Source organism: Ovis canadensis, chromosome X (genome assembly GCF_042477335.2).
Source record: "Ovis canadensis isolate MfBH-ARS-UI-01 breed Bighorn chromosome X, ARS-UI_OviCan_v2, whole genome shotgun sequence".
In the NCBI taxonomy this organism is placed as follows: Eukaryota; Metazoa; Chordata; class Mammalia; order Artiodactyla; family Bovidae; genus Ovis; species Ovis canadensis.
Window position 1 is genome coordinate 132,058,395 of NC_091727.1, and position 72,089 is coordinate 132,130,483.

The 72,089-nt window shown below is 42.1% G+C and overlaps 1 protein-coding gene, 1 non-coding gene and 1 pseudogene across 2 annotated transcripts; all 3 read right to left on the reverse strand.

Annotated features, from left to right (window-relative positions):
* Positions 1–5,636: 5,636 nt before the first annotated feature.
* On the reverse strand, positions 5,637–5,708 carry TRNAR-ACG (transfer RNA arginine (anticodon ACG)). Its single transcript has one exon. It is a non-coding gene; the product is annotated as a tRNA-Arg (tRNA).
* A 14,781-nt stretch (positions 5,709–20,489) lies between these two features.
* On the reverse strand, positions 20,490–20,830 carry LOC138930050 (pancreatic progenitor cell differentiation and proliferation factor pseudogene; annotated as a pseudogene).
* An 18,635-nt stretch (positions 20,831–39,465) lies between these two features.
* ESX1 (ESX homeobox 1) lies at positions 39,466–43,860 on the reverse strand. The gene is made up of 4 exons (XM_070291064.1): positions 43,797–43,860; positions 43,155–43,608; positions 41,991–42,036; positions 39,466–39,810 (listed from the first exon to the last, which is right to left on the reverse strand). Exons 1-4 carry the CDS (start codon positions 43,858–43,860, stop codon positions 39,466–39,468), a joined length of 909 nt encoding a protein of 302 aa, XP_070147165.1.
* Positions 43,861–72,089: the final 28,229 nt, after the last annotated feature.

A 72,089-nucleotide genomic window follows, 5' to 3' on the forward strand; every position in this document is an offset into this window, starting at 1 on the left:
TGCTTCACACCTTTCTATAATTCCCTTCCCTTAGGTGTGGGCTGGACCTTGTGAGTGATTAGGTTACAAAAGACTGTGACTTCTATCTTGCTTGTGCCCTCTCTTGTCCTCTTGGTTGCTCACTCTGATGAAGCAAGCTGCCATGCTGTGACATGTCAGCAGAGAGGCCCCTCATGGCAAGGAACCAAGGGACTGAGGCCTTGATAGAACAGCCCATGAGAAACTGAATCCTGCCAACAATCATGAGTGAGCTAGGAAATGGATCCTTCTCAGTAGAACACTGGGATGATGGCAGCCTTGTGAGAGACCCTAAGCTCAGGACACCCATCTAAGTCATGACCAGATTCCTGACCCACAGAAACTGTCAGATAAAAAATGTGTGTCATTTTAAGCTGCTAAATTTTGGGGTTATGTTGTTATGCAGCAATAGACAACTAATGCATTACTTATGAAATATACAATGAAATGACTTCCTGTTGCGTCCTTGTTATCCTGCAAAGGAAAACTCAGCTCCTGCTTCCTCACCTATGTGTTCAGCAATAGGATGCCTACTATATGCTAGGCACTGTGTTAAGCATAGGGGATAAGTGGAAAATAAGCAGACACAATCTCTGCCCTCACACAGCTTGCATTATTTTGCTTTGGTTTTCAGTTTCACAAAAGATGGAACCAAAGTTTATTTTGTTAAAGCAAAAGCTATTTTTTAATGCCCATAAAGTAGGAAGGAAGTAATCTAAAGGAGCTTTAGCCTGTACGACATTCTTCATTTTTCAGGGTTTACTTGTCTTCCCCACTATGCTTCATTCTTACATCCCTATGGTTCCTACAGTTCAGTTCAGTTCAGTCACTCAGTCGTGTCCGACTCTTTGCAACCCCATGAATCACAGCACGCCAGGCCTCCCTGTCCATCACCAACTCCCGCAGTTCACTCAGACTCACATTCATCGAGTCAGTGATGCCATCCAGCCATCTCTTCCTCTGTTGTCCCCTTCTCCTCCTTCCCCCAATCCCTCCCAGCATCAGAGTCTTTTCCAATGAGTCAACTCTTCACATGAGGTGGCCAAAGTACTGGAGTTTCAGCTTCAGCATCATTCCCTGCAAAGAAATCCCAGGACTGATCTCCTTCAGAATGGACTGGTTGGATCTCCTTGCAGTCCAAGGGCCTCTCAAGAGTCTTCTCCAACACCACAGTTCAAAAGCATCAGTTCTTCGGTGCTCAGCCTTCTTCACAGTCCAACTCTCACATCCATACATGACCACAGGAAAAACCATAGCCTTGACTAGACGGACCTTAGTCGGCAAAGTAATGCCTCTGCTTTTGAATATGCTATCTGGGTTGGTCATAACTTTTCTTCCAAGGAGTAAGCATCAATCTCAAAGTGGCTTTTCCTGTCCAGAGATAAAGGAGCATAGGTGTTACAGAGCAGAAAAGACTAGAGGAGTGACGGGGTGAGAGGAGTGGAGTCATGAATGGAGCTAAGAGGGAGAACTAGAGTTTGAAACTATGACCTCTCACTCCAAAGCATTAATTTCCCCCCTAAGATTTATTTTTATTTTTATTGTAAGGTAACTGCTTTACAGTGTTTTGTTGGTTTCTGCCATACAACAATGTGAATCAGCCATAAGTATCCTTATATCCCTAATATTTTTAATTGAAATATGTTTGATTTTTTTAAGTATTTATTTTTAATTTGAGGATAATCAGTTTACAATGTTGTGTTAATTTCTGCTCTACAACAACGTGAAGGATCCATAAGCATACTTATGCCAATATTTTTTTAATTGAAATATAGTTGATTTACAATGTATTAATTACTGCTGTAAAGTGACTCAGTTATATATATATATATATATATATATATATATATATATATTCATATTCTTTTCCACACCTACAGTGTGGGAGACCCGGGTTCAATCCCTGCGTCTGGAAGACCCCTTGGAGAACGAAATGGCAACCCACTCCAGTATCCTTGCCTGGAAAATTCCATGGATGAAAGAGCCTGTACAGTCCATGGGGTCGCAAAGAGTCAGACACGACTGACCGACTTCACCCTATTCTTTTCCACTATGGTTTATCACAGGATATTGAGTACAGTTCCCTGTGCTATACAGTAGGACCTTGCTGCTTGTCTATTCTATATATTCCAGTCTGCTTCTGCTAATCCCAAACTCCCAATTCAACTGTTTCCCCTTTGTCAATCACCAGTGTACTCTCTATGTCCCCAGTTCTGTTTCTGTTTCATAGATTGATTAGCTTGTGTCATATTTTAGATTCCACAGGCTTCCCTGGTGGCTCAGCTGGTAAAGAATCCACCTGCAATGCGGGAGACCCAGGCTTGATCCCTGGGTTGGGAAGATCCCCTGGAGAAGAGAAAGGCTACCCACTCCAGTATTCTGGCCTGGAGAATTCCATGACCTGTATAGTCGATGGGGTCGCAAAGAGTCGGACACGACTGAGCAACTTTCACTTTCACTTTAGATTCCACACATTAGTGATAATATATGGTATTTGTTTTTTCCAACTTATTTCACTTAGTATGATAATTATGGCCACTTCAATAGAGCCCATTTGTTTAGTCAGCCCCTCAGCCCACTTTCAGCACAATAGCACACCCAGCCCAGAGCATGGGTCTGAACAGTCCCCAGAGATGAATGGGAAAATGATTTGGGAAGATGACAGCAGAGTATTGACACCAATAGACTGAAGTTGGCTTCCAGGCATTTACTGAGGGAGCACTTTTGGGGGGGAAACAGGCAATGGAAAGAGTGAAATAGAAAAGAAAAGGAACAAGACAAACAAGATGTGTGTCAGGTCACATCTAGCCCAGGGGCCTGACCCACAGGGAACTGGAGCATAAACCACATGGAAGAATTACACCCACTTGAGGCAAGATGGAGTGGGGTTTTATGCCTCATATTAGTCAGTCATTGGTTGTGGGCCACCCTGGTGGGAGGGGGATGAGAGGAGGGTTACAAGGAGGTTCCATCAGCTGAGAGCAGGTCTGTGAAGAATGGCACATGTGAGCAATTGCAGCCTAGAGCATTTGGCTTCGCTGGAGATTTGCAACAGCCTAGTTCCTCAGGAGGAGAAGCACTGGCACCCCACTCCAGTACTCTTGCCTGGAAAATCCCATAATGGAGGAGCCTGGAAGGCTGCAGTCCATGGGGTCGCTAAGAGTCGGACCCGACTGAGCAACTTCACTTTCACTTTTCACTTGCATGCATTGGAGAAGGAAATGGCAACCGATTCCAGTGTTCTTGCCTGGAGAATCCCAGGGACGGGGGAGCTTGGTGGGCTGCCATCTATGGGGTTGCACAGAGTCAGACACGACTGAAGTGACTTAGCAGCAGCAGCAGCGGCATGATAATTTCTAGTTGCATCCATGTTGCTGCAAATGACATTATTTCATTCCTTTTTATGCCTGAGTAGTATTCCATTGTGGGCTTCCCAGATGGCACTAATGGTAAAGAACCTGCCTGTCTGCCAATTCAAGAGACATAAGAGACTCATGTTCAAACCCTGGGTTGGGACTATCCCCTGAAGGTGTCAAAATGAGTCAGACACAAGTGAAGCAACTTAGCATGCATGCATGCAGTATTCCACTGTATATCTGTACTTTATCTTCTTTATCCATTCATCTGTCAAAGCATTATTTTTTAATCCCTCTGCTATTTGAGGAACTCTGAGCAGAATTCAGTTCAATTCTATAAACATTCATTAGCTGGAAACCATGGATGTTCTCTGGATGCTCCGATAACCACAAAGATGATAACACTAAAGCCTTCTACTCACATTTTATCATTTATCTTTACTGCACCCTATGAGGCAGGTACAATTATTGTTCCCATTTTATTTTTTGATATTCACATTGAGGTATATATGCATTAAAGCAATTAGTCCAGATTACACAGCTATAAATTATACAGCTGGGACTTGAACTTAGGCAGCAAGACTGCTGAACTTCACTGTCCAATTTGATAGCCACTAGCCACAAGGGACTATTGAGCACTTGAAATGTAACTACTTCAGAGATGTGCTGTAAATTTTAAATACACACCTGGTAGTTTAACCAAGGAGGTGAAAGACCTGTAACATTAAAAACTATAAGACACTGCTGAAAGAAACTAAAGATGACACAAATGAATTGGCAGAATTAATATTATTAAGTGTCCACATTACCTAAAACACAATCTACAGATTTAATGCAATTAGTTTCAAAATTCACAGGACATTTTTCACAGAAATAGAACCAAAAACTCTAAAATTTATGTGGAACCACAAAACGCTCTGACTAGTCAAAGGAATCCTGAGAAGATAGAACAAAGCTGCAGGTATTTCATGCCTTGATTTCAAACTATATTACAAAGCCATACTAATGGGCTTCTGGTGTGGCACTAGAGGTAAAGAATCCTCCTGCCAGTGCAGGAGACTTAAGTGACATGGGTTTGATCCTGGGTGGGGAAGATCCCCTGGAGGAGGAAATTGTAAGAAACGCCGCGGGAAGAAGGAGCCACCCCTATGGACCGTTGATCAGGGCCTTTTATTGGGCGGTTGCTCTCCGGCAGAACTCCCCGGGGCGGGTAAGCAAGGAAGCGAGGGGGGTCTGCGAAGCAAAGGGAGTCTGCGGGGTAAAGGGAGTCTGCGGAGTCTTTGAGGTGTGAGGGGTGTGGAAGGGTTTTATAGCCCGGGCAGGGGCTCCCATATAAGGAAGAAAAAGAGGGCTCAGCAGTGATTGGTGTCCAAGGGCTCTGTGTCAGCTCCTGATTGGACGGCGAGGGCTTCGTGTCGGCCCCTGATTGGACAGCTTGGTTGTCGGCCTGCCTCCAGGGCGTGTCTGCAGCACTCTCGGTGGGACATGTCACGACATGCCTCAACACGCCCGACCTTGCCCTGACCTTTCAGAAATGTCGCCCCACTCCAGTATTCTTGCTGGGAGAATCTCATGGACAGAGGAGCCTGGTGGGCTACAGTCCAGGGAGTCACAGAGTCAGAGCATCTGGGAAGCCAAAGCGATGCTGCAAAGAAAGAACAAAGCTGCAGGTATCTCATGCCTTGATTTCAAACTATATTACAGAGCCATACTAATCAAAACAGCATAATACTGTCAGAAAAACAGTTATATAGATCAATGGAACAGAATTGAGATACCAGAAATAAACCCTTACATATATGGACAACTAATTTATGACAAAAGAGCAAAGAACATACAATGGAGAAAAAAAAGCATCTCTTCAATTAAAGATGTTGAGAAAACTGCACAGCCACATGCAAAAAAAAAAAAATGAAATTGGATGGTTATGTTACACTATACACAAAAATCACTTCAAAATGTATTAAAAGCTTGAATGAAAAACTTGAAACCATAAAACTCTTAGAAGCATAGGCAGCATGCTCTTTGACATTGGTCTTAGCAATTTTTCTGGATATGTCTACTCAGGCAAGAGACGCAAGGCAAAAAATAGATAGGACTGCATCAAACTTAAAAGCTTCTGCACAGCAAGGGAAGGGAAGTCGCTCAGTCGTGTCCGACTATTTGTGACCCCATGGACTGTAGCCCACCAGGCTCCTCCGTCCATGGGATTTTCCAAGCAAGAGTACTGGAGTGGGGTGCCATTTCCTTCTCCAGGGGATCCTCCCCACCCAGGGATCGAACCCAGGTCTCCTGCATCGTAGGCAGACGCTTTACCATCTGAGCCACAAAGGAACCATCAATAAAACAAAAAAGACAATCTACTGAAGGGGAGAAGATATTTGCAAATCACATATCTGATAAGTTAGTATCAACAATATATAAAGAACTCATACAACTAAACAACAAAAACAAACAAATAACCCAATTAAACAATGGACAGAAGAGTTGAATAGACATTTTTCCAAAGAAGGCATACAGATAACCAACAGGCACATAAAAAATGCCCAACACTCAGTACTAGGGAAATACAAATCAAAACCACAGTAAGATATCACATCATACCTGTCAGAGCAGCTACTATCTAAAAACCAAGAAATAACAAATATTGGTTAGGATGTAGAGAAAAGGGAAGCCTCATACACTATTGATGGGAATGCAAATTGGTATAGCCACTATAGAAAATAGTATGGGATTCCTCAAAAAATTAAGAATAGAACTACCATACGATCCAGCTATTCCATTCCTGGGTATTTATCCAAAGAATATAAAAACGTTAATTCCAAAAGATATATGGTCCTCACCGAGCGCCAGGCTGGACTCCTTGTTTTATATAGCAACTTCTCACCAGCTATCTATTTTACACATTATATATATATATATATATGTATATATATATATATATATATATATATAATATACACTACTTTCTCCAATTAAAAATAAATTTTCATACTAAAAAAAAGATACATCGGACTTTCCTGGTGGTGCAATGGATAAGAATCTTCCTCCCAATGCACAGGACACGGGTTTTATCCCCGGCCCAGGAAGATTCCATATGCTGCAGATCAACTAAGCCTGTGAGTAACAACTACTGAAGTTTGCATGCTCCAGGGCCCACAAGCCACAACTAATGAGCTCCTGTGCCCAAACTACTGAAGCCTGCATACCTTAGATCCAGCATACTGCAACTACTGAGTCCAAGTGCTGCAACTGCTGCAGCCTGTGTTCCACAAGCCTGTGCTTCACAACAAGAGAATCCTGAGCACCACAATGAAGAGTAACCCCCACTCACCACAACTAGATAAAGCCGACACACAGCAAGGAAGACCTAGCACAGCCAAAAATAAAAATAAACAAATAAATAAAAATAAAAGATACCTGCACCCCTATGCTAATTGCCTTTGACCGTGTGGATCACAACAAACTGGAAAATTCCGAAAGAGATGGGAATACCAGACCACCTGACCTGCCTCTTGAGAAATCTGTATGCAGGTCAAGAAGCAACAGTTAGAACTAGACATGGAACAATAGACTCCTTCCAAATTGGGAAAGGAGTATGTCAAGGCTGTATATTGTCACCCTGCTTATTTAACTTCTATGCAGAGTACATCATGAGAAACACTGGACTGGATGAAGCATAAGCTGGAATCAAGATTGCCGGGAGAAATATCAACAACCTCAGATATGCAGATGACACCACCCTATGGCAGAAAGCAAAGAACTAAAGAGCCTCTTGATGAAAGTCAAAGAGGAGAGTGAAAAAGTTGGCTTATAACTCAACATTCAGAAAACTAAGATCATGGCATCTGGTCCCATCACTTCAGGGCAAATAGACGGGGAAACTGTGGAAACATTGTAACAGTGTTAGACTTTATTTTTCTGGGCTCCAAAATCACTGCAGATGGTGACTGCAGCCATGAAATTAAAAAACGCTTGCTCCTTGGAAGAAAAGCTATGACCAGACTAGACAGCATATTAAAAAGCAGAGACATAACTTTGCCAACAAAGGTCCATCTGGTCAAACCTATGATCTTTCCAACAGTCATGTATGGATGTGAGAGTTGGACTATAAAGAAAGCTGAGCACTGAAGAATTAATGCTTTTGAACTGTGATGTTGGAGAAGACTCTTGAGAGTCCCTTGGATTGCAAGGAAATCAACCCAGTCAACCCAAATGAAATCAGTTCTGAATATTCATTAGAAGGACTGATGCTGAAGCTGAAGCTCCAGTACTTTGACCACCTGATGTGAAGAGGTGACTCATTAGAAAAGACCCTGATGCTGGGAAAGATTGAAGGCAAAAGGAGAAGGGATGACAGAGGATGAGATGGTTAGCATCACTGACTCAATAAACATGAATCTGAGCAAATTCTGGGAAATAGTAGAGGATAGAGGAGCCTGGCATGCTGCAGCCCATGGGGTCAAAAAGAGTCAGACACAATATAGTGACTGAACAACAAGAAAAGCACACACACACACACACACACACACACGTAATACTTGTTAACCATAAAAAGATGAAATCTTAACTTTTGTGATAACATGGATCAACCTTGAGGTATTATCCTAAGTGAAATAAGTCAGAGAAAGACAAACACTGCATGATTTTAATCATATGAGTCATATAAAAACAAAAGCAAAATTAAGGAAAAAACAGAAAGAAATACACAGATATAGAGAACAGAGTAGCAGGGTTACCAGAGGGGAGGGAGGGTAGGGAGGGTTAAATTGGTAAAGGAGATCAACTGCATGGTGACAGATGGAAACAAAATTTTCTTGGAGGGGTAAGCATGCTGTTGCACCCTAGTACTGCCTTTTGGACTCTTTTTTGATTATGAGGGCTACTCCATTTCTTCTATGGGATTCTTGCCACACTGTAGTAGATATAATGGTTATCTGAATTAAATTCGCCCATTCCTTTCCATTTTAGTTCACTGATTCCTAAGATGTCAATGTTAATTCTTTTTTTTTTTTTTCAATGTTAATTCTTACCACCTCCTGCTTGCTCACTTTCAGTTTACCTTGATTCATGGACCTAACATTCCAGGTTCCTATGCAATACTGTTCAGACAAATGAGTCTGAAATGCAATACTTGGGTACAGCCTCAAAGATGACAGAATGATCTTGATTCATTTCTAAGGCAAACCATTCAATATCACAGTATTTCAAGTCTATGTCCCTATCACTGATGCCGAAGAAGCTGATCAGGTCAATGATGACCTAGAAGATCTCCTAGAACTAATACCAAAAAAGATGTCCTATTAATCACTGGGGATTGGAAAGCAAAAGTAACAAGTCAAGAGATACCTGGAGTAACAGGAAAGTTTGGCCTTGGAGAGCAAAATGAAGCAGGGCAAAGGCTAACAGATTTCTGTCAAGAGAATGCACTGGTCATAGCAAATATCCTTTTCAACAACACAAGAGGCTACTTTACACATGGACATCACCAAATGGTCAATACCAAAGTCAAATTGATTACATTCTTGTAGCTGAAGATGGAGTGATACATAGTATACAGTCAGCAAAAACAATACCTGGAGCTGACTGTGGCTCAGATCAACAGCTTCTCATAGAAAAATTCAGGCTTAAACTAAAGAAAATGGGGAAAGCCACTAGGTAAACCAGGTACAACTTAAATCAAAACCCCTATGATTATGCAGTGGAGGAAATGAATAGATTCAAGGGATTAGGTATAGTAAACTGCCTGAAGAACTATGGACAGAGGTCTGTAATATTGTACAGGAGGCAGCAAAGAAAACCATCCCCCCAAAAGATAAAAGCAAGAAGGCAAAGTGGTTATCTGAGGAGGCTTTACTAAAGAAAGCTAAAGAAAGAAGAGAAGTGAAAAGCAAGGGAGAAAGCAAAATATCCAACTAAATGCAGAGTTCCAAAGAATAGCATGGAGAGACAAGGCCTTCTTCATTGAACAGTGCATAAAGCTAGAAGAAAACAACAGAAGGGGAGAGACTAGAGATCTCTTCAGGAAAATTGAAAATATCAAGGGAATATTTTCCCCTAAGATGGGCACAATAAAGGACATAAATGGTAGAGACCTACTAGATGTGAAGAGATCAAGAAAAGATGGAAAAAATACATGGAAGAGCTATACAGAAAAGATCCTAATGAACCAGATTACTACGATGGTGTGGTCAGCTACCCAGAGCCAGATATTCTGGGGAGCAAAGTCAAGTGGGCCTTAGGAAGCACTGCTGTTAATAAAGCTAGTGGATGTGATGGAATTCCTGTTCAGTTCAGTTCAGTCGCTCAGTCGTGTCCAACTCTTTGTGACCCCATGAATCGCAGCACGCCAGGCCTCCCTGTCCATCACCATCTCCTGGACTTCACTCAAACTCACATCTGTCGAGTCCGTGATGCCATCCAGCCATCTCATCCTCTGTCATCCCCTTCTCCTCCTGCCCCCAATCTTTCCCAGCATCAGAGTCTTTTCCAATGAGTCAACTCTTCACATGAGGTGGCCAAAGTACTGGAGTTTCAGCTTTAGCATCATTCCTTCCAAAGAAATCCCAGGACTGATCTCCTTTAGAATGGACTGGTTGGATCTCCTTGCAGTCCAAGGGACTCTCAAGAGTCTTCTCCAACACCACAGTTCAAACACATCAATTCTTCGGCACTTAGCTTTCTTCATAGCCCAACTCTCTCATCCATACATGACCCCTGGAAAAACCATAGCCTTGACTAGGAATTCCTGTAGAACTATTCAAAACCCTAAAGGATGATGCTATCAAGGTGTTGTATTCAATATGTCAGCAAATCTGGAAGACCCAGCAGAGGTCACAGGACTGGAAAAGGTCAGTCCTCAACCCAATTCCCAAGAGGGGCAGTACTAAAGAATGTGCTAACCATTGGACAGTTGCACTCATCTCCCGTGCTAGTAAGGTCATGCTTAAAATCTTGCATGCTAGGCTTCAGCATTAAGCAAACCAAGACATAACCATTGGACAGTTGCACTCATCTCCCATGCTAGTAAGGTCATGCTTAAAATCTTGCATGCTAGGCTTCAGCATTAAGCAAACCAGACATTCCAGATGTCCAAGCTGGATTTAGAAAAGGAAGAGGAACCAGAGATCAAATTGCCAACATTCACTGAATCATAGAGAAAGCTAGGGGATTCCAGAAAAACATCTACCTCTGTTTCATCAACTACTCTAAAGCCTTTGACTGTGTGGATCATAATAAGCTGTTGAAAGCTCTTAGAGATGGGACTACTAGAGCATCTTACCTGTCTCCTGAGAAACCTGAATACAAGTCAAGAAGCAACAGTCAGAACCCTGTATGGAGTAGCTGATTGGTTCAATATTCAGAAAGGAGTATGACAGGGCTGTCTGCTGTCATCCTGTTTAATTTATACACTGAGCACATCATGAGAAATGCCAGGCTGGATAAGTTGCAAGACAGAATCAAGATAGGTGGGAGAAACATCAACAACCTCAGATATGCGGATGATACCACTCCAATGGCAGAAAGCGAAGAGGAACTAAAGAGCCTCTTGATGAGGGTGAAGGAGGAGAGTGAAAGAGCTGGCTGGATGGGGAACATGTGTACACCCGTGGAGGATTCATGTTGATGTATGGCAAAACCAATACAATATTGTAAAGTAAAAAATAATAATAATAATAAATGATAAATGGTTTACACTGTAAAAAAAATAAAATCCATATGGGTTCACTTCTTTAAAAAAGCTAAATATAAAAAAACCCCTAAGATCATGGTATCTGGTCCCATTACTTCATGGCAAATAGAAGGGTAAAAGGTGGAAATAGTGACAGATTTCCTCTCCTTGGGCTCTAAGATCACTGCAGACAGTGATGGCAGCCATGAAATCAGAAGATGATTGCTTCTTGGCAGGAAAGAGATGACAAACCTTGACAGTGTGTTGAAAAGCAGAGACATTACTCTGCCAACAAAGGGTTGTATAGTCAAGGCTTCCCTGTGGTCACATATGCTTGTGAGAGTGGACCATAAAGAAGGCGAAGCACCGAAGAATTGATGCCTTTGAATGTGGTGCTGGAGAAGACTCCTGAGCAGCCCATGGACAGCAAAGAGATCAGACCAGTCAATCTTAAGGGAAATCAACCCTGAATACTCATTGGAAGGACTGATGCTGAAGCTGAAGCTCCAATATTTTGATCATCTGATACAAACAGGTGACTCATTGGAAAAGTCCCTGATGGTGGAAAAGATTGAGGGCAGAAGGAGAAGAGGGTATCAGAGGATGAGATGTCTGTATGTTATCACCAATGCAATGGACATGAACTTGGGCAAACTTCGGGAGATGGTGAGGGACAGGGAGGCCTGGTGTGCTGCAGTCCACGGGGTCACAAACAGTCAGACACGATTGAGCAACCGAATAACAACAACAACAAGCATGCTGTAGTATATACAGAAGTAGAAATATAAGGTTGTCCACATGAAACGTATGTAATGTTATACACCAATGTTATCACAATAAAAATAAATTTTAAAAATACATACTTGATTTCAAAGATGTAGTGTGAAAGAATATAAAATATTTCAATTATATTATTACATGTTGCAATGTTAATATTTTGATATGAATTTAAATATATGATTACAATTACATTCATCTATATCTTTTAACTTTTAAATAATGGCTACTAGAGAATTTTAAATCACATATGTGGCTCATATTGTATTTTCGTTGCACAAATCTGCTCCAGTGGCTGCATGCTACAATGATGAGTTTTGCTTGAATTAGAGATTAAGTAGATGATTCACACTGTCAAAAAGCTTATACTTTGAGTAGGAAGGATAAAATAATCAAAAAATTTTCCTAAAAATGTATTATAATTAAATGCTATAAAAGAGAAAGAAAACTTTCTAGTGTGCTATTTGGCAGGGAAAACATTTAAACCAGTCCTTAGAAAAATTAGATTTCCCTGGTGACTCAGACGTTAAAGCGTCTGCCTACGATGCAGGAGACCCGGGTTCAATCCCTGGGTCAGGAAGATCTCCTGGAAAAGGGAATGGCACCCCACCTCAGTATTCTTGCCTTCCCCCTCCCCCTCCCACCCAAAAGAGGGGCTCAAAGAAACATTTGGGACTTCCCTGATGGCTCAGACGGTAAAGCATCTGCCTATAGTGCGGGAGATAGTGCGGGAGACCTTGGTTCAATCCCTGGGTCGGGAAGATCTCCTAGGGAAGGAAATGGCAGTCCACTCCAGTATGCTTGCCTGGAAAATCCCATGGATGGAGAAACCTGGTAGGCTACAATCCATGGGGTTACAAAGAGTCGGACACGACTGAGCGAATTTACTTCACTTAGAAAAATTAATAGTGAAGGTGAGGGACCTCCCTGGTTGTCCAGTGGTTAATAATCTGCCTGCCAATGCTCCAGGAAGATTCCACATGCCGCGGAGCAACTAAGGCAGCATGCCACAAGTACTGAAGCCCATTGGCCCTAGGGCGCATGCTCCACAGCAAGAGAAGCCACCATAGTGAAAAGCCCATGCGCCGCAACTAGCGAGTATCGTCCGCTCACCACAACTAGAAAAAACCTGCATGCAGCAACGAGGACCCAGCACCGCCCCCCCAAAATAGTGAAGGTAGGGATAAGGGAAAACCTGAGTGCTTTTGGGAAAAGGCTGGCAGTCTCGTATGGGACATATGGTACAGCAAGGAGAGTTGATGAGTCTGGATAAACAAGGATCAATTTCGAGCAGGACTTGAATATCAAGCCAAGAACTCAGGGCTTTGCATAGTCCATTATCAGGAGCCACTGACAGGTTTCAAGCCAAGTTGTCATAAGATGACTTGGTTTTAGGAATGTTAGTCTTCTAGCTCCATCGAGGGTGGCAGTGAAGATAAGATTGGAGACAAAGAAATGGTGGGAGGAAAGAGTTAGGAAGCTGTGCCAATAATTCGGGGGAAAAGGAATAAGCCCCGAAACTGACTGTTGGCAGTGAGAATTAGGAGGGCTTTCCTGGTAGCTCAGTTGGTTAAGAGACCACCTGTAATGCAGGAGACCCGGGTTTGATCCCTGAGTTGGGAAGATCCTCCAGAGAAGGAAATGGCAACCTGCTCTACTTGCTTGGGAAATTTCACGAACAGAGGAGCCTGGCAAGCTACAGTCCACTGGGGTACAAGAGTCAGACACGACTTAGTGACTAAACTACTACCAAGAATCAGGAAGGCATGGGTTGACTTGGAAACTATTGCTGAAGTAGAATCATTAGATTTGGCAGTAGGTTGATGCAAGTCCCAGAGAGTGAGTCAAGGAAGATTTAGTAAATGCAAACAGTGGGGTTCCCCAGTTTGGGGGACTGACAAAGCAGGTCAAAAGGGTCAGGGGTTCCTGGCTTCTAGATATAAAATGACTTAAATGACTAACCTTAGAGTCTAGGCTGGCTCGGAGGCAAGTGAAGGGTAGCAGGAAGGAGGACAAGAGGGAAGAAGAAAGCAAAACTCAAATTGCTGGGATCTCAATTTTCCTGTCTGAAAAGGGGAGACTGAAGCAGTGTTCTTCCAAGACCAATATTCATTCTAAGACTTGTGTTGATAGTAGAAGATGCCAATGTTGTTTCTGTTTAGTCACTAAGTTGTGTCTGACTCTTTGCTACCCCTTGGACTGCATGTAGCCCACCAAGCTCCTCAGTCCATGGGATTTCCCAGACAAGAATAATGGAGTAGGTTGCCATTTCCTTCTCCAGAAGTTGTCAATATGACATAATAAAATTACCTTAGTGACTTCCCTGGTGGTCCAGTGGTTAAGAATCTGCCTACTAATGCAGGGGACATGGGTTCAATCCCTGGTCCTGTAAGATCCCACATGACTCAGGGCAACTAAGCCCGTGTACCTTAGAGCCCGTGCTCTTCAACAAGAGAAGCTATTGCAATGAAAGCACAGGCGCCACAATGAAAAGCAGCCTCAACTAGAGAAAGCCTGTGCAGCAACGAAGATCCAGCACAGCAAAAAATAAAGTAAATAAATAAAATAAAATGGGGACTTAAAAAGTTACTTTAGGCACCAGACGTATATTGTTCTTAATATGTATTTCTATTAGCTGCTTTTTCCTCCTCCACCCCTGCCTTGAACTTGTGATCAACTCTCTCCAAGGAAAGTTTTCTATCACAAAAATTTCTAGATGACAGGGACGGGAAAGAAAGGAGAACTTGCAAAATATTTAAAGATCATTTTGGCACTCAAGAGGCTACAATGACTAAGAGACGAAGGAAGAAATATATATAACTTAACTACAAGGAGTTACTGAACCAAAGTGATTAGTATCAGCTTAAAGCTTTGAGACCTTCCCTTGTTATTGATTTTAAGCAGAATCAATCTGTAAATGGTAATAGTGCTCAATTTAAATTACTCACAGCAAGTGCTGCTTTTCAGGGCCTGTCAGACAGCATGTTGTTCTTTCAACTGTGTTCTGCACTCGCAAAACAAATTAATGTGGACAGGAAACAAATGTAATTTGGGTTAGCTTATCAGTGCTATCTTTTCACTGTATGGAATTATTTTTGACCTTAATGGCCTTAATTACACTTACAATGTGATCCATTGTTTTGTACATAGACAGCCCTGATGATAAAGAGAGATGATCCCAGAGGCTAAGGAGAGAAGGAATGAATGGCCAAGAGGGCAGAGAAGCAGAAACAAATATGATTTCAGCAGGGTGGGGTCCCCCAAATGCCTCTCCCTCTGGGAATTTCACATATCTCAATACATAGCTGGTCTTTATCAAACTGTCAAGTGGGCAGCCAGAGAACAGGGAGGAAGCCTAGAAGAGAGTAGGGTACTGGGAGGCAGGGGTAGAGAAAGTTTGAAGAGTATGTCTTTGTGGCTTAGGATGCTATAAACACATAACCCCGAAGCTGGAATGTTTCAGTAGTGTCATCATCCAGTGTCCTTATAGCAAAATCAGGTTGCAAAATAAAGCAACCTAAATAGCAAATAGCAAAATAGCAAAATATTTGTGATGTCTTTACTACAGTATATATCCAATGGAGTCTAGGAGCCACCTGCATCAGTACCAGGAATTGAGAGAAGCTTTTAAAAAAATAGATTCTCTGACTCCCAGGTTCCACTCCAGACCTACTGAACTAGATATTCTGGAGTTAGGGCCTAGAAATATGAACTTTAGTATTCCTAGATGATTCAGATGCATACCAGAGTTTGAGAACTATTGCTTCATTACAGCTGAAATCCTCGAAGTGCATATCCCATTATGTGTAGTGCTTGGCATGGTGATGCTTCGTGAATTACCGCAGAGCAAGCGATTCTAATGGATGAATTGGGCTTTACATTACTTACCCAAAGCCAAGTTTTCTTTTTCTTCTTTGTTAGTCTTTCAATATCTGTGAACAATAACAAACTGATAGAGTTAAAAAATTGGGCATAGGCAGAGGATAATGTCTCCTTCACAGAGAAAATTGAGACTATACCTTCAACTCCCTGAACTTCCTTGCCTTGTTTCTGTCCTTAAGCAGAAAGCATTCAGTCTATTACCATCATGATGTTAATTGGGGATTTTTCATAGTTGTCTTTTACAGATTAAAGAAATTACCATTTATCCCTGGGGTGTTTGTTTGTTTGTTTGTTTTACTCAGGAATGGAGGTTATATTTTGCCAAATGCTTTTTCTGCATCTATTGAAATGGTTTTTCTTTTCCAGTTTGCTAATATGGTAATTAAACCGATTTTTGAATGCTTAAACTGTGTGTTTCAGCAGTTCATGGAAGGTTCCAAAAATTTGCACTAAATATTTTTAACTGGAGATAGTAAGTAGCCTGGCTTTCTTCCTAACTTAGTTGCTGAGATCATTGCAAAAGTTAAGGGTTTTTTTTGTTGTTGTTGTTTTCCCTATTTTTTTTTTTAAAGAATAATGTTCCTTGTATTAGTAGAAATTGAAATGCTAACATGATTTGAGGTAGTATGAAAACGTGAATGCCTTTGGGAACTGTTTGTTATATATGTCTCTATTGTATTTCTATTCTGTTAACAGTGTTTAAAAAGTGATATTATCACACTCATTTTCTGTTAGACCCAGCTTTATTTGCCGGTGCTTACAGAAGGCAAGTGATCTAAAGACCAAAAGGAATGACTTCCCAGTAAATTACTGTTCCCTCCAATACTAGATTTTCTAAAGCCTTCAGTAACTCTCCATTACCAACAGAATGAAGACAAAATAGCTTGGCATACTAGGCCCCCCCCTCCCACCAAAGCTCTACTGCACAATAGCATCATTTCTCAAAGTCTGTTCCCACCCTCAGCTTTACTCTCCTTTCCTCCCCAGTATGCTCTGAATTGCCTTGCCTCTGCTCCCTTGTGCAGGTTGCGCCCACTGCCAGAGATTCTCTGACCATGTTCTCTGTTGAAATTCCATTTATCCTTCAGGGTTCAAGTAACTGTCGCCTCTTCTCTTCCTCCATTCAGAAGTAACCGCTTCTAGGCCTTCTCTGGTGGCCCAGAGGTTAAAACTCTGGGCTTCCAATGCAGGCGGCACAGGGTCGATCCCTGGCTGGGGAACTAAGATCCACATGCTACATGGCACAGCCACGGATACACACACACACACACACACACACACACACACACACACACACACACACATACAGAGTGATCACTTCCTCCTCAATAACTCCAAATAACATTCTTTAGCAGCCCTAATGGCCCTTGCCTAATATCCCGCTGGCTACTGTCTGCTCCTGGAGGCAGGGACCAGGTCTGCACTGTGTCTATAGCCTCCATGGCGTCCAGCACAGTGTCCTGGATTCACTGGGCTCTTCAGTTTGGACCTGACAAGGCTTTACATCATCTGGCCCTTGCCTGCAACCTTAGCTCCGTCTCTAGCCACTCTCCTCCTTTCTGCAGCTACACTGGCTTTCTGTCAATTCCGCAAAAGTGCCAACTGCTCTCATACCTTGGGGCTCTTGTGTACACTGTCCTCACTCACTGCCTGAAATATTTTCTATCTGTTCTCCACCTGGTTAACTCCTACTCATCCTTCTCATGTCGACTTAAACATTGCTTCTCAGAAAACCTGCCCTTATCTCTTAGATCCACTGTGTACTTATCATCCCCCCAGACATCTCATAAGCTTGTAGTTACAGGAGAAGGAGTGAGGGAGGGAGAGTGGAGGTCTCAGAATAGATCCACCCTCTCCCTTCTCGCCATGACCAGGAAACACACACTAAATGCCTACCCTGTGGGTTGTCAGCCAGGAATGAATACTTCGGGTTTCGTGGACAACACAAGAGCTGCACCTCTGCTAGGACACCTTGCCTTTACCAGTCCATTCTCTTGCCCCTCGGGGCACAGTGTTCCTTAAGACTCTCCCAAGTTACCTGCTTATCACGCAGAAGAGCAGCAAAATGTGTCAGAAAGAAGAGTCAGGTCAGGTGGGGCCTAAAGCTTCGTTTGTTATCAAGAGGCCTCTTGTTTGGAACTTCAAGATGTCTTGGTTCTCAATGGTTAGGGATTTGAGATCGGAACTAGGTAAAAAGAGTAAAAGATAAAGTTAGACAAACTCACAGATAGGAACAGAGGATGGAGAATAAAGCATGTATAGGAGCAGAACTTGTAATGAGGAAGATCAGGGCAGAACGATGGCATTCTAATTTTGTTGATTTGGAAGAGCTTTTTATCACTTTTCTGCTGCTTCCGAGTTGTGAAAATTGCCTGAAGTTGTCCTTGTAGGTAGATGTTACAAATGGCAATTGCAGGCTGAATCTGGTTCTCAGATTTTAGTTGGCCAGCATGGCATCTATAAAACATATTTGAATGAGTTATCAACACTTAAGGATTGGAAGAGTTCATATAAAATTTTATATTTTTCGCTTCTCTTGAAAAATTTGGAAAATCTGGCAGCCCAACCCCATCCAGTAACAGTCAGCTGGAGCTGAGGACCCCCGCCCCCTTTGGGTGAGACATATTCTTTCCCAGTTTCCACAGTTTCTATCCTGTTTGCTTCACTCATTTATGTTACCTGCCTGACTCTGTAAGCATGTGACTTTGCAACCCTTGATTTTTTTTTCATGTTTTATTATGGAAAAAAAATCCAACATATACAGAGGTAGAGAGAATAATAAGATGAGCCCCCATGCACACACCATCCAGTTTTAATGACTGTCATTCAAGGCCAATCTTGATACATCAGTGCCCTCACTCATTCTCCAATACTGATACCCTATGCCTGGATTTATTCTGAAACAAATCCAGACACAGTATCATCTTTTCAGCAAATATTTCAATATGTGTCTCTAAAAAACCTTTTTAATAAACAGATCTACTGTATTACTATCACAGCCAAAACATGACCAATTCTTTATTATTATCAAACATCCACTCTAACTTTTTAATTCTCTTATCCATCTGATTCTTTCTCTTTCTTTGAGGAGAAATAAGACTAAGAAGGGTTGGACTAGGAAAGGGGAATGGGAGTAGAAATACGAAAAGGATATTACGTTCTCTGTAAAGTAATAGATGGAATGGTTACTTATGTCTGCATAATATCTTTATCCTTTTATACTTTTCTGAATTTTTAAAAAAATATGTCTGATTTCACTTGCTCCCTAGAACAGCTTTGTGTAGATGGGGATGAGTTTTGCTCTCACACTTTGTATGAAACAACATAGACACAGTGGGTTATCTATAACATAGATAAGTGAACTCTTCAAATTAGAGATAGTAACAGAGCTGTCACAAGAACTCAGACTACCTGCCTCTTTCTGTTGTGCCGCATATGAAAGGTGGTGATATGAAAGGCATATATGATGATAGGAGACAGTATAGACTAATTTGTTGTTGTTGTTTAGTCTCTAAGTCATGTCTGACTCTTTGCAACCTTATGGTCTGTAGCCCACCAGGCTCCTTCATCCATGGACTTCTCCAGGCAAGAATACTGGAGTGGTTTGCCATTTCCTTCTCAGAGGATCTTTCCTACCCAGGGATCGAACCCATGTCTCCTGCTTTGCATTGCCGGCAGATTCTTTACCACTGAGCCACCTGGGAAGTATAGTAGTGTGTCTTTGCTGAGTGCTTACTCTGTGGCTAGAGGCTATGCTAGGTACATAAATTATCTATTCCTCTCATCAGTTCTCTATTATTCCAACCTTAGAGAGAAGAATGCAGAAGACATAGACGTTATGTAACTTTCCCAGGAACAAACAGATGGAATAAACAACTGGCAGAGCTAGGATTGGAAGCCAGATTGCTCTAACACTAGCATCCAAGCGCTTCACCATTGTATTAATCTTGCCAGAACAAGGGCTTTAGAATCAGACAGACTTCCTATCCTAACTTTTATTCATTTTGTGACCGTGGGCAACAACTGTCTCATCTTTATTTATTTATATATTTATTTTCCTCATCTTTAAATGGAAATAATGGTAACCAAGTCCTAGGATTAACAGGATGATCAAATAAGATCATCCATTTAAATTGTTTAGCGTATTACTTGGTACAGAATAAAGACTCAATAAATAAAAGCCACCAAAAGGGCGATGGTTTATAATATAGTACATCTATCAATGTGCTTTAGCAAAAGGCTTGGTCCCATCTTATGCTACCCAGCAATATCTGGTTCATGACTTGGTGTTTCTATACATCTTTACATGGGAAGTAAAATGAAAGTATACTTTTTACTTTGAGATGAAAGCATTTTTCCTTCTAATTCTAAACATTTTAATTGTCAAAGACACAACAGGTTTGATGAGGAAATTTCAAATCCAGTCATCCATAAAGCTTCTTTACTTTTCATCTTAAGAACTAACTTCTCAGACACTTGAAAACTAGAGCCGGATGATTCTGGGAAATCTTTTCTGGAGTTGAAAGTGAAGATGTATATTTTTGTGTGTGTGTGCTGACTGCCTGGAGTTTATTGTTTACTTGATGCAAGGCACAGGGTTATGGGTTGTAAGGAAGGCTCTCCTGTGGCTTGAAAAAGTAGAGAGTGGGGTTCTCTCGACTTCCTTTTTGATGTTTTGCTGTTTTGATATTAAAAACCGAACTGCTTCCATTGGCTGCAACCTGCTTAGTCTTGGGGAGGGGACAAGGAGGGGAGGGTTCTGATGAGCCTAGCACCTTGGAAGGAAGCCTGGCAGTTGGTGGTGATCACTCAGGACAGGGGCCTGCAGTTGGTTTTGCCAGGCTGGCCGCTGGGCTGCTGCTTCCCCATGGCTTCCCAAGCCAGGTCACAGGTGATCATGCCGGTGGAAGCCTGGGCAGACTCTGAGTGCTCTGGGAATGCCAACACTGTGGCCATGAATGGGAGAGTGGACTTCCCGAAGGAACAGCTGGCGCACTAGTGTCCTGGGTCTGCTTTGGGGAAATGGGGGGTGGCTTCCCCAGGAGCTGTTACTGGAAGTGGAGCACAGGTGATGGTAGTAGTCACGAGTGGCCATGCGCGAGCCACTGGAGGGGATGGCTATCATGTTCTTGCATGCGCCCTGGTGCAGGCCTCAGCGGTGACCCCTCGTGGGCCTCCGCTCAGGATCACTGATGGTGGGGACTGGAGTGCTAGGCCACAGAACCCAACTGTATAAGAGAAAGCAGGCGGTTGCTCCATGAACCAGACACGCAGGGCCAAGATGTATGTTTGAGAAAGTCATGGGATGGTGTAAACATTTTATAAATTTGATCACTCACCAACTCCCCCTGCCCCACCCCGGGGAGATGGTATAATAGGAGGGTACTTTCAAGCTCTCCTGTTCATTTTCCCCCAGTTATTAGCACCTACAGATTCCCAAGTATTTTAGGGATCATGGGTGAAGAACAAAAGTAGGTGGGCTAAACAAAGTGGTTATAGAATATACTGAACAGAAACAACTAATTTTTGTAAAGATATCTCCTATGTTCTGGGAGCCAAAAGGTAGGGGCCAAGGACAGGCCTGCTAATTTTTACTGGCCTCAGGGGTAGAAGGTTAAGGGCAGAGAGCACAAGGGTCTGTATAAGGACAATACTTGCACAGCTTTCACTTAGCTAATATACTAGTTTGCTAAAGTTGCTGAAGATAATTAATACCAACTTAGTAGTTTACAGGGCTTCCCAGTGGTAAAGAATCTGCCTGCTAAGCAAGAGACTCGGGTTTGATCCCTGAATTGGGAAGATCCCCTGTAGATGGAAATGGCAACCCACTTCAGTATTTTTGCTGGGGAAATCCATGGACAGAGGAGCCTGGTGGGCTACAGTCCATGGGCTGGCAAAGACTTGGACATGACTTAGCAACTAATAGTAGCAGCCCCCACCTCCATTTTCAAAGCCAGCAAGGCCATTCAGAGTTCTTTTCACATCTCATCATTCTCACCTACCTTTCTGCCTTCCTCTTTCTAATTTTAAGGGCCCTTGTGCTTACATTGGACCCACCCAGATAATCCAGATCATCTCCTTACTTTAAAGTCAGCTGATTAACCTACCAGAAGCAGAAGATATTAAGAAGAGGTGACAAGAATACACAGAACTATATAAAAAAGATCTTCATGACCCAGATAACCACGATGGTGTGATCACTCACCTAGAGCCAGACATTCTGGAATGCAGAGTCAAGTGGGCCTTAGGAAACATCACTACAAACAAAGCTAGTGGAGGTGATGGAATTCCAGTTGAGCTATTTCAAATCCTAAGAGATGCTGCTGTGAAAGTGTGCACTCAATATGCCAGCAAACTTGGAAAACTCAGCAGTGGCCACAGGACTGGAAAAGGTCAGTTTTCATTCCAATCCCAAAGAAAGGCAATGCCAAAGAATGTTCAGACTACTGCATGATTGGACTCATCTCACACGCTAGCAAAGCAATGCTCAAAAGTCTCCAAGCCAGGCTTCAACAGTACGTGAACTGTGAACTTCCAGATGTTCAAGCTGGATTTAGAAAAGTCAGAGGAGCCAGAGATCAAATTGCCAACATCCTTTGGATCACTGAAAGACCAAGAGAGTTCCAGAAAAATGTGTATTTCTGCTTTATTGACTATGCCAAAGCCTTTGACTGTGTGGATCACAACAAACTGGAAAATTCTTCAAGAGATGGGAATACCAGACCACCTGACCTGCCTCCTGAGAAATCTGTATGCAGGTCAAGAAGCAACAGTTAGAACTGGACATGGAACAACAGATTGGTTCCAAATTGGGAAGGGAGTATGTCAAGGCTGTATATTGTTATCCTACTTATTTAACTTCTATGCAGAGTACATCATGTGAAATTCCAGGCTGCATAAAGCACAAGCTGGAATCAAGATTGCCAAGAGAAATATCAATAACGTCAGATAAACAGATGACACCACCTATATGGCAGAAAGTGAATAATAACTAAAGAGCCTCTTGATGAAAGTGAAAGAAGAGAGTGAAAAAGCTGGGTTAAAACTCAACATTCAGAATACTAAGATCATGGCATCTGGTCCCATCACTTCAGGGCAAATAGATGGGGAAACAATGGAAACATTGGAACAGTGACAGACTTTATTTTTTGGGGGGTTCCAAAATCACTGCAGATGGTGACTGCAACCATGAAATTAAAAGACGCTTGCTCCTTGGAAGGAAAGCTATGATCAACCTAGACAGCATATTAAAAAGCAGAGACGTTACTTTGCCAACAAAGTCCGTCTAGTCAAACCTATGGTTTTTCCAGTAGTCATGTATGGATGTGAGAGTTGGACTATAAGGAAAGCTGAGCACCAAATGATTGATGCCTCTGAAGAAGATTCTAGAGAGTCCCTTGGACTGCAAGGAGATACAACCAGGTCATCCTAAAGGAAATCAGTCCTTAACATTCATTGGAAGGACTGATGGTGAAGCTGAAACTAATACTTTGGCCACCTGATTCGAAGAACTGAGTCCCTGGAAAAGATCCTGATGTTGGGAAAGATTGAAGGCAGGAGGAGAAGGTGGACAGAGGATGAGATGGTTGGATGGCATCACTGACTTGATGGACATGAGTTTAAGTAAGCTCCGGGAGTTGGTGAAGGACAGGCAAGCCTGGTGTGCTGTGGTCCATGGGGTCACAAAGAGTTGGACACGACTTAGCAACTGAACTGAACTGAACTGATTAACAACCTTAATTCTATCTTCTGCCTCAAATCTCCTTTGGCATGTAACATAGCATATTCACAAGTTCCAGGGAATATGACAAGTTCCAAGGATTATGGACATCTTTGGGAGGAGGTATTATTCTGCTTACTACAGCTACTGAATGTTAGAAAGAGAACTGGCTTCTCTTTCTAAAGAGAGACTAAATTAGGGAATAGTTGCGGGACTTCACCAATACTTGCAGACTATTTTAAGTTTCAGGTGTGATTTGTAAAATGGAAAATGGCCTGCTATACATCTGCTCTTGAATGGAAAAACAGCATAATTGTAAACATGACAATTTGTTCCCAATGATTTTCTAACTTTTTAACATGGTTTTGATTAAAAGAGGAAAATAAGCAAGAAAACCAAAAAATAGTCTTAGCAGTAATAAGCAAGATTCATCTCACCATGAATTAGAGCAGGCTAAAAAGCAATATTCTTTAAGACTGTGGTGCTGGCTTAAAGGTGAAATATTTATCAACGGAACAGAGAGGTTGTAAATAGCTTTTAGCATATATAACATTAACAGATGTCAAATATGCACCCTAAAACAATGAGCAAAATATTTTTAGTAAGCAAGGACTTTGGAACAACTGGCTAGCAATGCAGAAAAAAAAAAAAAACAAACTTAGAACTATACATCTCCTACCATAGGGCACAACTGATCTCAGCTGGGATTTTCAGTGAGTTAAAATCAGCTAAAATCAAATCTGAAGGCTAAAAGAGACAACTCTTTTTTGGCCATGCCAGGCAGCATGCAGGATCCCTAATGGGATTGAACCTGCACCCGCTCTGCCATAGGGGTGCAGTCTTAACCACTGGACTGCCAGGGAAGTCCCCTAGACAGCTCTTCATTAGCACAATTATTTGATAATGTACAATTCCAACTGTGGGGAAGAGGATAGACAATTCGCAGAACAAAAAGTGCATAGCATAAATCAATACTTGAAAAAAAAAGTTAAACCCTTGTGGCTCAGCTGATAAAAGATCTGCCTGCATTGCTGGAAACCTGGGTTCAGTCCTTGGGTTGGGAAGATCCCCTGGAGAAGGGAAAGGCTACCCACTCTAGTATTCTGGCCTGGAGAATTCCAAGGAATGTATAGATCATGGGGTCACAAAGTCAGACACGACTGAGCAACTTTCACTTTCATGGGACAAGGAAGTAAAAATGCAAAAAATGTACCAATTTATACCTACTTAATTGTTCTGAAAGGTAAAACTCAATATTCGTAAGGTGGGGGAAAACACGTATTGTTGGAAGTGGTGATCGTAATAACCACAGTAGCCAACTCACCTTCCTCATAGCACTTTTGTGCAGGGAGACTGTTTCTCTCATCTAATAATGGAGGAATCTGTGACTCAGAGAGGTGAGGTAACCAGTCAACCCTCAGATGGCCAGCATAGGCAGAAGCAGCTTAATCAAACTTTGTTGAAGTCCAAACCTTGTGTTTTTAACTAAAACGCCTTCTACAGCAATATGTAACTAGAGTAATGAAAAAATTCTTATTCTCTGATCGATATATTCCAAGCCCATAAATTAAGCCTGAGAAAATAATGTTGAAAAAAAAAAAACCCTTTCTGTATACATCTACCTATGCCCACAAGCCAGTCAGTCAGTTCAGTTGCTCAGTTGTGTCTGACTCTTTGTGATCCCCAAAAGATGTGTATTAATTCAACAAATACCTATTGATTTCTCATTATCTACCAAGGGGAAAAACTATAAGTAAATTCCAATACATGAATGCAAACATTAAAATGATCATGTGAAGAATGTGATCAAACATGGAAAAATATTTATGAAATGATGTTAAAGGAAAAAAACAATTGACCACACTATTGGATATCCTCTATGCAGAAACAACAGGGTGAGATTCAAGAGCTAAGTTTAATCAGAAAAGTTTTGTGACGTGGGAGGGCAATTGTGGGAAATTTCTAAAAAAAAAAAAAAAAAAAAAAGAAAGAAACATAATTGCTAAACAAACAAACAAAAAAAGAATGTTTTCAGTGGGGAAACTTGTCGGTTGACCTTCATGAAACCAGTCTGTTTTCGTGTTGATTGCCTATAAAAGCCAACTTTGCAAAAATGGTTGGTCCACGTGCTGCAAGGTTGGTGGTAAGAACTTTAGTTCCAGGAAAAACACCCCCTCTGAGTAGCCAGGTGCTTACCTGGTTTCCTGTGCTTCTTCAATGGGAAGCGAGGGGCGGCCAGAGCGCATTGGCAGGCAGGTGCAGGCGACCAGTGGAGGTTTGCTTGCTGGGTTTGGGGGTGGGGGTTGCGGGGGAGTGGGGATTGGTGAGGGGGTGGAGTGGGTTTTCCAGTGGAATCTCAGCTCAGCCCAGAGGATGGAATCATCTTTGTCCTTTCCAATTATGCCATTAATTGTTTAAGCGATTGCAAGACTAAAAAAAGATTTTAACCACTAATCTGTTTTGGGGGCTTCCTTGGTGGCTCAGCAGTAAAGAATCCACCTGCAAGGCAGGAGCCGCAAGTTCAGTCCCTGGGTCGGAAAGATCCCTTGGAGAAAGCATGGCAACGCCCTCCAGTATTCTTGTCTGGAGAATTCCATGGGCTACAGACCATGGGGTCACAGACGGCCAGACAGGACTAAGCGACTAAGCACACACTGCTCACTCTAGTAGTTAGGACTCTGAGCTTTCACTGCTGAGGGCCTGGGTTCAATCCCTGGTCTGGTCTTTGAACTGAAATCCCGCAAGCTGTGTGGTCGAGAGAAAGAGAGAGAGAGAGAGAGAGAGAGAGAGAGAGAGAGAGAGAGAGGGAGAGAAACAGTTTAATGTAAAGAAAAGGCAGTGGAAGTGACTTAGCACGCACACCACTTTTCACTGTTGTTGTTGTTAGATGTAAAACAACATCATTGGTGAAATGGAGGAATAAGAAAATAGGGTACTCAGTGGACAGAAATTTCAGGTGCTCTTTGTGTGGGCAAGCTAAGTCCCCTCAGTTGTGTCTGACTGTGACCCCATGGACTGTGGCCCATCAGGCTTCTCTGTCCATGGGATTCTTCAGGCAAGAACACTTCCAGGCAAGAACTCCTCCAGGGGATCTTCCAGACCCAGGAATCGAACCTGCATTTAATACTCCTGCATTGCCAGGCGGGTTCTTTACCACTAGTACCACCTGGGAAGCTTACTGTGTAAATAAGGAATATAAGGGCTTCCCTGGTGGCTCAGATGGTAAAGAACCTGCCAGCAGTGAAGGAAACTCAGGTTCAATCCTTGGGTCAGGAAAATCCCCTGGAGATGGGAATGGCTACCCACTCCTGTATTCTTGCCTGGAGAATTCCATGGACAGAGGAGCCTGGTGTCCATGGGGTCACAAACAGTCGGACATGACTGAAGCGACTGAGCATGCACATGCTGACCCCTGAGACTTTCCCTAAATGGTTATAAAAAGCAGAGCACAGTGAAGCCAACAGGAAAAATAAAACAGGAAAATTAAAAAAAAAAAGACTTTTAAAGAGAAGAGGGAAAAAAGACTTTCCTGGCAATTTGTTTTTTCCTGTAATAAATATAGAATCCTGATAAACTGAACCCTGGAAATGTGATGTTATTCAATTGAGAGGATGGAGTATAATAGGGCTTCCCTAGTAGCTCAGATGGTAGAGAATCTCCCTGCAGTGCTGGAGACCTGGATTTGATCCCTGGGTGGGGAAGATCCCCTGGAGAAGGAAATGGCTACCCACTCCAGTATTCTTGTCTGGAGAATTCCATGGACAGAGGAGCCTAGAGGGCTACAGTCCACGGGGTCACAAAGAGTCGGACATGACTGAGTAACTAACACACACATGGTGGATAATATTATAAAGCTGTTATTTGGGAGAACACGCTATACTTGTGCAGAGGTTCCTGAAATGTAGCAGGGGAGGTATTAACAGAGTTATTAAAAATATTGTTTGATTTTTGCCAGTAAATAGAGGCAAAAATGGTTCCTTATGGTTCACAGGGGAGAAAATGATAAGGAGGAGTAGGGTGGACTTTGGTTTCTGACCTTGACTTTACTTGTTGCCAGGATAGCAACCTCATGACTTGTGAAGATGACTTCCTCATCTCTTCATGTCCCACATGTTTACTAAGATCACAGCTAGTAACCAGCTTCATTACTTTCTGTTTGGAATGAATGGATTGATCATTCTTCCTTTTTTAAAATTAATTTTTTTTATTTTAATAATTTTTATGGTTTATTTCCAGAATGGAATCTGTAGTATAATCCAGTTACATATAAAGCACATTTCCCTGATTATCTATTTATTCTAAGATTCTTCTGATCTGTGGCTAATAGATTATTTTTTTAATTACTTTACAATATTGTATCAGTTTGATTTACTGTGCTGTATTATTTTCAGGTGTACAGCAAAGTGAATCAGTTATACATATGCATGTATCCACTCTTTTTATTCTTTTCCTATGTATGTAGGTCATTATAGAGTATTGAGTAGAATTCCCTGTGCCATATATTGATAGTAGGTCCTTGTCACTTATCTTTTTTATGTATGTGTATGCCAAGTCTCTTCAATCATGTCCGACCCTGTGCAACCCTATGGACTAGCCTGCTAGGCTCCTCAGTCCATGGGATTCTCCAGGCAAGAATATTGGAGTGGGTTGCCATGCTCTCCTCCAGGGCGTCTTCCTGACCAAGGGATGGAACCAGTGTCTCTTATGTCTCCTGCATTGGCAGGCAGATTCTTTACCACTAGTGTCACCTGGGGAGCCCCATTTTATGTATAACAGTGTGTATATGCCAATCCCAATCTCCCAATTTATCACTCCCTACAACTTTCCCCTTGGTAATCATAACTTTGTTTTTTTCTACATCTGTGACTATTTCTGTTTTGTAAATAAGTTCATTTTTATTGTTTTTTGAAGATTCCGTATATAAGCATTATCATATGATATTTGTCTTTCTCTGCCTGAGTTACTTCACTTATAATGATGATCTCTAGGTCCATCCATGTTGCTGCAAATGACACTATTTTGTTCTTTTTTACGGCTGAGTAATATTCCATTGTATATATGTACCACATATTTGTTACCCATTCCTTTGTTGATGGACATTTAGAGAACTTCCATGTCCTAGCTATTGTAAATACTGCTGCAGTGAATATTGGGGTGCATGTGTCTTTTTGAATTATTATTTTTTCCAGATATATGCCCAGGAATGGGATTGTTGGATCATATTTTAATTTTTTTAAGGAACCTCCATACTGTTCTCCATAGTGGCTTACCAATTTACATTCCTAACAGCAGTGCTAGAGGGTTTCCTTTTCTCCACACCCTCTTCAGCATTTATTGTTTGTAAATTTTTTGATGATGGCCATTTTGATCTGTGTGAGGTGATACCTCATCGTAGTACTGATTTGCATTTCTCTAATAATTAGTGATATTGAACATCTTTCCATGTGAGTTTTGGCCATCTGTATGTCTTCTTTGTAGAAATGTCTAGATCTTACATCCATTTTTGGATTTTTTTTATATTGAGCTATATGTACTGTTTGTGTATTTTGTAGATTAATTCCTTGTCGATTGCTTCATTTGCAAATATTTTCTCCCATTCTGTGGGTTGTCTTTTTGTCTTATTTATGGTTTATTTTGCTGTGCAAAAGATTTTAAGTTTAATTAGGATAGAAAGTCCAGAGATAAACCCACACACCTATGTCACCTAATCCATGACAAAGGAAGCACGAATATACAATGAAGAAAAGACAGTCTTATCAATAAGTGGTGCTGGGAAAACTGGACAGCTACATGTAAAAGAAAGAAATCAGAACACTCCCTAACACCATACTCAAAAATAAACTCAAAATGGATTAAAGACCTAAATGGAAGGCCAGATACTAGAAAACTCTTTGAGAAAAACATAGGCAGAACACTCTCTGATGTAAATTGCAGCAAGGTCTTTTCCAATCTGCTTCCTAGATTAATGAAAATAAAAACAAAGATAAACAAATGGGACCTAATTAAACTCTTAAACAGAGTGTTAAGCCGAGAAAGTTATGAGGATATAGAATAGTTGCACTTAATGCAAGAACAGATCTGTCCATGCAGATGCCTGAAGTCTAAGCCTTTGTGTTAAATAAACAATAGAAAAACCAACTTAGCACCCTGCAATATTTCTATCTGACTCCCTGTTGGAGGTGGGAGGGGGGTTCAGGTTTGGGAACGCATGTACACCCGTGGTGGATTCATGTCAATGTATGGCAAAACCAATACAGTATTGTAAAGTAAAATAAAGTAAAAAAAAAAAAGAAAAGAAATAGTAGGTGGACCTATGGAATTCACTGGACATCCTTGGAAAGTTCTTCAGGATAAAATGGAGATCTAGAACCACCTTGGGTGTTTTTGTTTTACCCCAAGGTGCTGGGGCTGGGGGCCTGGGCCAGGGTGACCACACGGTAGTAGGGCTTCCTCTCTGTGCTGACCTTCCTTCTTTCCTCATGAATATTTCAATCCTGGTGAGATCCCTTGAGGTGATCGTTTGAGTTAAAGGAATGTGGAGATGAGAGGAAAGGAGAAAGAGGGGCCCCCTTATTTTACCTTGTGATGAGGAGTATGAAAGGAGTTATTAAGGACTGATCTGCATATTAACCTGAGTTCTGTTTTTCCTTTTTTTTTTTTTTTTGTAAAGCTCAGCTGGCCAGGGCCACCTCCTCGTGCCCACTGGCTACCTCCCAGAGACACTACCCAGCTTCCAGTGCCCACTGACTCCACAGCTCCCTGCCCCCCAGCAATAGTTCAGGGCTCAGCCATGGACACGCATCACCAAGGCCTCTTTATCCACTGCTGACTTCAAAGCATCTTTTGCTTCATCTCTGTCTCTCTCTTTCAAGGGGAACTGCTCAGACTATTCCTTAATCTCTACTCTGCCCCCTGTTTTTCCCCACCCCCTAAACCAAGATTCTTGGGCCAAGAATATAAAATCAGGTTCCAGCTCTGCACTTCTCAGAGAAGCATTAGTTTTTTCTGGGGGCTGTGCTTCAGAAGGTTCCAGGTGTATCAATTATCCTGCCCATGTCTGGATGTCAGCTCTTCAATCATTTGTGTCCCCTTGTGTGTAAAGCACAACGGGGCATGCTTTCAGAGGGAGTTTTTGTATTCCTAGAGTCCAGAAATATTTGCATGTAAATGTTGGGAATCCAGACAGTCTCCTTAAGATGTACGCTTTGCACGGGGAGGCATACAGACCATTGGGGTGCATTTGAAAATTAAATTTACGCTGTTGCACTTTGGGTCCCTGCCCCAGAGCATTGCGGTGACATCTGAGAAGGAGAGAGTGTGACATGGATCAAGGCAAAGCACAAATAACCACATTTCAAAATGAATACTAATTGCATAATGACAGTTTCCAAACTATTAGCCTACTTTACAAAAAAAGTTAATTCAACACAAGCCCAGAACTGGCTGTGGCTTATGTGTTGTGCTGCCAGTTGGCAGGCACAGTTTCGCCAGGGGATTGGGGGAAATGAAGGTTATTGTAGTGGAAGCACACTTGGCCTTTTGTGAGGAGGGTACAAACTGCATCACTCTCTCAAGGTCCTGCTGTTCTGTGTTCAAGAGTGGACATCAGGATACTGCATACTTTCAGGGGAGGTTGCTTACTTTTCCTAGAGGTAAAATGGCCCAGTGCCAAAGCTTGGGAAGGAGCCTTGAGTTCATAGTCCCTTGAAGGAAAAGAGTTCTGGACAGACAGAGGTGATGAGCATGGAGGAGGTGAACCTGGACTTGTGTGTGCTGCCCTTGGCCAGGAAATCCTGGGCCTGGGGCAGGCTGTGGCCACCCAGAGGCTGACCTTCTCTAGCATGAACCATGCATGCTACCCAAGGTGGGCCACTCCACTGCTCTGGGGACCTGTGTTTCCTCATATGCAAAATGAAGGGAGTGGGCTAGACAGTGAAAGCTCCTTCCAGTTCAGAGAGAATACCAGGGTCTCTTCCTCTTAGCTGAATGTCCTTCCGAAGAAGAAAGTGCTCAGTTGGGAAGAGGGGCATGGAATGACTGTCATCACTGTCTTTTTAAAAATATACATGTATTTTTAGTTGGAGTATAATTGCTTACAATATTGTGTTGGTTTCTGCCATATATCAAAATGAATCAGCCATAGGTATACATATGTCCCCTCCCTCCTAAATCTCCCTCCCACCTCCCACCCCATCCCATCGCATCCCATCCCTCTAGGTTGTCACAGAACACCAGATTTGAGGTCTCTGCATCATACAGCAAATTTCCACTGACTAATTTTACATATGGTAATATATGTCTTTCAATGCTGCTGCTGCTAAGTCGCTTCAGTTGTGTCCGACTCTGTGCAACCCTATAGACAGCAGCCTACCAGGCTCCTCCATCCCTGGGACTCTCCAGGCAAGAATACTGAGTGGGTTGTCATTTCCTTCTCCAACGCAGGCATGCATGCTAAGTTGCTTCAGTCGTGTCTGACTCTGTGCAACCCCATAGACAGCAGCCCACCAGGCTCCTCTGTCCACAGGATTCTCCAGGCAAGAACACTGAAGTGGGTTGCCAGTTCCTTCTCCAATGCATGAAAGTGAAAAGTGAAAGTGAAGTCGCTCAGACGTGTTCAACTCTTTGAGATCCCATGGACTGCAGCCTACCAGGCTCCTCTGCCCATGGGATTTTCCAGGCAAGAGCACTGGAGTGGGGTGCCATTGCCTTTTCTGTCTTTCAATGCTACTATCTCAATTTGTCCCACCCTCACCTTGCCTCACCCCCACTCCCGTCTCCACAAGTCTGTTCTCTCTATCTGTGTCTCCACTGTTGTCCTGCAAATAGGTTCATCAGTACCATCTTTCTAGCTTCCATGTGTATGCTGCTGCTGCTGCTGTTGCTGCTAAGTTGCTTCAGTCAAGTGCCATTGCCTTCTCTGATATGTATGCTAGATATACATTAATATACTTTGCATGTCTTTCTCTTTCTGACATACTTCACTCTGTACAATAGGCTCTAGATTTATCCATCTTATTAGAACTAAGTCAAATGCATTCCTTTTTATGGCTGCGTAATATTCCATTGTGTATGTGTACCACAACATCTTTATCCATTCAACTGTTGATGGACATCTAGGTTGCATCCATGTCCTATCTATTGTAAATAGTGCTATAATGAACATTGGGGTACATGTTTCAGTTATGGTTTTCTCAGGGTATATGCCCAGTGGTGGGATAGCTGGGTCATATGGTCGTTTTATTCCTAGTTTTTAAAGAAATCTCCATACTATTCTCTGTAGTGGCTGTATCAGTTTGCATTTCCAACAAGAGTGCAAGAAGGTTCCCTTTTCTCCACACCCTTTCCAGCACTTATTGTTTGTAGATTTACTGATGATGGCCATTCTGACTGGTGGTGATAACTTGTTGACGTTTTGATTTGCATTTCTCTAATAATGAGTGATGCTGAGCATCTTTTCATATGTTTATTAGCCATCTGTATGTCTTCTTTGGAGAAATGTATGTTTAGGTCTTCTGCCCATTTTTTGATTGGGTTGTTTCTCTGGTATTGAGTTTTATGAGCTGCTTGCATATTTTGGAGATTAATCCTTTGTCAGTTGTTTCTTTGCTGTTATTTTCTCCCATTTTGAGGATTGTCTTTTCACCTTGTTTATAAAAAACTACCAATGATATTTTTCACAGAACTGGAACAAAAAATGTCACAGTTTGTATGGAAACATAAAAGACCCCGAATAGTCAAAGTAATCTTGAGAAAGAAGAATGGAGCTGGAGGAATCAACCTTCCTGACTTCAAACTACACTACAAAGCTATAGTTATCAAGACAAAATATGGTAGTGGCACAAAAACAGAAATATAGGCCAATGGAACAAGATAGAAAGCCCAGAGATAAACCTACACACCTATGGGTACCTTATCTTTGACAAAGGAAGCAGGATATACAATGGAGAAAAGATAGTCTATTCAACAAGTGGTTCTGGGAAAACTGGACAGCTACGAGCAAACAAATGAAATTAGAACATTTCCTAACACTGTACACAAAAATAAACTCAAAAGGAATTAAAGACTTAATGTAAGACTGGAAAGTATAAACCTCTTAGAGGAAAACATAGGCAGAACACTCTTTGACATAAACCACAGCAAGATCCTCCATGACCCACCTCCCAGAGTAATGGAAATAAAAATAAACAAATGGGGCCAATTAAAAGCTTTGGCACAGTGAAGGAAACAATAAACATCACTGTCTTTTGCCTGCAGGACTTGTGAATGTTTGTCTCGTTTGCCAAATTAATGTGACCTTGTGTGGAAGTACATTAAAAGAAAATGAGAAAGTATCCACTAAGAAGAGGAACTGTCTGAGGCAAGGGTTTGTTCTCTTTGGGATGTTCTGTTCCCTTGACTAGTTGGGAGGGAGCATCAAGAAAACTTTAAATGAATCCCCAAATGATAATTTTGTGCAGCATTCTTAGGAAGGAGGGTATGTGATGAGGGTTATGTTGTGGCATAATTTGCCTCCAGCAAATGTCCGTCCACTCAAGGTTTGAGAATCCCTGTCTATGTACCAGTTCATTTTTTCTGTATTTTTTTTCCCAAAATCATCCCACCCTCTCCCTCTCCCTCTGAGTCCAAAAGTCTGTTATACACATCTGTGTCTTTTTTGCTGTCTTGCATACAGGGTCGTCATTGCCATCTTCCTAAATTCCATATATATGTGTTAGTATACTGTATTGGTGTTTTTCTTTCTGGCTTACTTCACTCTGTATAATCGGCTCCAGTTTCATCCATCTCATCAGAACTGATTCAAATGAATTCTTTTTAACGGCTGAGTAATACTCCATTGTGTATATGTACCACAGCTTTCTTATCCATTCATCTGCTGATGGACATCTAGGTTGCTTCCATGTCCTGGCTATTATAAACAGTGCTGCAATGAACATTGGGGTACATGTGTCTCTTTCAATTCTGGTTTCCTCGGTGTGTATGCCCAGCAGTGGGATTGCTGGGTCATAAGGCAGCTCTATTTGCAATTTTTAGACATTTTTTAAATTTGTTTTTTAATTGGAGGAAAATTGCTTTACAATGCAGTGTTGGTTTCTGTTGTATAACAGCGTGAATCACCTATACACACACACACACACACACACACACACACACATATATATATACACACACACACACACACTCAATATTTATCTGGGGATTCCCAGGTGGCTCAGCTGGTAAAGAATCCGCCTTCTTTGCAGGAGACCTGGGTTTGATCCCTGGGTTGGGAAGATCTCCTGGAGGAAGGCACGGCCACCCACTCTAGTATTCTTGCCTGGAGAATCCCCATGGTCAGAGGAACCCTGTGGGCTACAGTCCATGGGATCCCAAAGAGTCAGACACGACTGAGTGACTAAGCACAGCACAGCACAGCATATATATATATATATATATATATATATATATATATATATATATATATATATATATATATATACACACATACATCCCCTCCCTCTTGAGTCTCCCTCCCCGCTCCTATCCCATCCCTCTAGGTTAGCACAGAGTGCCAAGCTGGGCTCCCTGCGTTATATAGCAGCTTCTCGCTAGCTATCTATTTTATACATGGTAGTATATATATGTACCACTTTATGCCAATTTCTCCACTTCCATCAATAGAAGGCCTTGGGTTACAGGACTCAAATTAGACAAAGTAGGATCTCCCAATCAGAAAATACAGGGAAGAATTCTTGCATTTTACACCATTATTTTACTTTCAGGCTTTCATCAATTCTGAGAGTCACACTGGCACTAAATGTCTGAGTGGGAAAACAGAATATATATATATATATATATATATATATATATATATATATATATATATATGTGCTCAGAGCATGCCCACTTTAGGCATATTACCCTATGTTAGGAATTCAAGCAAAGGCCCAATTGTTCTTTTGAAAACAATTTAGATTAAACTCTGTTCTCCTTTAAAAAATGCACTCACAGCAATGTAACTCTTTGTTGAAAAAGGCAGTTTTCACACCAATCTCAAGGAAGATCCTTGTATTCTCAACCAAATAATTATTCCTAGTCTTTCCCTACTGCGCCCACTTTCCCTAAGTACTTGTAGTCTGAAGGATGGCTGAGATTTTGATTCTTAGGCTCTTCCAAGTTGGACCTCCAAGGTTTTGGCTAGATTTGTTTGAAACACGATCCAGGTTACATAAATCTAATTCTAGTTAAAAAAAAAAAAACAAAAAAAAACAAAAACCAAAAACCAAAACAAAACCTTTCTTTTCCCACAAATACCTCATACCTTCTCTCTGCTTAATTTCACCATGAAAATGACTATTGTGAAAGTTGTCATGTGTTTATCAATGTGAAATAACTTTAGAAAGAGCACATCCAGAATTATTACTGTAAAATACTGAAGCTCTTATACTTCTTTTGAGATTATGTTTTTAAAACTTGTCAGCCCGGGGCTTCCCTGGTGACTCAGTGGTTAAGAATCTGCCTGCCAATGTGGGAGACACAGGTTTGATCCCTGAATTGGGAGGATCCCCCATGCTGCAGAGAAATTAAGCCCATGTGCCACAACTATTGGGCCTGTGCTCTAGAGCCCAGGGGCCTTAACTACTGAGCCCATGCGCTGCAGCTACTGAAACCCACCTGCCCTAGACCGCATACTCCACAACAAGAGAAGCCACCGCAATGAGAAGCCCATGCACAAGAGTAGCCCCTGCTCTCCGCAACTAGAGAGAAGCCTGTGCAGTGATGAAAACCCAGCAGAGCCGAAAATAAAGAAATAAAGTTATTTTTAAAAACTTGTCAGCCAAAGCTGCCACCTTTATGTCTTTACATACCATCTGTCTCAGGTAAATGAAATGATTAGCCCATAGTCAATTTCTAATAATTTTTAATACATCAAAATAATTTCATTGCAAGTGGATTCTTTATAGTCTGAGCTACCAGGGAAGCCCCTTTCTTATATTAGGATAAGTAATTTCTGATCTATGCTTTGGAGATTTTTGAAATGCACTTAAGAGGATGTTCTTTGTGAGATTATTTTAAAAGACCTCTCCCTTTTAAAATCTAGACTGAGGGGAACCTATCATACCCAGAAACATTTTGCATATTCCTCTGCCCCCATCCCACCATTCTTCTTTATTTTTTTATTTTTTTTAATTTTTTTAATTTTAAAATCTTTAATTCTTACATGTGTTCCCAAACATGACCCCCCCCCCCCCCGCCACCTCCCTCCTCATAACCACCATTCTTCTTTAAATCATCTGGCACCTGGAAGAAATATATATATATATATATATATATATTTTAAAATAGTATATTTGTCTTTTGAAGACCTCCGCTTATGGGAAAGGGTATTTACTTTTTTGCTTCTTTGAGGCAGACTGAGATGAAAAAATGTCCTGTCTGTTTGTCAGACTGGATCTGAGAGTAAACTGTAGGATTTGTACCCTGGGTACTATTTGAGTCTTGAGATGGCAAGTCTGTATGGGGTCCTGGAGCTTTGATTTTTACAGACCCTGTAGTTCCAAGAGGACTTAAAGCATTGAGGAACCTGTTGTTTAACAAGGAGAAGGAGTGAAGTCGCTCAGTCGTGTCTGACTCTTTGCGACCCCATGGACTGTAGCCCACCAGGCTCCTCCGTCCATGGGATTCTCCAGGCAAGAATACTGGAGTGGGTTGCCATTTCCTTGTCCAGGGGATCTTCCCGACCCAGGGATTGAACCCAGGTCTCCTGCATTGCAGGCAGACGCTTTAACCTCTGAACAAGAAGGAAAGGGGGCAAAAATGAGAAATGAAGATGGTTATTTCAAAATCATTTGGTGAAGATGGCAATGGGCATGCACTGTCACATCCTGGATGTCCCTCACTCCAAACAGGGACTGGGGCCTCTACAGTAGCGATGACATGCTTGCTGCAGAGTCCCACATTTGATACAACCCCTTTACTGATGTTTGATATCCGTATCTATGAAGGGAAGGAAGAAAGGAAAGAAAAGTATTGGACAACACTATGAAAGTCATATGCTTTTCCTGGAAAATAAAGTCTCCCTCCAAACTAGAACATGTAACAACTGGGAAACTCAGCTTTGATAGGCCTCTTCTCCCCAACCCACCCACCCCCTGTGAAATTCTCCTGTCACTGTGACACTCCTGTCTGAAGTCACTGAAGTCATTTTACAGCTTGACTATTCATAAAGTCACTGTACTTTAGGAGAACTTGATCAGAAGCATAAGGTCAACTGAAAAGAAAGTATTTTTTTATAAATAGTGGGCCTGCAAAAAAAGAAGCAAAACAGTGCTTAGGATAGAGTTATGATGTTAAACATCAGGTAACTTATAAAAAATGTCCAAGAAATATTTTGTCCATGGATAATTATTTTTCTTTTCAGAGCAGAATGGTGTATGCATGTCTCTGATTATTTCCAAAAGATGTGACAGTCTTTAATGTTCACATCTTAGCATCCTTTTACTGTTTATGAATATTGCTAAAGCTTTTTAAAAAAATAATTATTGTTTCTTAAGTATTTATTTGGCTGTGTCAGATCTTAGTTGCTGCATGTGGAATCTTTAGTTGTGGCATGTGGGATCTAGTTCCCAGAACAGGGATCAAACCTGGACCCCTTACATTGGGAATGTGGAGTCACTCCATTGGGAGCCACTGGCCCACTGGGGAAGTCCCTGCTAAAGTTGATTTCTACAATAAAAAGCAGATTCTAACACAAAAATAAACAAAAATAATGGACCTGGCCTCCTTTCCCCACCTCCCATTTTTTTTATCACTTGGCAGTTTTACATGAAGACATTATGAGCAAAGCGAAAGTCTGCTTCTTTTTAGGGCTTCCCAGGAGGCATAGTGGTAAAGAATCTGCCTGCCAGTGCAGGAGATGCAAGAGACACGGGTTCAATCCATGGGCTGGGAAGATCCCCTGGAGGAGGGCATGGCAAACCACTCCAGTATTCTTGCCTGGAGAATTCCATAGACAGAGGAGCCTGGCGGGCTCTTTATGAGTGCCTATTTTGGAGCACTATTCAAGGGACCATCTCTTGGATGTCGGGTGTGACAAAATAAAAAGTGTGATCGTCTGCCTCTGAGCTGAGGATGCTACAATAATAGACTTGTTCAGGCTGGGAGCAAGTGTGAGAAAACAAGAGCCCTTTTTTGATCTTAATGGAGCCCCCTCTTGTGTCTTAGAACCAGAATGGTTCCCATTCCATCATGTGTGTGCTCAGTCATGTCTTACTCTGTGACTCATGGACTGTAGCCTGCCAGGCTCCTCTGTCCATGGCTATTGAGCTCCTTGAATAGAATATATCCCCACTTGAAAACACACTGTACCTCACTAATGGCTCATACCTCCCCATCTTGCATATGTACACGCTCCCAAAGGGGAAGGGTGCAGATGGGGTTGTGGGGAGAACATGTGGTCAGTGTAAACCTGTTACAGGCACTGGGAGGACTCTGATGTGCATAACCTATTATAGTGACTCAGACCCATTACATTATGGAAGGAAGCATCTTTGACCTTCTCTTTGAATTGCATTGCCTTAGCAATTCGCGTTGGAGAAGGCAATAGCACCCCACTCCAGTACTCTTGCCTGGAAAATCCCATGGATGGAGGAGCCTGGTAGGCTGCAGTCCATGGGGTCGCTAAGAGTCGGACACAACTGAGTGACTTCACTTTCACTTTTCACTTTGAGAAGGAAATGGCAACCCACTCCAGTGTTCTTGCCTGGAGAATCCCAGGGACAGGGGAGCCTGGTGGGCTGCCCTCTATGGGGTCGCACAGAGTCAGACACGACTGAAGTGACTTAGCAGCAGCAGCAGCAACTCTCATACACACACCCACTTAGCCCATTTGACACAATCAATATATTCCTAATTTGTCTCTTTATCAGAAACACCATGTGCCCTCCCAAAATAACTGGCACTCATTTTACACATTTACGCAGTTATTTTAACAGGTTTTTATTTGTTGTGCACAATGTATATGTAGCAGAAACACCCTGTGGAAAACTGTCTGAATAACATATTCAGAAATAGGGGCCTATAAAATGACCGTTGATGACAGGGGCCCATGCCACTCCTACAGGGGCCAGACCAAAGTGAGGCACAGGTACCGGGTAAGGCAAAGGCATCCTCCATGGCCTGGGTGGCAGAGGTGGAGGTAGCACAGGTGGTGGGGGCAGCCCAGGGGGCAGGCCTGGACGTGGCACTGCAGGAATGTATCTCCATGCAGGCTGCCTAGCAGGGAATACATGATAGGGCCCATTAAAGATTACCCCCATAGGGTGGCCGAAGGCAATAGGGTGCACATTTCTAAACATCAGTGCCCTCTGGTATCTTCTCCATTTGGCCCTTCGGTTTTGAAACCAAACCTTCAATCAGAGGGAAAAAAAGAGATGGCTTTAGTATACTGAACAGTTAATGTCATACTAGAAAACACCCATCATGCAAATCTGCCATTGAGATTTTACACTGCCACAGCAGAAGCTATTTCCTTATTGCTAAACTTTGTTAGGAAAGTAAACAGCTCACCTCCCTCAGTTAATCCTTAGTGAGCCAAGCCTAGTCCAGACTTTGGCACATTGAATTGTCTCTCATTTTTAACATTCCTTAATGAGTTTTTTCCAAGTCTTGTATGCAGGCCTAATTGATGAATTGCACCAGGTCCCTGCTGTTAATGTCCATGCCTGGGAGCAGATGCTATGTCAATGGAGGCTCAATCATGGGAGGCCCACGGACTTTGTGGCTTGTCTTGCTTGTTGCTTCAGCAACACGAGAGTTGATAAAGTCCTGGACACTGCCTTGATATTTTAGCTGTTAGTGTTAAGGAAAGTTTAGCTTAACTAAACCAAAATCACTAAACCCCAAATCCTTTTCCCCAGATAAGATACCCTGTTGGCATCACTGTCAATTTTGTATGCTCCAATCTGCCCTACCCTCCAAACCTTCCTGGGCTCAGGACAAGGGCAACTTATTTGGTTCTAGCTTCAGTTTCAGGTTGCAAGACAAGAGCCACTGTTTACCCAGAGTGTTAGGGTACCCGAGGTCCTGCCAGCTCTACTCCTTAACCAGGAGACCCCAATCCCATCATTCATTCCTAAGGCAGAAAGGTCCAATCATGTCCAGTCCTGTGGGGACAAGGGTCACAAAAGAGGCTCCTCTCTAAATGCTTACCAATCATTAACAAACAAACAAGCTATCAATTAGACTTTACTTTCCTATTAGCATAGCAGGTGATGGGGTTTACCTTGTATTTAATTATTCTGGATCTTCCCAAACTGCAAGTTTTAAGCTGTCTTTTCTCTCTCCCATTTTAGGATTATGTGTCCTTATACTACATGCAAATATAGTCTGAAGAAGGCCACTGTAATAAAGCTCATTCTGGAGGGATTCAAACATACCTGGGGTCTAATCTCCCTAAACATAGCCAAAATCTCATGGATGGCAAATTTTAGTATGGGCCAATATTAGGTCCATATTCCCAATACTGGTTTCATAAAACATCTGTCATACTTGCACACGATGGGTAGAGGAAGCATCTATTAAGTTTCTTGGGGGAAATCATGCTGCAGTATTTAGAAATATATAAGAACATTGTATTTTTCCTTACTTGTGTTTTCTGGCTCATATTCCCTTCAGAAATCCATTGAGAGGACTATGTAAACCAAAGGACGAGGAAAAACAATTCAGCAAACTTTTCCTCTGGGCTTACCTTGTCTGTCAGATTCGTTCTGAGACCAGGCCTGACTGTTGGTCCAGCCTGTGGCATTAGGATGCCAGCGCCCAGTGGTCTGCTTTTCTGCACACCACTGACAGATGCACGGTGTATTTCCATCACTGCTCACATATGTTGTTGTTTAATGCCTAAGTCATGTCCGACTCTTTTGTGATTCCATGGACTATAGCCCACCAAGCTCCTCTGTCCATGGGATTTTCCTGGCAAGAATACTGGAGTGGGTTGCCATTTCCTTTTCCATGGGATCTTCCCAACCCAGGGATCAAACCCAACTATCCTGCATTGATAGGTGAGCTTTTTATGGCTGAGCCACCAGGGAAGCCCTGAACTCACACTCATGCTCTAGGGCAAAACAACTAAGCCATCTGATATATATGTATATATAGATATACATATATATCTAATCCATATATACGTCTATATCCATACATATCGGAGAAAGCAATGGCAACCCACTCCAGTACTCTTGCCTGGAAAATCCCATGGGTGGAGGAGCCTGGTGGACTGCAGTCCATGGGGTCGCAGTCGGACATGACTGAAGCAACTTAGCAGCAGCAGCAGCAACAGCCTCCCTAAAGGATGCCAGTGTTAGAAGATGAACTTTATTCACTGGAAAAAAAACTCTGTGTGTGTGTGTGTGTGTGTGTGTGTGTGTGTATGTGTGTAGAGAGAGGAGAGAGGTCTGTGTTCTACGTTTTTCCCTGTGTTTGTATGGAAAAGACAACAAAGCACACCAAATTGAGAGTTTTCAGGACAAAACCTAAAGCATGTTTTAGAATGGCTGCCCGGCCAATCTTAAAATTAAGATTTACTAACCTGCACTCTTCTTTCAGCCAAATTCAGACGTCTTGCAATCTCCTCTCTGACGGGGGAAAAGTGCAAATTCAGTATTTGGAATTGTGGATAAAATATATCATTTACATTTCTGTTAATTACAATTTTCTGTAATACGGTTTATGGTTTACTTAGAGAGGGTCTTCCCGTGGACAACTCACCCATTAATTAAAATATAAAAAGGGAATACATATTAAAATTCCTGGTAATGTGCCTGTTACTTCAATATGACTCAATTGATTTTTCCATTTGTGCAACAGCAGAGAACTTGAAAATCTTTTCACTTTTACGGAGATCCCTCCGTAAAAATAACTAAAACGACAATCCCCCCTCCCCCGCAAAAAAGCGCCGTTTTAAACCCAAGTATTTCTGTTTACTGTAAAAGGGAGCGGTGAACTCTCGTGGAGAAACTTCAAGCCGCATCAGCCAAGCAATCAAGGGCGAAGGACATATACAATGGAACCAGAAAGGGCGCCCATAAACCTCACACCGATTCTTCCTGATGCCCCATTCCTATCGGGACAGAATAGGCCTTCCCCTTCGTACTCAATGGAGAAGGAAATGGTAACCCACTCCAGCATTCTTGCCTGGAGAATCCCACGGACAGAGGAGCCTGGCGGGCTACACCCCACGGGGTCGCTGAGTCCAACACGACTGAGCGACAACCACTTCGTACTCTAGGGGGCTCCTGCCCGGGCTTTTTAACGGTCAAAACTCTGCCGCCTGGAAACAGCGCTCCACGTGGCAGGGCCGAGAGACCAGGGTGAGCGCTAGGAGGCGCTCTCCTCGTGCGCAAAATTTAAATGGCGTGGAAAAAGCGGAGTAATCACGATGAAGTTTTACTGCAATATTTAAAATATAAAAATGCATGCAAAACCCCACGATGAGCAAATTACCAAGATTTTAAATTAAATCAATATTAATCTGCCCTGCTTTACTTGTTCCACCCTACTCCCGGCCCTCTCTTGCACCCCTGCAAGCTCTGCAGGGTTCGCTCCAACCCCCGCGAGCTAGGGCACCCTCGAGCCTCTAAAGTGGCTTTTGGCCCGGGAGAGGAGGGGGAAGGGTCCTGGGGAAGAACCTAAGGCGTCCTGGATGGCGCGCGGGCCAGCGAAGAACTGGGCGTCTCCGGAGCCAGCCACTTACCGTGCAAACACGTCGGGGTATTGAATGTGGTGGAAAACTCGCTCCAGCTCCAGCAGCTGCAACTGGGTGAAAACAGTGCGGCAGCGGCGCTGCTTTCTCGCCGCAACCTGGGGCCCCTGGATGGCCAGGGGGTCCGGCTCCTCCTGCTGCGGCGGGGGCTCAATATCGCCCCCGTCGCCCTCACGGTTTTCATCGCCCTCACGGTTTTCATCGCCCTCACGGTTTTCATCGCTCTCACGGTTTTCACCGCCCTCACGGTTTCCATCGGCCTCACGGTTTTCGTCGTCGTCACGGCTTTCCTCGGTCTCGCGGTTTTCGTCGTCCAGGAGGTTGGAGCCGGCCTTGCCAAAGTAGTTTGCGGCTGCGGCTGCAGCTGCTTCTCCGGGCTCAGGTGAGGACCGAGTTTCATCTTCCACTCCGTTTAAAACCTCCGAGATCAGGGTAGGTTCCACATCTGGGAAAAGAGGAAAGCAAAAGGGAGAGACTGGGTCAGGGGGGCCTGGAGCCCACAGTGCGCGAGCTGGAGGGGGCCGGGGCCGTGTTGGAGGAGGAGCTGCTGTGCAGTGTCCACCTGCCCTTCCCAGGGAAAGTTCCTTTTCTGGGATTTGCCGAAGCACCTGCCATCGCCGTCTAGGTACTAACCATGCAGTTCGTCCTCGTCGATTCCCAAGTTGTGGAATCCTATGTCAAAGTGGCTGCTGTCCATGCTTTGATTGCTGTCGATGAAAGCCTGCGCTTCTGCAGACTTTGCGCTGGGTGTGAGGCGATCCGAGGATCTGGGCTCGAGTTGGGACCAGCGGTCTCGAGCTGTGCTCTTCTGGCGCCGGGACCTCTTCTGGCGCCGATACTGGGGCTTGCGCGCCTTATATAGAGGTTTTGTTGCCTTCCGCGAGTTCAAAGTGTACCCGCTGGAGTCAGATAGACGCCCCCTAGTAGGTTTCACATTGCCTCTGGTGGGGGTAGGTGGGGCCCGATGTGTGTGCAGTGGGGGGTAGGGCATGGAAGTAAAATAGGGCGAGTGCGTGTGAGAGTGGTGCTGGTAGTGGATACTCTTGTTCGGGGAACCGTGACTCCAACTTGTAGTTTAATTGACTGCTTCCAACTTGGACGAAATGTCTGGTTGGAGGAAGGGGCTGCGCTGGATTGCAAAAGCCATTTGGGGTCAGGGGTGGAGTGCATAAAACTTCGGCTCCTGGAGCGCTCGTGGAGAGGTGTTTGGGCAATATTCATCCGCCCAACCCTCGTGCAATTCGCCAATGCCGAGGGGTTTGTTTTTCCAGAGGAAAAGGTGGAGAGGTAGGGGTAGGGACGACGCGGAACCCCCAGCAAACCAAGCAAAGTAGCATGAAGTTATTCTTGCATTGGGCTCGGAGCAGAAGTTGGTGGAATGGATGGGACTATATGATTCTGCTCCATTCGCGCGCAAAATCCGCAAAGTCCAAGAATCTGGCTAGTGGTTAAGACAAAATGATAAGCTTGGAGGCTGTTTGCCCGTTTTTTTTTTTGTTTTTTTGTTTTTTTGTTTTTTTTTTTTTTTTTTGCACGGGGTTTGTGAAATCAGATCCCACCGTGCATTTTGGGAGCTGGAGTTTACTGTTTGGGTTTGCAACGCAGTCCAGGTGCTCAGATGAAAGCTGCAAGATGTCCCACGCGCCTCTTATGAAAGCTCCAATGACAAGATTTTTAGTAATGAACTCACGTCAGAGTTCAAGTGTAAAAACCTGCCAAGTGCTTAGTGCATCCAAGAATGCCTGTGCTGCACGGGCCCCCTCCACCAGCTCCTGGCGCAGGCAACATTTGCTGTGCTAGGTTGCTGCGCATCTAGGAACGCCGCTTTGCAGGCGCCCAAAGCGCGCCTAATTCCGGGGCGGTACTGTATACCTGGCAGAAGTGCAGGCATTCCCCACTACCATTTCTGCTCCTCTTCGCTCCCTCCATTTATCTAGAATTATACTACTGAGCTGTTTTCCCTACGGATGTGTCCAATAAATTAAAAGGGGCTAAGCCACGAATGAAGACTGGTTCTTCGGCCAAAAAGTATTTGCAGGTGTCCCAGGACGTTTTAACGTCCTTCATGTTATAAGAATCACTTCTTTGGGACTTTCCTGGACGTCCAGTGGTTGACTCCGTGCTGCCACTGTAGCGGGCACAGGTTCCACCGCTGGTCGGGGAAGTAAGATCGGGAAGATTCCCATAAGCCGCTTGCTGCTGCTGCAAAGTCGCTTCAGTCGTGTCCACAAGCCGCTTCGCGTGGCAAAAAAAAAAAAAAAAAAAAAAAAAGTCCCGTGCTCGACACTGTACATACTTTTACTTTTTTTACAACCACCATTATTATTTCTCTCTCTCTCTCTCTCTTTTTTTAACAAAGAAAACTGAGCCCCAGGGAAGCCCGGCAACTTGACCACAGGCTTACGAGCGAGTTTGTGTACTTTTCAACATGTTCTTGCTGTCTTATTTCAAAGGAGTAAATAATGGTGCGATTCCAGGAGGAGTGGAGGAGGGTGAAAGGTATTTTGCAGGCTATTGGGCAGTCTTTAAAAATCTTGAGTGCCAGGGGTCTCTACCTCCTCCTGCTCTGGCTCAAGCCTCTTGCCTGCAACTAGCAGCCCCCGCTGCTGCTGCTGCTGCTAAGTCGCTTCAGTCGTCCGACTCCGTGCGATCCCATAGACGGCAGCCCACCAGGTTCCCCTGTCCCTGGGATTCTCTAGGCAAGAACACTGGAGTGGGTTGCCATTTCCTTCTCCAATGCATGAAAAAGTGAAAGTGAAGTCGCTCAGTCGTATCCGACTTTTAGCGACCCCATGGACTGCACCTACCAGGCTCCTCCGCCCATGGGATTTTTCAGGCAAGAGTACTGGAGTAGGGTGCCATCGCCTTCTCCGGTCATTTCAGTCATAGTATATTCACTGTGTTGTGTAACCATTACTATTACCAAATTCAAAAACATATTCATCATCCCATAAAGAGACCATACCCGTTAGCAGTCATTTCACAGTCCCCCTCCCTGGAGCCCCTGTTAAACACTAATGTACTTTTTCTATGGATTTCCCTATTCTGTGTATTTCACTCAAGTGCAGTCATACAATTTGTGAACATTTGTGCCTGACTTTTTTCACCTGAAGTTATCTCTGTTGTGCCATGTATCAGTACCTCAATTTTTATGATTGTTGTATTCCATCGTACAGATAGACCACATTTTCTTTATGCATTTGCATCTGGTGAACATTTGAGTTGTTTCCACCTTTTGGTGATTATGAATAACACTGCTTTGATTGTTATGAGCAGTCGTGTACAAGTTTTGTTGGAATATCTGTTTTCAATTTGGGGGGTATAAATTTAGGACTGGAGTAACTGGGTCATATGTTTAATTTTTTGAGGGAACACCAAGCTGTTTTCCACAGCAGCTGCACTATTTTACATTCCTACCAGCAAGGTAGGGTTCCAATTTATCCATATCCTCGCCAACCTTTGTTATTTTCAGGGTTTTTAAAAATTACAGCCATCCTAGTGGGTGTGAAGTGGTATCACTTATGGTTTTGATTTACATTTTCCTAATGATTAATGATGTTGAGCATATTTTCATGTGCTTATTGGCCATTGTATATCTTCCTTGGAGAAATTTCTATTTGTGCTTTTGCCTGTTTATTAACTGGGTGTTTGTCTTTTTGTTGTAGAGTTGAAGAGTTCTTTATATATTTGAATACTAGACTCTATGATTTGCAAATATTTTCTACCATTTCCCCAAAATGTAAATTTTCTTTTCACTTTCTTATTAGGGGCCTTTGTTGTTTGCAATCACAAGCCTGCCCTCATGTGGTTTTGGAGTTCAAATGAATACTATCGGCATAGACCAATTCATTTTTAGTGGCAAATCCAGACATATGGCAGGAGCAAATCTGATCCTTTCTGGAGGAGTCTACTTCTCAGCCTTTAACAAGACCCTCACAGATAAAGCTAGCCAAACATACACACAGTTTTTTAAAAAGCCACTATCAGCACAAATAATAAACTAAAGGTGTAGATCTCCAAAGTTACTATCAGATGCAAACGACTTAGAAACATGTTTAAATAAATGAAAGGATATAAAAAAGACAAGGAAGATATATTAATAAATAAATATCAGAAAGAACCAAATAGAATTTCTAGAAATGGAACTAAAAGATGAATGTTTTTTTCTTATGTGGTAAATAGACATCATGTAAAATTTACTGTATTAACCATTTTAAAATGTTCAATTCAGTGGCATTTAGTACATTCATAATCCTGTGCAATCATTATGACTATCTAGTTACAGAACATTTTCATCACTCCAGAAGGTAATTTGTACCCATTAAGCACTCACTCCCCATTTTCACCTTCCCCATCCCTTGGCAACCATGAGTCTACTTTCTGTCTTTATAGATTTACCTACACTGGACATTTCATATAAATGGAATCATCATATTGGCCTTTTGTGTCTTTCACTTAGCATAATATTGAGTTCATCCATGTTGTAGCATGAATCAGTATTTTATTTCTCTTACTAGGAGGCGTCAGGCACCAGCCTTCAGGAGCTCAATGCTAGGATAAAATGGATCTGATATCCCCATATAGCAGCTTGAGGTGACCTAGGTGTGGCGTTGGCACTACCACACCAAGATGGCACACTTGCCTGCCATCTCCTTGCTGAAGTTTGACTTGCTGATGCGGCCTCAGTAGGTTTTACACAGGGATGCACTCTTGAAAACCAAATTTCTAGTTAAACCACTCTATCCATGAGGAGTCCTGCAGGGGCAACACTCCCTTTGTGAAGGAACTAATGATCCTTGAATGAAGACCAGGAATCTTGATTCTGTCTGTAAACTGAATCAATCTCTAGATGTGTTTTAAGGACTCTAGCAGTCAAGAAAGCTGTACCATCATGGACATTTTGTACTTATAGATTACATTTCTGCTGCAAGTGGGGTCACCTATCTCAGCTGAGGCCAGCAGTGAGGGTGGGGTGGAGGGATTTTGGGCTCCTTAAGGCCTATAGGAGCCCATTCATAGCACTGTGTGGTTTCTAATTCTTAGTTTTCCCTACAGAGGACTCTAGCTAGGCATTTGAAATATTTTCAGTCCTTGACCAAAATTTTCTATAGAGTATCCCTGATAATCCACCACAAAAAAGACTGACAGGAAGAGTGGGGTGGCTTCTGATGAAACACCAGTGATGTGATGTCAGTTTTTATTAATTATCATACATAGATTATTCATTTATGTCAAAAGCCAAAACTTTGGCTTCTTAAAAAAAGAATAAGCATAGATATAAGGGGCATATGGAGGTGTTTCATACCTACCTTTGCGAGAACCATAGTTTTCTGTAATTCCTTCAGACTCTTAAGACTGTCTGTATTTCCTCAGAGAGGAAAACTCTCTGAGGCGATTTGCATATGTAGTCCTAGCCTTTAGAGAGGATGGGAGGGAAGGAAAGACAGCCTGGAGATAGATGTCTGTTACTACTTGCAATTTTATGTGGCAGTAAAAGTGATTGATATTTGCATTTCCTATCTTGTCTTAAAACACCACATACCCTTCAGGTTTGTACTATGGAACTGAATCTTTTGCACATGAAATTCCAGTCCAGACGCTGGGCCTTTTTTGCTGTAACCAAGAGTCAAGAATAAAATTCTATGATGTTTCTTTAAATTCGACCCAATTTCACTCCAATAAAAATTAACTTAAAAACTCTGCCCAATCTCTTTGGTCAGTGTTCCCAGAAAGTTTGTAGAATGACTGCTGGTAATGGCTGCAAGCACTGATGCATGAATCTTTACACTACCTGGGGCATCCTGGACTCAAGCTTCTAAAGGTCTGCTCCCTACTGCTGCGTAGGGGTCCTTCAGAGGAAAACTTTTCATGACCATCTGCATCCTTCCTATGACCTAGGAAAGTACTTTGCAGTCTACCTTGTGTGTGTCCATGCTCAGTCATGTCTGACTCTTTGTGATGCCATGGACTCTAGCCAGGCTCCTCTGTCCATGGGATTTTCCAGGCAAGAGTACTGGAGTGGGGAGCCATTGCCTTCTCCCGAAGAAGCCACAAATGACATCAAATCATATAAACTCACCCATAACCTTGCCTATCATCCTTATGTGGTAACAACAACTTTCTTTTTTTTTTAATGTGTTTTTTTTACAAGTTCTGTATTACAGTTAACTATCTGATATTTTATCTTAGTTATCTACCATTATATCATAATTATTTCTTACACTTTAAAGTTTTTAAATTGTAGAGTATGACAGTTTCTTGTTCATTCATGTGTTCTCTCATTTATTCATTCTACCAATATTTATTGCCAACCATACACACTTTTATATTTCAGTGTCAAGGAAACTGCCTGATGTGTTTTGGATGGTCAATAAATATTTATTGAATGAATGAATAGATTTCAAGCACTATTCTGAATTACCAGTTTTCTTAATCATTTTCCCCAGTGGTAAACTTTTTTCCCCCTTTTTCCCCCTATTTTATAACAAGTACATTTTTGGGCATGAATAATTTGTGGGAAGAATTTCAGTGGGTAGAGTTCAGAGATTGGAGAGAGAGTCTAGGCAGATAGCTCAAAATGAAGATGACACAGAAGGAGCGTATTTGTGGGCCAGAAAATAGTTCAGTTGGCTGGAGATGAACTAGGGGAGACATGGGAGCCAGGATTGAAATGTGGTAATAGTTCCTTGTGTGTGTCTAGAAGTTCCTAATTTAAAGAATGCTTTTATGAGCATCAGTTTACATATTCTTATGGCATTATTATTTCCACTTTATAATAAATGAGAAAACTGAGGGTGAGAGAGTTTGACCTGCTCAAGTTTGCACAGCTAGTAAGAGACAGAGTTAGACTTGGGCTTTGAAATATATATATTTAGGAGTCTGGGTTTCATCTTGAGAGTAATGGGGGGTTGGAGAGGTTTTTTTTGCAAGTTAATTTATTTATTTTAATTGGAGGCTAATTACTTGACAATATTGTGGTGGTTTTTGCCATACATGCACATGAATCAGCCATGGGTTTGCATGTGTCCCTCATCCTGAAACCCCTCCCACCTCCCTCCCCGTCCCATCCCTCAGGGTCATCCCAGTGCACTGGCCCTGAGCGCCCTGTCTCATGCATCAACCTGGACTGGCCATCTGTTTCACATATGGTAATATATATGTTTTAATGTTATTTTCTCAAATCATCCCACCCTCGCCTTCTCCAAGAGTCCAAAAGTCTGTTGTTTACATCTCTGTCTCTTTTGCTGTCTCGCATACAGGGTCACTATTACCATCTTTCTAAGTTCCATATATATATGCTATGAACATTCATGTACAGGTTTTTGTGTGAGCATCAGTTTCATTTCACTGCTAGAAATCCCCAAGTATTCGATATCTGGATCTTCTGGTAGTTGTATGTTTAGTTTTGTTTTGTTTTGTTTTTTAATAAACTGCCAAACAATTTTCTGGAGTGGCTATACAAGTTTATACCCCTACCAATATCTTTAATAGAGGGTCTTCGTATCCTCACCAACATTTTTTTCTTAACCATGCTGATAGATATGCAGTGATACCTCATTGTGGATATCTCATTAAGAAAATTTGCTGTTTTTCTTATGGGTGATGATATTGAACAGCTTTTCATGTACTTATTTGACATCTCTGTATCCTCTGCAGGTCTGTGCATGCCTCTTGCATATTTTCTAGGTGTATTGTTTTTTCCTGTTGAGTTTTGAGATTTCTTTATATATTGATATATTCTAGATTTTTTTTTACTAGTTATGTCATTTGCAAGTGCTTTCTCTTAGTTTGTCTTTTGATGCTCTCAGCAGGGTCTTTGGGAGATTGAAAGTTTTTTTTTGTTAAATTATTTATTTGGCTGTGCAGAATCTTAGTTGTGGCATGGAGGATCTTTGAGCTTAGTTGCAGCCTGTGAGACCTAGTCCCCTGATCAGGGATCAAACCTAGTGCCTCTGCACTGGGAGCATGGAGTCTTAGTCAGTGGATCACCAGGGAAGTCTCAGAAGAGTAAAAGTTCTTTAAAATTTATTTTCTCCAGTTTTATTGAGATGTAATTGACATATAGCCCTATATAAGTTTAAGGTATGCTGCATAATGACTTGTTGTTCAGTAGATCAGTCGTGTCTGACTCTTTGTGACCTCCTGAACTGCAGCATGCCAGGCTTCCTTGTCCTTCACCATCTCCTGGAGTTTGCTCAAACTCATATCCATTGAGTCGGTGATGCCATCCAACCATCTCATCCTCTGTCGCCCCCTTCTCCTCCTGCCTTCAATCTTTTCCAGCATCAGGGTCTTTTCCAATGAGCTGGTGATTCACATTAGATGGCCAAAGTACTGGAGCTTCAGCTTCAGCGCCAATCCTTCCAATGAATATTCTGGGTTGAATTCCTTTAGGACTGACTGGGTTGATCTTGCTGCTGTCCAAGGGGTTCTCAAGAGTCTTCACCAGCACCACAGTTCAAAAGCATCAATTCTGTGGCACACAGCTTTCTTTATGGCCCAGCTCTCACATCCATACATGACTACTGGGTAAACCATAGCTTTGACTATACACACCATTGTCAGCAAAGTGATGTCTCTGCTTTTTAATATGCTGTCTATATTTGTCATAACTTTTCTTCCAAGGAGCAAGTGTCTTTTAATTTCATGGCTGCAGTCACCACCCGCAGTGATTTTGGAGCCCAGGAAAATAAAAGTCTGTCACTGTTTCCATTGTTCCCCCATCTACTTGCCATGAAGTGATGGGACCAGATGCCATGATCTTAGTTTTTTGAATGTTGACTTTTAAGCCAGCTTTTTCACTCTCCTCTTCCACCTTCATCAAGAGGCTTTTAGTTCCTCTTCACTTTCTGCTATGAGGGTGGTGTCATCCGCATACCTGAGGCTATTGATATTCCCCCTGGCAATCTTGATTCCAGCTTGTGATTCATCCAGCCTGGCATTTCACGTCTGCATAGAAGTTAAATAGGCAGGGTGACAATATACAGCCTTGCTGTACTCCTTTCCCAGTTTTGATTCAGTATGTTGTTCCATGTCCAGTTCTAACTGTTGCTTCTTGACCTGCATATAGGTTTCTCAGGAGGCAGGTATGATGGTCTGGGATTCCCATCTCTTTAAGAATTTTCCATAGTTTGTTGTGATCCACATAATCAAAAGCTTTAGCATAGTCAATGAAGCAGAAGTGGATTTTTTTTTTGAATTCTCTTGCTTTTCCTGTGATCCAATAGATATTGGCAATTTGATTTCTGGTTTCCTCTGCCTTTTCTAAATCCAGCTTGTACATATGGAAATTCTCAGTTCATGTGCTGTTGTAGACTAACTTAAAGGATTTTGAGCTTCACCATGCTTGCCTTTGAGATGAGTGCAACTGTGCAGTAGTTTGAATGTTCTTTGGCATTGCCTTTCTTTGGAATTGGAACAAAAACCGACCTTTTCCAGTCCTGTGGCCACTGCTGAATTTTACAAATTTTCTGGCATACTGAGTGCAGCACTTTCACAGCATCATCTTTTAGGATTTGAGATAACTCAGCTGGGAGTTCACTACCTCTACTAGCTTTGTTTATAGTAATGCTTCCTAAGGCCCACTTAACTTCACACTCTAGGATGTCTGGCATTAGGTGAGTGAACACACCATCGTGGTTAGCTGGGATATTAAGATCTTTTTAATATAGTTCTTCTGTGTATTCTTGCCGCCACTTCTTAATATCTTCTGCTTCTGTTAGGTCCATACCGTTTCTGTCCTTTATTGTGCCCATCTTTGCATGAAATGTTCCTTTTGGTATCTCTAAGTTTCCTGAAGAGATCTTTAGTCTTTCCCATTCCGTTGTTTTTCTCTATTTCTTTGCATTATTGAAGAAAGATAAGAAAGAAAGGCTTTCTTATCTCTCCTTGTTATTCTTTGGAACTCTGCATTCAGATTGGTATATCTTTCCCCATCTGATGTAATAGACATATAGCCCTGTATAAGTTTAAGTTGTACTTCATAATGACTCAATGTACATGTATTATGAAATGATTACCACAATATATTTAATTAGCACACATTTCCTCATATAGTTACAAAAAATTTTTCCTGGTAATGAGAACTTTTAGGATCTAATCTGTTAACAACTTTCAAATTTATCATGTAGCACTCTTTTAAAAAAAATTGAAGTATAGTTGATGTACAGTATTATGTTACAGGTGTAGTACAGTACAGTGATTCATGATTTTTAAAGGTTACCATGCATCACTGTAAAGTTTAGCCATCATGTTGTACATTACATTTACAGTATTTATTCACCTTACAACTGGAAGTATGTACCTTTTGACCACCTTCATCCATTAAAAGTTTTTAATTTTGATGAGATCTGATTGTTCAGTTTTCCCCTTTAGGGATCATGCTATGTCTAAGAATTCTTTGCCTAACCCCAGACCCTGAAGGCATTCTCCTATTTTCGTCCTAAAAGCTTTACACTTTTATGATATACTTTTAAATTTGTGATCCATTTGAGTACATTTTTGTAGAAGATGTGAAGTTGAAGCTGAGGTTTATCTTTTTGCCTGTGAATATCCAATTGTTCCATCACCATTTGAGAGCTTTTGCATGCTTGTCAAAAATCAGTTGTGTGTATTTGCTGTGCTAAGCTCAGTCGTGTCTGACTCTTTGTGACTCTATGGACTGTAGCCCACCAGGCTCCTCTGTCCATGGGATTCTCCAGGCAAGAATACTGGAGTGGGTTGTCATTTCCTACTCTAGGGCATCTTCCCAACCCAGGGATCAAGCCTGTGTCTCCTGCATCGCAGGGAATTTCTTTACTGTCTGAGCTACCAGGGAAATCCCATGGACATACTTGTGTGCATCTATTTCTGGCATCTTTATTCTGCTTTTCTTATTTATTGATATGTGTTTGTCTCTCTGCTAATACCACACAGTCTTGATTGTTCTAATTATGTCTGAAAATCAAGTGGATTGATCCCTCTCACTTTATTCTTTTAAAAAATTGTTTGACCTGTTCTAGTTCCTTTGCCTTTCCATATAAATTTTAGAACAAGCTTTTCTATGTTTGGGGCTTCTCTGGTGGCTCAAATGGTAAAGAATTTGCCTGCAGTGCAGGAGATATGGGTTCAATCCCTGGGTCAGGAACATCCCCTGGAGAAGAAAATGGCTAACCACTCTAGTATTCTTGCCTAGAAAATTTCATGGACAGAGGAGCCTGGCTGGCTAAAGGGGTCACAAATAGTCAGACATGACTGAGTGACTAACACTTTATATGTTTAAAGTAAAAATCTTGAAGGGATCTCGCTAGGAATTGCTTTCAACCTCTATACCAAATTGGGAAGAATTAGCCCCTTTACTATGTTGAATCTTTCAACTTATGAACACTATATGTCTCTCATTGGGGGATTTGAAATAGAGTGGTAACGTGATTTGATATGTGTTTTCTAAAAATCACACTGGATGTATGGAGAACCTGTTCAGGCGGGCAGATCAATGAGGATATGTGTAGTCATTTAGGTGAGAGAAGGTGATGGTTTGAATGAGGTGATGGAGGTGGAGAGAAGAAACTAGCTTTGAGGTTTGTTTTTGAAGTAGAAGTAATAGACTAAATATAGAGATTAAGAGAAAAGTGTTAAGGATGATTTCTGGGTTTCTTGCTTGAGCCAGAAGATGACACCTCTTACAGAGGGGAATATCACAAGGACCAAAGTTTTGGGGAAAGAGGATGAATTTGATTGTGGATGTTGTGCGTTTGGGTTGTTTGTGGGCTTTCCAGATGTCTATTGTATCTAGTAGGCAGTTGAATGGGGCTTCCCTGGTGACTCAGTGGTAGAGAATGTGCCTGCCAGTGCAGGAGACACAGGTTTGATCCCTGGGTCAGGAACATCCCCTGGAGAAGGAAATGGCAACCCACTGCAGTATTCTTGCCTGGAAAATCCCATGGACAGAAGAGGCTGGCAGGTTACAGTCCATGGGGTCGCAAATGAGTCAACATGTCTTAGTCACTGAACAAAAACAACAGAGGCAATTGAATACAGAGTAAAAACCTAAGGGGAAAATGAGTACTCCAGATATTTATATCTGTACTTAAACTTGCCCTTGTATCATTTGTATTGATACAGATGGATAACCTTGGCCCTCAAGGGTCGAGGTCGAGACTTAACCTCCAGGACCCCAGAAATTTGCAAAGGTTTGCTCTCCCTGCTTTCTTGAGGGTTGGGCAGTAATTGTAGATTGCTGATGCCAAGGAACACGAAAAAGGTACACAGATGATGAATTCAAAATGTATCAGTTCAGTTCAGTTCAGTTCAGTTCAGTCACTCAGTCCTGTCCACCTCTTTGTGACCCCATGAATCACAACACGGCAGGCCTCCCTGTCCATCACCAACTCCAGGAGTTTACCCAAACTCATGTCCATCAAGTCGGTGATGCCATCCAGCCATCTCATCCTCTGTCGACCCCTTTCCCTCCTGCCCCCAATCCCTCCCAGCATCAGGGTCTTTTCTAATGAGTCAACTCTTCACATGAGGTGGCCAAAGTATTGGAGTTTCAGCTTCAGCATCAGTCCTTCCAATGATCACCCAGGACTGATCTCCTTTAGGATGGAGTAGTTGGACCTCCTTGCAGTCCAAGGGACTCTCAAGAGTCTTTTCCAACACCACAGTTCAAAAGCATCAATTCTTCAGCACTCAGCTTTCTTCACAGTCCAACTCTCACATTCATACATGACCACTGGAAAAACCATAGCCTTGACTAGACAGACCTTTGTTGGCAAAGTAATGTCTCTGCTTTTGAATATGCTGTCTAGGTTGGTCATAACCTTCCTTCCAAAGAGTAAGTGTCTTTTAATTTCAGGGTTGCAGTCACCATCTGCAGTAATTTTGGATATACACCTTTCAAAAAATCTATAGAACAATAAACTGTGGAAAATTCTGAAAGAGATGGGAATACCAGAACACCTGACCTGCCCCTTGAGAAATGTGTATGCAGGTCAGGAAGCAACAGTTAGAATTGGACATGGAACAACATACTGGTTCCAAATAGGAAAAGGAGTATGTCAAGGCTGTATATTGTCACCCTGATTATTTAACTTATTTGCAGAGTACATCATGAGAAACGCTGGGCTGGAAGAAGCACAAACTGGAATTAAGATTGCCAGGAGAAATATCAATAACCTCACATATGCAGATGACACCACCCTTATGGCAGAAAGTGAAGAAGAACTAAAGAGCCTCTTGATGAAAGTGAGAGAGGAGAGTGAAAAAGTTGGCTTAAGGCTCAACATTTAGAAAACTAAGATCATGGCATCTGGTCCCATCACTTCATGGGAAATAGATGGGAAACAGTGGAAACAGTGTCAGACTTTATTTTGGGGGGCTCCAAAATCACTGCAGATGGTGATTGCAACCATGATATTAAAAGACGCTTACTCCTTGGAAGGAAAGTTACGACCAACCTGCTGCTGCTGCTAAGTCACTTCAGTCGTGTCCACCTCTGTGCAACCCCATAGATGGCAGCCCACCAGGCTCCCCTGTCCCTGGGATTCTCCAGGCAAGAACACTGGAGTGGGGTGCCATTGCCTTCTCCTATGACCAACCTAGATAGCATATTAAAAAGCAGAGACATTACTTTGCCAACAAAGGTCCATCTAGTCAAGGCTATGGTTTTTCCTGTGGTCATGTAATGGATGTGAGAGTTGGACTGTGAAGAAAGCTGAGTGCTGAAGAATTGATGCTTTTGAACTGTGTTGTTGGAGAAGACTCTTGAGAGTCCCTTGGACTGCAAGGAGGTTCAACCAGTCCATCCTAAAGGAGATCAGTCCTGGGTATTCATTGGAAGGACTGATGCTGAAGCTGAAACTCCAATACTTTGGCCACCTCATGCAAAGAGTTGACTCACTGGAAAAGACCCTGATGCTGGGAGGGATTGGGGGCAGGAGGAGAAGGGGACGACAGAAGTTGAGATGGCTGGATGGCATCACCAACTCGATGGACATGAGTTTGGGTAAACTCTGAGAGTTGGTGATGAACAGGGAGGCCTGGCGTGCTGCGAGTCATGGGGTCACAAAGAGGTGGACTCTACTGAACAATTGAATTGAACTGAACGGAAAAAGTCTATTGTTGAAGTATTAACATTGTATATGCTTGCTGGACAGACAAAACTTTCTTTTAAATTTTTGATGGGGGCACTGAAAGGGCAGTTCTATTTATACTTTTGGAGATGGTGGTGTTTTGGGGGGAGGCAGGTGAAAATGGGAACTGTAACTCATTTTAGCTGTGCTCTTATTTACCCCCATGAAACAGATTTGGGATCTTTTTCTCTTATTCCAATGAGTTGAGTACAGGCTCCTGCTAAGGAGGAGCCAGAGTCATGAACTGAGGTTTGTAGATGGTTTGTTGCAAGCAGGGTGAATAACAGGTGTGGGACTTTTAAAACAGGTTCTCTTTCATATTTCCCAGGTGCACATTTGTTTGTCTAGAACCATTTCATTTTATTTTTTAAAAGGGACTTTTAAAAATGTATTTACTTACTCATTGGTTCATTCATTTTCGGCTGCCCTGGCTCTTCGTTGCTTTGTGTGGCCTTTCTCTAGTTGGGGGTGAGTGGACCATACTCTTCCTTGTGGTGCATGGGCTTCTCCCTGCAGTGGCTCCTCTTGTTGTGAAGCATAGGCTCTAGGTGTGTGGGCCTCAGGATCTGTGGCACACAGGCTCAGTAGTTGCAGCTTAGTGTGCTGGCTCAGTAGTTGTGGCATCCCGGCTTAGCTGTTCTGTAGTATGTGGAATCTTCCTGGACCAGGGATCAAACCCATATCCCCTGCATGGGAAGGGGCAGGTGGATACTTATTCACTGTGCCACCAGGGAAGTCCAGGAAACATTTTAGGATGCTGTCAACATTGGGGGTTTTCTGTAGTGATGGGGGGGGGGAACCTGTCATGGGCTAAGAAATACAGTAAGTCCCCTACCTACAAACCTTTAAGTTGCGAACTTTCAAAGATGTGAATGTGTGTTCACATGTCCAATTACGCCACATATCTGGTGTACATTGTGATGTGTGTCCATCCTCTACTAGTGATTGTGTTTTTGTTTTTGTTCAGTTGCACAGTTGTGCCTGACTCTTTGTGACCCCATGGACTGTGGCAGGCCAGGCTTCCCTGTCCTTCACTATCCCCCAGAGTTTGCTAAAACTCGTGTCCACTGAGTCAATGATACCATCCAACCGTCTCATCCTCTGTCGTCCCCTTCTCCTCCTGCCTTCACTCTTTCCCAGCATCAGGGTCTTTTCCAATGAGTTGGCTCTTTGCATCAGGTGGCCAAAGTATTGGAGCTTCAGCATCAGTCTTTCCAAAGAATATTCAGGGTTAATTTCCTTTAGGATTAGCTGCTTTGGTCTCCTTACAGTCCAAGGGGCTCTCAAGAGTTCTCTCCAGCACCACAGTTCAAAAGCATTAATTATTCCATGCTCAGACTTCTTTATGGTTCAACTCTCACATCTGTACATGACTACCGGAAAAACCATAGCTTTGACTATACGGACTTTTGTCATCAAAGTAATGTCTCTTCTTTTTAATATGCTGTGTACATTTGTCAATGGTTTTCTTCCAAGAAGCAAGCATCTTTTAATTTCACGGCTGCAGTCACCATCCGCAGTGATTTTGGAGCCCAAGAAAATAAAGTCTGTCTCTGTTTCCATTGTTTCCCCATCTACTTGCCATGAAGTGATGGGACCGGATGCCATAATCTTAGTTTTCTGAATGTTGAGATTTAAGCCTGCTTTTTCACTCTCCTCTTCCACCTTCATCAAGAGGCTCTTTAGTTCCTCTTCACTTTCTGCCATGAGGGTGGTGTCATCTGCATACCTGAGGCTATTGATATTCCCCCTGGCAATCTTGATTCCAGCTTGTGATTCATCCAGCCTGACATTTCACGTGATGTCATCTGCATAGAAGTTAAATAGGCAGGGTGACAATATACAGCCTTGCTGTACTCCTTTCCCAGTTTTGATTCAGTATGTTGTTCCATGTCCAGTTCTAACTATTGCTTCTTGACCTGTATACAGGTTTCTCAGGAGGCAGGTATGGTGGTCTGGGATTCCCATCTCTTTAAGAATTTTCCATGGTTTGTTGTGATCCACACAGTCAATGGTGTAGTCAATAAAGCAGAAGCAGATGTTTTTAGCGTAGTCAGTGAAGCAGAATTAGATGTTTTTCTCGAATTCTCTTGCTTTTCCTGTGATCCAACGGATACTAGCAGTTTGATCTCTGGTTCCTCTGTCTTTTCTAAATTCAGCTTTTACATCTGGAAGTTCTAGGTTCATGTACGGTTGAACCCTCACTTGAAGGATTTTGAGCATTATCTTGCTGACATGTGAAATGAGCACAAGTATGCAGTAGTTTGAAGATTGTTTGGCATTGTCTTTCTTTGGGATTGGAATGAAAACTGATTTTTTCCAGTCCTGTGGCCACTGCTGAGTTTTCGAAATTTGCTGGCATATTTGAGTGCAACACTTTCACAGCATCATCTTTTAGGATTTGAAATAGCTCAGCTGGAAATCTATCACTTCCACTAGCTTTGTTCATAGCGATACTTTCTAAGGCTCCCTTGACTTCACACTCCAGGATTTCTGGCTCTTGATGAGTGATCACACCATCATGGTTGTCTGGGTCATTAGGACATATTTGGTATAGTTCTTCTGTGTATTCTTGCCACCTCTTCTTAATATTTTCTGCTTCTGTTAGGTCCATACCATTTCTGTCCTTTATTGTGCCATCTTTGCATGAAATGTTCCCTTGGTACTTCTAATTTTCTTAAAGAGATCTTTAGTGTTTCCCATTCTGTTGTTTTCCTCTATTTCTTTGCATTGTTCACTTAAGAAGGCTTTCTTATCTCTCCTTGCTATTCTTTGGAACTCTGCATTCAGATGGGTATATCTTTCCCTTTCTCCTTTGCCTTTCACTTCTCTTTTTTTCTCAGTTATTTATAAATCCTCCTCAAACACTTTTTCTTCTTGCATTTGTTTTTCTTGGGGATTGTTTTGATCCCTTTCTCCTGTACAGTGTTATGAACCTCCATCCATAGTTCATCAGGCACTCTGTCTATCAGATCTAGACCCTTAAATCTATTTCTCACTTCCACTGTATAATCATAAGGGATTTGATTAAGATCATACCTGAATGGCCTAGTGGCTTTCCCTGTTTTCTTCAGTTTAAGCCAGAATTTTCAGTAAGGTGCTAATGGTCTGAGCCTCAGTCAGCTCCAGTCCTGTTTGACTGTATAGAGCTTCTCCATCTTTGGCTGCAAAGAATACAATCAACCTTATTTCAGTATTGACCATCTGGTGATGTCCATGTGTAGAGTCATCTCGTGTTGTTATAAGAGGGTGTTTGCTATGACCAGTGCATTCTCTTGGCAAAACTCTATTAGCCTTTGCCCTGCTTCATTTTGTACTTCAAGGCCAAACTTGCCTGTTACTCCAGGTAGCTCTTGACTTCCTACTTTTGCATTCCAGTCCCCTATTATGAAAAGGACATCATTTTTTGGTGTTAGTTCTTAGAAAGTGTTGTAGATCTTCATTCAACTTCAGCTTCTCTGGCATTAGTGGTTGTGTACTTTACACTACTGTATAGAGTCCAGCAGTACAATATGTTTCGAGCCCAGGATGTCCAGAACCAAGCGTAACAGCTTGACATTTTTTTGTGTTTGTTTTTTATGTATTATTTGTGTGAAAAGTATTATAAACCTATTACAGTACCTTAATATATAGCCGATTGTGCTAGCTGGGTACCTAGGATAACTCTGTTGGACTTACAAACCAATTGGACTTATGAATGCACTCTCAGAATAGAACTTGTTTTTATGTAGGGGTCTTACTGTACAAGAATAAGATGGAAGTTTCTCTGAGCATGTTCTTTGTACATGTCAGCTCCAGTTGAAGCTGTGAACCTCCATCTTTTGGCTGTAATTCCTCTGGTTACTATCTTCCTTTTCCACTTCAAGTCTGTAAGATATGGTAGTCTTCTTGGGAGCTGAGCTAGAAGCATCTCCTCTTACCATTCACCCGTGTTTTATCCATCCCATTAAAGAAAACATTTCCTAAGCTAATGAGGCAATTCACTTATTTTAAGCATTTGTGTTCCGTGATTCAGGAATCCCCTAGTGCTAATTCAGATTAATTATCTGGTTAGCTTAACAAGGTTGGAGATTTTTTATAGGATGGATAAAATGGGGGGGGGGGGAAACGGAAAAGAAAAACAAAAAGGTAAAGGCTTGCTTCAACACTTTAGTGAAACCTATCACTCTGTCTCTTGGCTGGTGGGAGACCCAGTCCTGAAGCCCTGCTCCGGCTTCTATGGAGTAGGGAGAATTTGGCTCTCCTGTAAGCAGGAGCCATCCTCTTCCCGGCTTTGCAGCATGTGTCCTTCATTACTGACAAGCCAGGCCAACTCCTGGGAAGTCCAGGCTGTGGGAACAGATGTCTGTTCCCAGAGACACGCCCCTCTCCTACTGGGCTGCCCTAGTGGCTGGGATTTCCACTGGGAGTGCAGCATTCCCCACTATGGGTTACACGAGGGCCTCTTTCATGGGCTTTTGCCATTTCAAGTGCCATCAATACTATCATTTACTAAATGTTTCCCTCCCTCGCCCCCTAGTGGCTGGCAGCGGGGAGGCCTTGTGCTCTGCTCCTCTGCTAGCTCCTGGCCAGGCTCCCAGCCGCCACAGCCTCCTCCCTACCCCATACCCAGGTACTTGCGCTGTGTCCTAAATGTTTTTTTTTTTTTTTAAATCAGTTTCAAAGGGCATTACCTTTTAACTAGAGCCTTGTACTGACCAATAATATCCATGTGATCACCCATTTGATGTGCCAATTATACCTTTACTAAGACTGGCCTTTCAAGCAGCAGCAGTGGGCTTGATCTGAAGATCCACAAATCAGGCTCCCTTCTATTTCACAGTGAAAGACTGAGGGGCCCCTGGAATATGCATTGCTAGGTAAGGTTTACTGTAGAACATTTATCTCAGGCTTCTTTTGGGAAGAGTGCATTTGGCAGGAATTTGTGTCCCTGTGATACATCTCCAATCACTCTGAGACAGAAGGTTATACCATCTGCATAAACATTGGTGACCCCAGTTGGGTTGGCAAATATTACAACTGGCAACCTTCTACTCTGCTGAGTTGCCACATGTCTGTTAGAATGGGTGCACAAATCTCGCAAGTTACCTCCACAGGGGCTCTGCTTGGGCACATATGGGGTCCTCCTTGTTGCCTTTTTCTTCCATGAGGAAATAATTTCTGAATGGGAATCAGACCTCCTTGGGATGAGGCATACTGCAATATGGCTACCCTTAGAGATGAAACAGATGCCCAATATCATAAGACAATAATGGAATACCAGCTTCAAGCCCTAATTCTTATTTTAAAATTTTATTTATTTTATACTGGAGTATAGTTGATTTATCATGTTGTGTTAGTTTCAGGTATACAGGACAGTGATTCAGTTACACATACATATATATCTCAGTATTTTTTTTTTCGGATTCTTTTCTCTTATGTGCTAAGTCACTCAGTCATGTTCGACTCTTTTTGATCCCATGGACTGTAGCTTGCCAGGCTCCTCTGTCCATGGAATTCTCCAGGCAAGAATACTGAGTGAGTTGCCATTCCCTTCTCCAGGGGATTTTCCTGACCCAGGGGTAGAACTTGGGTCTCCTGTATTGCAGACAGATTCTTTACCATCTGAGTTTTATATCATATTCTAATTCTTACACAGAGGCAATTACAAGCGACACTTTTCCCTCCAGCATCTTTCATTCTGGACCAGCTGGGCACAGGGACCTCTGAGCAGAATCAGGTATCAGGAGATGGGAGCCTGGGTTTAGCTTCTGAGTAGCACACTGATTTTGTTATAGGTCTTTCTAGTTCACTCAGAGTATTTTCCCTGATGGCATCTTAAAGACTTCCCTTGATCTTGACATCTGCCCTGTGTCCTGTCCTCTCAAAGCTGTATTCATGGAAACCCATTAGTCCAATAAACACTCAGCAGTAGCATCTTTAATGGTGCTAAGTTTACATTAATATATTTGGAACTGAATGTGGAACCTTCTGGAAACAACCCCCCCCCCCTTTAAAAATAAAGTCGGTGTTTCCCAAACAGTGGTATGAGACATAATTTTGGGTGGTGCATTAACTAAATTTCTAAAAACATCAATTGTCCAGAAACCAACCCATGTTCTTTTTTCCTATTTAACCACATTTCCTTGTCTCAGTTTCTTCCCTGAATTAAGGCTTTCAGTATCTCCCTACAGAAGGCAGCAGAGCGCAATAGATATATGTCTGGGCTCTGCCTGAAACAAACTGGATTTTGAATCCTGGCTCCATCCTTTACTATCAAGATGAATGAACAAGTTCCATGAACCTCTCTGAGCTTTAGATTCCTTATCTGTGAAAAAGTGGAGGTTTAACTTATAGGGTTATTTTGACGAGTACATCATAGGCAAAACACTTAGCAGAGCGACTGACACATAAGCTGTCCTCGCATCATGTTATCTGCAACAACAACAAGAACCATAGTAATTTTTATTCTTTTGGGGATGTTGGTGCCTCCTTAGTGCTCATTGCTGATGTCATCATCTGCTTGTTGTTTCACAAACTGAACACATCTCTTTTTGGAAGGACCCCCGCGACTGGCACCGTACTTCCAACTTCCAGCTATGTTCCAACATTGTCTGGGCTTGCCATTAGGCAAGTTTTCCTGAGGAGGGGAAAGGGGGCACTGGGAAAGATTGAAGCCCAGACTGCAGGTCCCAGTCAGCCAGGCTACTCCCTGCTGATCAGGGCTGTGGGGCTCCCTCTGCTGGACAATCACGTTTTTGTCCTAATGGCTCACGTTTTCAGTGTAGCATCAATTACAAGGCTGGAATTAAGGAACAGACAAGTGGGAAACCATCTAATTATGAAAACACACAAATATATGAGCATGTACTGAGAGCTTGTAGGTTGCCAGGTACTGAACAAGGAAGAGGAATTACAAAGACAAATACAGCTGGACCTTGGGCAGCAGGGACAGACGCATGCACAGACAAATGTCACAGGGTGAAGTCTGCAGTGGCACCTCAGGGGGATGAGCAGAGGGCAGTATTGGCCAAATTTATCGGCGGAGGGAAAAGGTCTATAAAAAAGAAAGGCTTCATAGAGGGCTGTGACTCTTGAGCTGAGTCCCGAAAGATAAGCAGTATCTTCTTGGCAGACAGGAGGGAGAGGACAAGGAAAAGCACAGGGACCTCACAGCTTGGCTTACACATAGATGCTGTGACAATTTATATCAATGGCTTCCCTAATAGCTCAGTTGGTAAAGAATCTGCCTGCAATGCAGGAGACCCTGGTTCGATTCCTGGGTCGGGAAGATCCCCTGGAGAAGGGATAGGCTACCCACTCCAGTATTCTTGGGCTTCCCTGGTGGCTCAGCTGATAAAGAATCCGCCTGCAATGTGGGAGACCTGAGTTCAATCCCTGGGTTGGGAAGATCCCCTGGAGAAGGGAAAGGCTACCCACTCCAATATTCTGGCCTGAAGAATTCCATGGACTATACAGTCGTAAAGAGTCGGACACGACTGAGTGACTTTCATTTTCACTCTTGAGGCAAGTTGTAGGTGATTTTGTTTGTTAACAGGACACTCACTGCTTTTAGGCATAAAGGAATATTCATGCTGTGGCTTTTAAGGGTATACTTATTTCAAATCAATTGTAAGTTGATTGGAAGGTATGATGTGTATAATATTGGGAAATTTTAGTATAGAAGCAAGTGCATTTCTAATGGTCGACTTTGACAGTATTTTAGCTATTTGAGTTGCTATATTTTTTAAAAAAGTGATTTTAAATTAAGTTACTGAAAGAATCATTTGATGTTACAGATTTGAGTGTGTGAAAGATATTTGCCAGCTTCAGTTGGTGCGTTATTTCACAAATCCTTTTAAAAACACTACAAACTCACACAAAAATGTATTTACTCATTTACTTATTCAAAAAAGAAAAACAGTGCCAGATATGCGTGGAGCACAGAGAACCCAATTACAACAAAGTACAGATTCCTTAATGAAAGAGGCACACATATAACTTCACTATTTTGGGTGAATAAAGACATTGGTTTGTCTTACTGGGGGCAAAGTGACAAACTGCGGAAGGATGGCAACTTAATTTGGGCTGGAAAGTGGGAACTGGGGCAGAGACAGACTGGCCTGGGGCTCAGAATTTGATGGATAATTTCTAAAGTTCATTCATAGAGACAAGTTAAAACTGGTCGGTATAGGAGTTCTTAAAAGACATCTAAAACCTAGGTCTATAATTATTGAATGAATAAACAGATAAGTCTACAAGTTTTTAAATTTGTGATTTCAGAAGTATCAGTAATCAAGTCCTCTTAAAATAGGTGGCTGGCACTAGATGTTTCAAAAGAACGTTATTCTAGGGACTGAGTGTTCCTTTTGATTGACTTCAATCTCCACTAATTCTCCCAGAAGTCTTAACTGTCACACCCAGCTTTCCTCTCTGCTTTAAAATAGAGAACTCTGCTTTTAGGGGCTATACGAATGAAAACTACAATAAGAGTCACAAATTTTTGCTTTACAGTTGTATTAGTCAGCCTTTTTTTTTTTTTTTAAGATTGTGATAACCCTGGGGATTTGCTAAGTTGGCTATTGGCGACTGTTCTTCAGCGCACCTGCTTTTCTGCCATCCAGCCAGCACCCTTCTAGAATCTGATTTTTCAGCCCTGAAGCTCAAATATTCCTCCCCCAGCCTCACAAATCCCAGGCACCCTGTTTCCTTGCCTAGCTGGGTGATAACCAGGCTCTTCCTTTCAGCACTCAAAGTCTGATTCTAGGAGAGAAATACAGGCTCCTATGGACCACCATATTCTCCTCTACCAGTTTTGAGGTCTGTACTTCTAACCTGAGCCTAATCCTATAGCTTGAGACAAGGATTCCTGTCAACATTCAGATCTCTCTCTCTTTAAATATATATATATATATTTATATTTATATAAAAATATATATATATAATTTATTTTAATTGAAGGATAGTTGGTTTACAATATTGTGTTGGTTTCTGCCATACATCAACAGGAATCAGCCATGGGTATACCTATATCCTCTCCCTCTTGAACCTCCCTCCCACCTCCCTCCCTATCTCGCCTCTCTAGGTTGTTCTGTTATTGTGGTTATCATCCTTATCAGTTTCCTATAGTAGTGACATTCTGCTATGGTGATTATCATCATTATCAGTCTTACCCCTGAGTGGGAATGAGGGTCTTGAGTAGAACCTTTGGAGGAAGGTGAAAGAGATCAAGAGGGCTCTAGATATCTGGAAAAGAGAAAGGGGTGTAGGGGCTTAGAAAGCACCCTGACAATAAGGCAAAAGGGGGCCAGTATTGCAGGCAGAAGTCACTGAAGCTGAACTCTGAAGACAACACAGTTTTGCTAAGGTCAGAACTACCACCCCTTCACTTTTCTGTCCCATCTGGGGCCCACCAGTCTTCTCTGTCCTCGGAGAGAGTAGCCATTCTCTTCTCCAGGGGATCTTCCCAACCCAAGGATCAAACCTGGGTCTCCTGCCATTGCAGGCAGATTCTTTACCACTGAGCCATCAGGGAAGTCCCTCTGTCCCATCAGAAGTCTGCAAAGGAACCTGAAGACGCCTGGGACATACACCTACCTCCCCCATACCTCCCTCCTCACTGCCTAGAAATCCCTGAGTTAGAGAAAGTAATTTTAGCACGCCCTCAGGTGGCCAAATGTAATATTGCGGCAATGACTTTGGATAGACGTTGGCGCTGTGACCAAATATCTCGGGACAGGCATTGGTGCTTGGCAAGTTGGTAGGCACCCGACAGGGCAACTTGTGTAGAGATGGCACTCTTCCCTCCAGGGTGCCAGTTCTCCAGCTTATTGGCATAGAATCCCTGGAATAGTCTTTCCAGGTTTATTTTGAACTCTGCATCACCTCCTTCTCACAGTGCTTCGTGGCATAGAATAGTCTATTAAAGTAAATCTAAGTTATTTCTTAGATTTAAATATTATGTGAGGTAAATAGAGCAGACTTGTTTGGGACCTTTTAATGTTGGTGACAAATAGGGGGACCCTTTGGTCCATCAAACCTTAGGTAGTGTTGTATCAAAACCTTGTTTCAATCACATTGCTGTCTATTTTATTTATCCCATTTCTTGCATGTGTGTGTGCTAAGTCGCTTCAGTCGTGTCCCACTCTTTGTGATCCTATAAACTGCAGCCTGCCAGACTACTCTGTCCATGGAATTCTCCAGGAAAGAATACTGGAGTGGGTTGCCATACCCTCCTCCAGATGATCTTCCTGGCCTAGAGATTGAACCTGCATCTCCTGCAACTCCTGCATTAGCAGGCAGGCTTATCACTGAGCCGTGGGGAAAGCCCATCCCATTTCTTAATAACCATTTAAAGATTTTTGTGCTTTTGAGATGAGTCCCTTTAAAATTTCCACCTTGTTGGGAACAAGTCTTTAGACTTTCCCTGCAGTTTCTTCTTACTCCCCTGTTAATCAGTCTAGCAATCTAATGTTTTTATTATCATCTAAAAGAGTCATTAATGGGAAGCTAAGACCACAAATAAGACTTCCCAAACGATTTTTGTTTGTTTTCAACTAATGGAGTTCTTAGGTTAGTGATTATGTTGTTTTTGTATCTACTTTCTAATTTGTTTTTTTCATGGAACAGGTGTTTATAATGAGAGCTCTAGATATTTACCAATTTAGAAGTTTCTTCAACTGAAAGGATCCATCGTCTGGCCATTGATAAGTAGTATCTTAAGAGTGACTCAAACCAGTATTGTGTAATAGGCATCCATCCCATCCCCGCAAGAGAGTGCAAAGGCAGTAGCCTCCCCAAGATCTAGAAAGTTTACTCCCAGAAGTAGTCTAAGAAAATATAGGGCCTTTGTTGTACAGGTAGATGCAATGAAGTTTAGGTTGATCAAGGCCACTTAGGAACTGGGACCTCTTATAACAAATTTCCCTGGGAGTTGGCACAGCCAGACAAAAAAGACTGCTCAGAATCTCAGTCTCTTCAACTAGCTGCCAAATGTACACCGTATATGTACCTTCCAGAGGGCAGAGACCAGGCTCCCAAAACACAGCAAATGCCTAAGAACAGGTAGAATATTTGCATGTCAAAGTCACCGGGAGAGAAATGTAAGTTTCTCCTAGAAGGGCTTTTGTTCCTTTAAGGACAGAATTCCGAAAAGATGTTTTATTACGTCAGTTTCTTTTAGTTGTGCCCACAAAATGTATTAATTTTGGAATGTCAAAAGAATCCCAGTTTGGTCATTTTTAGGGCTAGGACAAGATTTCCTTTAATTTCCATTTAAGGAAGTACTTGTAAGTATTAATTCTGTATGTACAAAATAAAACCTGCCCAGTGTCTTTCAGCTGGGGTAGACCACTCTGTCTTTCAACTGAGCAAAATCTCTCCAGTATCTTTCAGCTGGGAGGGGGGCAGGTACCTGTTATATACTGCCAAATAAAACTCAGGGTCATCAGCCAATAAATGGTAGATCTAGGAATCAGGAGGGAGTTGCCCAAATTTTTCTGGACTCTCTGAGGAGGTGGATGAGCACAAGGGGCCTCTGCTGGTACCAAGGCTTTGGATCCTTGCAGAGTTAAGGTGAAGGGGAGAAGTCAGCTCTGGGTCTGTTTGTGGCCAAAAATGCACAATCTAAAAAAGTTGAAGTTTGTTTAGGGACCTTACTGAGGAAGATAACACAGCCTCTCAGATAGCTCTGAGGAACTGCTTAGATGTAAAGGAGGAGCCAGGATATATGAGTTTTTTGCTGGGAAGAAAAAAAAAAAGAAAAAGAACATGTAGTCGAACATTAAAGGATTACTGCCAATCATCCATTAACAGACATCTCAAGTTAATCAGTTTAGTGCTTTACTATGTATGGGAATATGCAAGAATCTGGGCTCATTGAAATTGTTTCTTAGATATACATCTTAACCATCTAGGGCCAGTGTCTAGAACACAGAATATTTCCTATTTTTCTCCATCCTGACATCTTGAATCCTCGTCATGGGTGGGGTGAGGGTTAGGGTTCTCCTGCTGCCATAGTAGCTGTTGGCTTGATCGTGGGCAACATTTGTTGTTTACTGGAATGGCAGACAACTTTTCCTTTCCACAATTCTCTTTGATTATAATATGTATTTTTTTCTGATCTGTTTGAGAATAAGTTACAGACACGATGCTTTTTTATCTTTAAATAGGTAAGTGTCTATTTTCTAAACAAAATTTCATGTATATATTCATATTACAGTTATTAAAACTGGGAAATTAGCATTGCTACAATACGATTTTCTAATATTCAGACTTGATTCAAATTTTCAAATTGTTCCGCAATGTTCTTTATAAAAAATATTGGGTTGGCCAAAAATTTCTTTCAGGTTTTCTGTCAAATCTTATGGAAAAACTGAAATGAACTTTTTGGCAATCCAGTATAAGTTCAGGATCCAATCCAGAATCATTCATTACATTCAGTTGTTGTGCCTCTTTAGTCTTCTTTAATCTGAAATAGTTCCCCAGTCTTAGCCTTTCACAAGTTTGATTGTTTTTATAACTTTGATATTTTATTTTTATTTTCGACTTTAAACTTTTTGTTTTGTATTGGGTTATAGCCAGTTAACAATGTTATGGTAGTTTCAGGTGAACAGCAGGGAACTCAGCCATTCATATATGTACCCAGCCCCCTCCTATCCAGGCTGGCACTTAACATTGAGCAGTGTCCCATGAGCTATATAATAGCTCCTTGCTGGTTATCCATTTTAAATATAGCAGTGTGTACATGAGCTTCCCCAAATTCCTGACTATCCTTTCCTCCCAGCAACCATAAGTTCATCTTCTAAGTCTGAGTCTTTTTCTGTTTTGTAAGTTCATTTGTATCATGCCTTTTTAGATTCCACATATAAGGGATGATATTTGTCATACATTATTTTTCCTCTGTCTGACTTACTTCACTCAGTATAACACTTTAGAGGTTATACTGTGTTGCTGCAAATGACAGTGTTTGATTCTTTTTGATGGCTGAGTAATATTCCACTGAATACATGTACCACATCTTCTTTATCCATTCCTCTGTTGATGGACATTTAGGTTGCTTACATGTCTTGGCTATTGTTAGCAGTGCTGCAATGAACACTGAGGTGTGTGTATATTTTTGGATCATATTTTTCCTCCAGATATATGCCCAGGAATGGGATTGAAGGGTCATATGTAGCTCAATTTCTAGGTTTTTAAGGAACCTGCATACTGTTCTTCATAGTGGCTGTACCAATTTACACTCCTACCAATAGTACGAGAGGGTTCCCTTCTCTTCACACCTTCTCCAGCATTTGTGGTTGTGGAATTTTTTTTATATTTTATTTTAAATTGTAGGATAATTACTTTACAATATTGTGATTTTTTTTTTTGCCATACATCAACATGAAACGGTCATAGGTATACACGTGTCCCTTCCATTTTGTACCCCCTTCCCACCTCCCTCCCCCCATCCCTCTAAGTTGTCACAGAGCGCTGGCTTTTGTTCCCTATTGTGAATTTTTTTTTTTTTTTGATGATAGCCATTCTGATTGGTGTGAGGTGACGTCTTATTGTAGTTTTGATTTCTATTTCTCTAATAACTAGCAATGTTGAACAGCTTTTCATCTGCCTATTGGCCATCTGTATGTCCTCTTTGGATAAATGTCTGTTCAGATATTCTGTTCATTTTTTGAGTGGGCTGTTTTTTTAACTTTGATGCCATTAAGCATCATAAGCTATTTGCAAATTTTGGAGACTAATCCCTTCTTAGTCATATCTTTTGTAAATATTTTCTCCCAAACTGTGGATTGTCTTTTCATTTTGTTTATTGTTCCTTTTACTATGCAAAAACTTTTGAATTTAAGTAGGTCCCATTTGTTCACTTTTGCTTTTATTTACATTATTTTGTGAGATGGATCAAAAAAGATGTTGCAGTGATTTATGTCAGAGTGTTATGCCTACATTTTCCTCTAGGAATTTTATAGTGTCCAATCTCACGTTTAGGTCTTTAATCCATTTTGAGCTTATTTTTGTGTATGGAGTTAAGGAATGACCTAATTTCATTTTTTTTAACATATGGCTGTCCAGTTTTCCCAGCACCATTTGTTGAAGAGACTGTCTTTCCAACATTGTGTTGTTTTGCCTCCTTTGTCCACAGGAGCATGGGGGCTTATTTCTGGGTTTTCTATACTGTTCCATTGATCTATATTTCTATTTTTGTGCTGATACCATACAGTTTTGATGACTGTAGCTTTGCTTTATAGTCTGAAGTCAAGGAGCCTGATTTCTCCAGCTCTGTTTTTCTTACAACTTTGATATTTTAAGGAATTCAGGCTAATTATTTTATAGTATGTCAGTGAATTTGGATTTGTCTGATGTTTCTTCATTGTAAGGTTCAGGTTATGTGTTTAGGGTGGAAATATCAGAAAAATTGTTATGTCCTTCTCAATGAGCATGGTGTCCCTTTGTTTTGACCACAGGTTTTCATACATAGATGTCAGAATAATTAATGTTGAAAAGCACACATGAAGACAAGGTCAAGTTTCCTATTGGCTCATGGGACTTTCACTTGTGGGGTGAGACAAAAAACAAGGCTCTTGGAGAAACCATCCCCTTTTCGCTGATCAGTCTAGGAATCTGTTATAGAAGGTGTGGGGTTTCAGGAACTTTGGGATGAGACAAGTTGGCATTTTTCAGGGGAATATTTTGATATGTGAGAATCTTGATTATTGAAAGCTTAGGGTTTTTTTTCCCCCTAATTCTTTCTTGTAATCAGAAACCAGGACTACTTGGCTTAGTTTCAGCTGTAGTTTAGTTGCTGTGTGACACTGGGGAACAGCCAAGTGATCCCTTACTT

Coding starts and splice junctions, on each gene's coding strand:
- ESX1 (XM_070291064.1), bottom strand. CDS start 43,860: ATGGACAGCAGCCACTTTGACATAGGATTCCACAACTTGGGAATCGAC. Junction 42,037..43,154: donor TACCCCGACGTGTTTGCACG/GTAAGTGGCTGG, acceptor TTCCCCCGTCAG/AGAGGAGATTGCAAGACGTC. Junction 39,811..41,990: donor TGGCTGAAAGAAGAGTGCAG/GTTAGTAAATCT, acceptor CTCTGATTGAAG/GTTTGGTTTCAAAACCGAAG.